Below are 72,089 nucleotides of genomic sequence, written 5' to 3'. Positions count from 1 at the left end.
CTACACCCATATAAAATGCCATCGGCAGCAACACGCCTGATAACCTCTACATAAAAACCAGACCGTAAAGGTCTCGCTGGAAAACTAGTCATACGAACCTTAACTCCAAGACGAACTACGAAAGGCTTGATCCCTTCAACAAGGGTACGTAGGCAGCCGTCCTAAGGCGCAGCCCCAATCTTATCGCGTTCTACTTTTAGAAGAGCGAGAATACCACTTACCACAGACCTTTTCGACCATTAATTCCGCCTAACTCACCTAACTTGCCAAGCCACTCGCTAAAACCTCATGCTATAAGCTCATGGTTCTAACGAGCTGGGGGGCTAACTGTTGGGGTCAAAATCGGTCACGACGGTATCAATGTCTGAAAGTCCGTAAAAATTGGCATGAACGTTTTTACGAAAAATAAATCTTAGAAAAAGATTTATTTTTACAAAGAATCTTGCGGAGAAAACACAATCACGAAAAATCGGAGAAAGACGCGAACAAGTGGTTACCGCGTAGCAACCAGCGCAAAAGCTGGTCGCTACATAGCGACCGAGCGCTCACCAAAACTCGGTCGCTACGTAGCGACCGAGCTCTCACTCGCTACGTAGCGACCGAGCTCTCCCCGAAGCTTGGTCGCTACGTAGCGACTGACCACGTACATGGCTCGGTTGCTACGTAGCGACCGAGCTCTCCCCGAAGCTCGGTCGTTACGTAGCGACCGAGCATGTACACGGCTCGGTCACTACGTAGCGACCGAGCTCTCACCGAAGCTCGGTCGCTAGGTAGCGACTGAGCACGTACACGGGTCGCTACGTTGCGACCGACTACGTACATGGCTCGGTAGCTACGTAGCGACCGTGCTTTCTTAAAAATCGATACGACACGAATCCATGAATTCTCGTCTACTCTTTAAAGCTATCTCCCGAAGACCGTTGCCAACCCATTTCATGTTTCTCGTCATTTGAAGTCATCAATCGAACTTTACAATAATAACTGCGGAAACTTCGTTTTTATCGAAAGAAGCTGCAATAAACGTTTCGAGTCAAACAACGGCCCAAAGAGACCTAAGACGTGACTCGAAACCCACTTACGATTTCTTAACCAAAAGCCCATAAACCGTAGGACGATTTATGCTTGGTTCGCAAGGAAAGATAAATGTCAAGTTTCCGCGGATAAATATGAAGTATTCTAAGATAATTAGAAAGATCGGAAAAAACGGAATATCTCCATTTTTAAGTTATGATGGCTTAAGGGCAGAAGATGAAAAAGTGTAAACCGACCTAGGAGCGAGTATATAAGGAGTCCTAGGCTAGAGGCACGGGGATAACTTTTTAGACTCATAACTCTCGGCACTTACAAACTCTGAGGCATTATTCTCGACATGCTCTGTTTCCATGACTGGCACCCGATTACCAGACGAACGTGCACATGCAGTTCGATCTCTTGGTTCACTCTTGAACTACGTTCGGCTTGATCCTCGAAAGGTGTACGTAGGCAGCCTTTCATAAGGTTCAGTCCGAAATCAATCAAAAACCTTTTCTGTATTTTCTTCGTCTTTTGTTATCGAGCTGCGAGTCAACTAGGTTTGAGCTTTAACGCCACTAGAACTAGGTAACTCGCTGACAGCCTTTGCGGCCAAAGCTTTTATGATCTCTTGTAATGATCGCAACGCTCTCATGCGGACTCGAAATAAGATCTACTGTTTTCTCTAAACTTGTTTGTTATCTTTTCATGATTTCCGCATATATTTGGCCACTTGCCGTTGGCTCTCGCAGAGATCCGGGACCTCTGGGAAATTAAGGTTTTCCTAGTTTCCTAATTTAAATGTTAATCGACAGTGTGAATTTTGATTCCCACATCGATCTCTTCTTCCATCTCTTGATTCTTTTGGCTCGTGGTAAACGCATCAGCTGAAGACACCTCGGCCACTTTCTCCAGATCCTTCACCTTGTCTTTAAGATCGCGGACTTCTAACTCCCGGGCCGCACACTGATCCCTCTCTCCTGACACCTGGCGCTTCAGGTCCTCGATCTCCTCTCTGAGGGTCGGCAGGTCTTCACTGGATAGTCGCTCCCTTATATGGTGCAGCTGAGATACGGTCTTCACAAAACACGGATCTCAATCAAGCTACCCGACTAAAGGGAAAACGGGCATACAATAGGACTTACCCGAAGAAGCCCTCCTTGAAAAACTTGGACCACCTCTGAGGGATCCCCTATAGGCAAGACAGTACCGTCCTGAGGGAACACATTCAAGTTTAGATTGGACAAAGCCACAGCCAAACTCCCTGCAGAGCGAGCCATGTCAGCCGACTGCTGCGCCGATCGAGTCGTCACACCGCCACTTTGGGTCTCTTTCCTGGAAGAGATGGAGAAGGCTCCAGCTTTACCACTGTCGAACGACGGCTGCCGGTGATCATCCCCTAATCTCCAGAAGCACTCCTACCGCTGGATTCCTTCTTCACAGACATCATCTTCGCCGCTTCCTAATAGGCTGCAAAAGGATCACTGGTAACGCCTCCTGACATATCTCCTAGATAGAAATAATCGTCAGACGTTAAAAAAGAAAAGAAGATAGGGCGAGGGGACGCTTACTCCAAAGGCTGCTACGTCGCAGCACAGTCTCGCTAACCAAGAAGTTCACCTGGCGACGATCTACATGAAGCTTTCGTGCTCGGAGAACAGCTCTCTCTCCTTCCGCAGGAGCAGGATGATTTTAGGCTGCATAAAAGCACAGGGTCCAAAAATGATCAACCTGGAAAAAGATTAAATGATTCCTACCTATAAAATTCCATCGATAGGAAGATCCAGGGAACATCATAAAAGCGTATCTCTCCTGCCATTTTTTATTAAAAACCAGCCCTTTCCAGTCACTTTTTCGGAGCTCCTCCACGATCGGCAAGCCGCTGCGGGGACGAAGATGAAATCTCCCCTCCCCTCCATTAAGAGGAGCCAGATGATATGCGAACAGGAACTCATTGATGCCCAGGGATAGATACTCCAAGTCACCCAAGTTTTCGGTAGCTATGAGGATTCTCCAAGCTGGAGGGTTCAACTTTGAAGGCGAGATCTCGAAAAGATTGCATAAACCAACAATCAGAGCAGGAATCGTTCCCCTAAGGCTGGAGTCAAAGAAAGCTTCATAGACGGAGATCTCCCCAGGGATATAGCTGGAAGCACGTTCTTCTCGAGTGGGGACTCGGAGGATAACGGAATAGGGGAGCGAATATCTACCCCGCCATTCCGCCAGCTCGTCCTCACCAACCGATGAGGCAGGACCTACCAAGGGGGGAGCCGCATTAACATAAGACAGGGGTAGGGGAGCCATCAGATCGCAGTTAGATCCTTCGCCCGGCTCTGAAGAGCTGTCCGATCGGGAAACCGGAGAGTCCATCCTTCTCTTCAACCTGTCCCTATCGGCCGCCGTAGGAACACAAGAGGCGGAACGCTTAGACCTGATTCTGACAGTTCCTATCCAATAGATCGCGGCAATAAGAAAACTATCACGCGAAAACCTAACCAGCTAAGAGGTTCGACCTGCCTAATAGGAATCTAAAGAACTAAAAGAAGGGCGTAGGAAAACTTTACCTGAATTCGGAATACCGACGACGAAAGAGTGAGAAATAAAAAAGAGGTAAGGGAAAGTGTAACGACCCGCTCCCGGAGTATTTTAAAATTTGAAGGAAATAAAATGCGAGAGGTTTTATTCTACAAGGAGAGTGCTTTTCTAAGTGTGTAAACACTTGTAATCGTGAAGTTTGGGTATAAAAACATATCTTGACTATGTGTGGGATCCTAAGTGAGCCCATGGAATAAATTCAGAACTGGCGGAGCGATGATAAACTGATCATGGAACGTTCAGAGCATACGTAAGGAAAGATCAAGACTGCAAGACCAATTAAGGAATGTTCGGCTGTTGGACAATGCGGGTTCGAAGTAAGGAATGTTTGACTAGCCATCATTGCGGGATAATACAAAAGTAAGGTTGGATCTGCGGGAGTCAGCTAATGAAAGAATCAAAGATATCAAGTCGAGTCATTGATGGTGATCTTTGACCAAGCCAAATAAGGAAACTGGCATTAAGTGACCGGCTTGGTCAGGAAGTCTTTGACCAAGACAAATAAGGAAATCACACTAAATGTCCGGCTTGGTGAACAAGTCCAAAAACAAGTATAAAAAGAGACCTCCAGCTCTCATTTCAAGACAACCAAGAAAACTAGATTTAGAGAGAAGTCAGAGCAAGAAGGAGTTTGTAGAGAGAGAAGTTTGAGAAGAGGGATCAAATGAGGAGGAGCTAAAGAGTTCTTCACCAGAACACACAAGGAAGTTCAGATTCTTCGAATCCTAGAGATTCAGCCAAGGTGAGGGCGTGATTCGTGGCAACTTAATAACTAGTTTTTTTTATTATAGTTGGTTTGTTAGAATGATAATTATGCGTTAGAGGAATCGTTTATGGAAAGTTCGTTCTTCGTTCTTTGAGCTGGTTCTCAAGGATCGAAGAACGTTCATGCGTTCATAGGATAATTGCATACTAGATTGCGTGAAATGATGTCATGTTTAATTGAGATGTTTATGTGAAATATGTTGTTTTGATTCGACCATAATTAGAATGTTAGGTTGGAAATGTTATAGGAACCGATTGAGAATTGAAGTAATTTATGGAAAGTACATGATTAGATGAATATGATTTATTTAAGTAAAGTATGTTTTTTTGCCTTCGGGCCAGGTATGTTGGCTTCGGCCATTATGGACCTTCGGGTCGCAGGTTTGGCTTCGGCCGCAGGTTTGGCTTCGGCCGCAGGTTTGGCTTCGGCCGCAGGTTTGGCTTCGGCCGCAGGTTTGGCTTCGACCGCAGGTTTGGCTTCGGCCGCAGGTTTGGCTTCGGCCGCAGGTTTGGCTACGGCCGCAGGTTTGGCTACGTGTCGTAATGGACCGACGGGTCACAGGTTTGGCTTCGGCCGTAGGTTTGGCTTCGGCCGTAGGTTTGGCTACGGCCGCAGGTTGGCTACGGCCGCAGGTTTCGCTATGGCCGCAGGTTGGCTACGGCCGCAGGTTGATGGACCTTTGGGTCGAAATGTTAGGAAATGTTAAAGTAAAGGAATGATAGAACCGGATGTTAGGTTGTTAGTTTTGGATGCATGAAAATGGATAGTAATAGGAAAAATGGCTAAGTAAGAAATAATGGAAATGAATTGCTAGGTTGATAGAATGGAAATGCTAGGTTGTTAGAATGGAACATTGAATTTTATTGTTTGATTATTGAGTTGCATGTGGGCGTTTTAGCGTCATCACTGAGTAATTTTGTATACTCATGCCTCCTTTTGCGGATGCAGGTAAGGTTGATTATGTGGACCGGAGCGCGATGCTATAAAGACCATCGGGAGAGAGTGTTTTAACTTGGGGTAATGTTTTAAGAGTTTTGATCAAACCGTCTTATTGTAACAGTATGAATTTTTCAGTAATTGGTTTCGGATTTTGTTGACCAGGTTATAGTATTTATTTGTATTCTTCCTTTGAAAATTGGTCAAATCTTTACTTAGAATTTTCAACGTGTTTTTCAAATATTTCCGGGTCGGGGTGTTTCAGAAAGCCTATAAAGAAGAAGCCGTTGGGAAGATTCCCGAAAAGCCGCAAGCCTATTAACTTCCGAATTTCGAGGGAGATTTTAAGTTCAAAATCTTTCCCTTATCGACAAAATTGTGATCTCAGCGGATCTCCATAATTTAAGGGAATAAAATCTCCAAAATTAGGCGAGAATCGGCTTCAGTTGTCCAAAACGCCAGAAATGGGAGCCGAGGAGGCCCAGAACTCCATCCGGTATCTCCCCAAAAAATTCACGCCAGCATCAAGGCCTGCTTCTACGCATCAATACATAAGCTCCTCCTCAGGAAACATCAGAGCTCCAGGCACCACAGTCTCTAAGATGCCTACAGAAGCCCAGAGCTTCTCCGTCTTCGGCAAGAAGTCAGCGGTTCTATAGCGCCAGACCCCGGTCTAGAATAGGGGAACTGGTCCTCCCCCGGGTTCAGAGTGTGGCTCCGGCCTGAGTGGAACCCAGGATCGCAGGATTACTGGAGTGATGTCCTACCAAAGGGAAGCCTGCTGAGAATGAGCAACTCCGGTTATTCCCCGAGTTCGATGACGAAATCGAGCAATAAGGGGCAAACTGTTGGGGAAAAATACTCAGGTATTAAATTCCTCCAGGCCCAAGGCAGGACACCGACCTCTGGGTCCCCGTTCAGAGGAACCCCGGTTCCCTGCTACGGAGTTCTCCGGGTCCGGTCCCTGGGACCGCCTGTAACACCCTCGAACCGTCCAAAGTATAGGTCGACCCACCGGCCGACAATCAAACAAGAACAATGCCGATGGACGACCCACACCAAGGGTTGGAGTTGAAAGGCCAACCGGCCAGCCAACAATCAAACAAGAACATGAATGACCGTCCAACCCAACCCCATGGTCCGGAAGCGCTACATGACGGGTTAACGGGCAATCCGGCCAAGATCACCAGAAGTGCAATTCGTGACTAGGCCAGTTTACCCACAAACACGTCCCGTCAGATTCAGGCCTAAGGCTTTTCAACCCGTACTAGAACCTAACGTTGTGTTAGCTGGACAAGCTAATATCAGAAACAACATGTCATTTTACACAAAATATTCCTTTATTTATCATATATGATTCATGTTCGAAAACACAACATATTATACAAGTAGTGGCTAGCCAAACGAGTAAAAGTACATACATATATTCTGAAAACGTTTTAGCAAAAAGATGCAAACTCTACACCAGCCGGCCTAACTCCCTGCGACTTCTACAGGTTGACTCGGTCTAATGGTCACCTGCAAACAACAACGAGTGAGGAGTGAGTAATCTAGTATTACTCAGCGAGTTACAATCCCCAACTAACAAATACAACCCCTCGCTATCCCACCCCAAACAATCTAAAGCGAGAGGTTCACCTAACAATAAATCAATCCAATTCAATAAATAAGCATTCTCAGAAATACGCACCAGATAATAATAGCAAGATAATTAAAGATATGAAATCATAATCGCCAATGACTTGCTAACCACTTAAACTCAAACTCAACTTAATCTAGGGTTCAACAACCCTCTACACCATCTACACTATCACTAGGTCCCTTTGTGAGTTAGTGTTCCTTCTCTATCGTCGGCAATATCCTATCTCCCTACCACAAAGGCTAGAAGAAGGAACTTTCAACCGAACGCGGCCCACAGTACATTCGAGTCACCGCGCGACAGCCCCAGTACGTTCGGGCCACTGCCGGTTGTCACACGACGATTGTGGCCCACAGTACGTTCGGGTCACCGCAAGATAGCCCACAGTACGTTCGGGTCGCTGCCGGTCAATACCCCGTCTTGCAACCACTCAGCCGTAGGCCATGACCACGTCTCTCTGAGTGTTCTCGATCCAGCGAATAAGGGGTTTCCTTAAATCCGCTGGGTACGAGGTCGAGGAAACACTAATCCACCTCAAACATGCCTAGCATTGTGGGTTACACAAATGCTATATGGCCAATACATGACTATAACTAAACCCGGTAAAATAACACAAGGTTTCAAGTAGTAATCACAACCCCAATCAAACACATTCTAGAATCTAGCATAAAGACTAATTCCAGAATACCTAACTATCCACAACTTAGCGATATCATCTAAGCATTCAGCATTCGCTAACTAACCAATCAACCTAACCATTAGCATGCTACTACGGTTCTCAAGCAATAACTAAGCATGCTATCAACTCAATCAACCAAACCTCAACAATTAACTAATCAAACCGTTACTCCGTTAGACCCGGCCCCCTGCCATGATCCAACTTCCAAGTAACGGGAACCTGCATGAAAACAAGTCAGTAATCAATTGATCATAACTCACAATTCTTTGGCTGAACGTGGCATTGACCCCAAATCTGTCTTCTGCAATCCGAACCCTTTTTCCCGAACTTCTCAAGTAGACCCACATCTGGACTGGTCTTGAACTGATCTTGTATTCACTTGACTAATCTCCACTCAAACAAAACCTCCCCTAGGCGCTATCCCAGAACTGGCAGAAAAACTGTTCTTTAAAACTGCCTAAAACTCCCGAAAAAGCTCGGAAACACTTGCTTTCCTTTTTAGGTTTCTCTCTCGAGTTTTTCACTAGCTTTGAAGTGGTCTGGATCTCCTCAAATGAGCTAGGATCGTGGCCTATTTAAATAATACAGCAGCCAATCAGATTCAGGTTGGTGGTCGCCCGTGTGTCGCTCCGGATGGCTCCGGACGCATGCACGGCGACACGTCGTGCTCCACATGTTCTTCAGCATGTCCAGGACTCATGCAGGGCGCCACCACTCCTCCCAGATGTCAGGCTGCATGACTGGAACTCATGCAAGGCGCCACAGAAGCTCACACATGGCTGGCCGCATGCTTCGGTTACATGCGCGGAGACACCTCGTGCTTGATCGATCCACCTCGTGCTTCTACATGTCAGGCTGCATGTACTGCTTCCATGGACGGTGACACCTCGAGCTGCTATAGACACTCATCTTGCTGGGTAGTTGACACCACGTTCTGAACACTCCCACCAAGCCACATCGTGCTTCTCGGTCCATTCGTCTGATTTCGACCCTTCCAGTGAATTTTCGTCCCGCAATCAATCCCAAATATTTTTCTACGCCCTTTCTGCTGCTCTAAACATTTTTAATAAACTCCACTTGATCTCTGAAGTTGAGAGTAAATATTTCCCGAGCCTCCGGCTTCCTCAAAAAATTCCATAATACCGAAATTAGGGTTTTTGCCCAACTTCGGGTCTTCATGTCGTGCTTCCAACAATGTCATGCTTCAGACGTCCTTTGGATCAATCTACCACATTGTCTAACCATAGTCTAGTGGCATACTTGACTCATGGTTCACACAAGCACAATCTGATCGCCCGCGACTCGACCACCACAAAGATACTAGACCATTCTCTTTTTTTTTTTTTTTTTTTACGGGTTTCTATATTCTCCCCCCCCCCCCCCTTAATAGAATTCGTCTTCGAATTTTATGGTGCTGATGAGCCTCTGTCGACAACTTTACTCTGAACTATGTAGCTCTACAACCAATCCAATCCAAGAATCACCTTGTACCCTTCCAAAGGCACGATCAACAAATCTGCCACAAATTCTTTCTCCTGAATACCCAATGAAACATTCTTGATTCACTGATCTTCTTAAGGGGTTTGGTCTATAGGGGTCAAGACTGCCACGTTCATCCTGCCAACAACAAAACAATCCAGAAACTGGGCAGCTACATCGGGAGTCACAAATCTATATGTATCTTCCGAGTCGAACAATACATGTGTGGGTTTACCAACAACATGCAAGGATCCTGCCACAGTATCTCAATCAACAACATCAATATAAAATTCTAACTATGGCTCACAAGAATAAAAACTGATTACTTCTAAACGCGCAACCTAGCAATCAGCCAGTCTATACTTAACCAAAATACTAACCAAATTCTCAACAACAAAATTCCAAGCAAAGAGGTTAAGCACCCACAATACCTGCATTGGGACCCTTAGACGGTCCTGCATTATCAGGGTTTTCTATTTCTAAGGCATAAACCCTACCTCCTAGGTTTTGCCTCTGTGGTGCTGGCTAAATTGCTGATCTGCTAGGTTTGGCTTGTTCACTGAACATTCTGTAGCAAAATGGCCCTTTTTACCGCAGGTGAAACAAATGACATTTGGCATCCCTGATGATGAAAGACCTCGCTGATTACTCCTTTCGTTGTTGGGACAAAACTTGGAAATGTGTCTCAGTTGTCCACATATGTAACACACTCCAGAGTTACCCTGATAACTTGATTGGCCTCCAAATGCTTCCTCTCAACGTTTGTTAAAACTTTGACCCTTATTTAAATTCTGCTTCTTTCCTTGGATGGGCTTGGTGTGTTCTCCAAAATTATGTGTAGCCTTCCGTTCAGCCTCAACTACAGTCTCAACATTAACGGCCTTTTTCACCAGATCAGATAAGCTATAGAAATTATTTCCAGCTAGTCGACTTCCAAGCACCGGTTTTAACCCGTACATGAAGTTACGGATCATAGTTCCTTCATCTTCACGCCCATCAAAAACATGTTGCCTCTACCTGGTGAATTCCGAATCGTAATCCCTTACGGTCCTATCTCCTTGGACTAAGTTCATGAACTTACGCTCCAGACGATGTTTCGCTTCTGGAGGAAAGTACTTCCTCTCGAATTCTTTCTTAAAGGATTTCCACGTTGTGATTGTATGCCCACGTTGCCGGTCTATGCTGTCCCACCATCCTGTTGCGTCCCCTTCCAAATCGTACACAACAATCTTCTTCTTGTATTCCTCCGGACACTCCATAGCTTCAAAATTCTTTTCCATCATTGAAATCCACTTGTCGGCTTCAATTGGATCTGATCCTCCTTCATATTTGTAAGATCCAATGTTCTTCATGGTAGTTAACAGCTTGGAAACTTCAGAGGTTGGGGTTCGTGTGGGCTGGTTACTAAGTGCTCGGGTCATCACATCATGTAGTAGCTTCAAGGTGTTTTCTACTCCTTGATCTTGTGGTCTTTCTGTGGAACGGTTCTGATCTGGCCGTGGGTTTGATTGAGTGGATTGGCCATGTTGAGATCTCTCATCCTGATTATAACTTGGACTACTGCTTGACAAACTGCCTTCCCTCATCACTCTTGTCCAGTTACCGTACACAGGAAAAGATCTTGTCCTCTCAAGACTCCTATCGTAACCAAACATCTCACTGATGCCATTTCCATTATCCCGGTCTGATCTGTAGCCCAGTCCTCTCCCAGTCGAAACCCTACCCTCATCACCAGTCCCACGATTAGCCATCTGCACACAACTAAAAGGGTAAGTCCTATTCCTATTAAACTTACTACGGGAAGTGGCTGGTTTCCTAAAGCATCTTTTTCCGACTCCTTTGACTCGATAAAATCGATAAAAAGCACTTGTGTCACGCATGGACGAAACCATGCTCTGATACCACCTCTGTAACACCCCCGAACCGTCCTAAGTATAGGTCGACTCACCGGCCAACAATCAAACAAGAACATGACCGATGGACGACCCACACCAAGGGTTGGAGATGAAAGGCCAACCAGCCAACAATCAAACAAGAATATGCCTGACCGTCCAACCCAACACCATGGTCTGGAAGCGCTACATGACGGGTTAACGGGAAATCCGGCCAAGGTCACAAGAAGTTCAATTCGTGACTAGGCCAGTTTACCCACTAACACGTCCCATCATATTCAGGCCTAAGGCTTTTTAACCCGTACTAGAACCTAACGTTGTGTTAGTTGGACAAGCTAATATCAGAAACAACAAGTCATTTTACACAAAATATTCCCTTATTTATCATATATGATTCATGTTCGCAAACACAACATATTATACAAGTAGTCGGTAGCCAAACGAGTAAAAGTACACATTTATATTCTGAAAACGTCTTTAGCAAAAAGATGCAAACTCTAGACCAGCCGGCCTAACTCCCCGCGACTTCTACAGGCTGACTTGGTCTAATAGTCACCTGAAAACAACAACGAGTGAGGAGTGAGTAATCTAGTATTACTCAGCGAGTTACAATCCCCAACAAACAAATACAACCCCTCGCTATCCCACCCCAAACAATCTAAAGCAAGAGGTTCACCTAACAATAAATCAATCCAATTCAATAAATAAGCATTCTCAGAAATATGCACCAGATAATAATAACAAAATAATTAACGATATAAAATCATAACCGCTAATGACTTGCTAACCACATAAACTCAAACTCAACTCAATCTAGGGTTCAACAACTCTCTACACCATCTACACTATCACTAGGACCCTTTGTGAGTTAGTGTTCCTCCTCTATCCTCGGCAATATCCTATCTCCTTACCACATAGGCTAGAAGAAGGAACTTTCAACCGAACGCGGCCCACAGTACATTCGGGTCACCGCGCGACAGCCCCAGTACGCTCGGGCCACTGCCGGTTGTCACACGATGATTGTGGCCCACAGTACGTTCGGGTCACCGCAAGATAGCCCACATTATGTTCGGGTCACTGCCGGTCACTACCCCGTCGTGCAACCACTCAGCCATAGGCCATGATCACGTCTCTCTGAGTGTTCTCGATCCAGCGAATAAGGGGTTTTCTTAAACCCGCTGGGTACGAGGTCGAGGAAACACTAATCCACCTCAAACATGCCTAGCATTGTGGGTTACACAAATGCTATATGGCCAATACATGACTAATACTAAACCCGCTAAAATAACACAAGGTTTCAAGTAGTAATCCCAACCCCAATCAAACATATTCTAGAATCTAGCATAAAGACTAATACCAGAATACCTAACTATCCACAACTTAGCGATATCATCTAAGCATTCAGCATTCGCTAACTAACCAATCAACCTAACAATTAGCATGCTACTACGGTTCTCAAGCAATAACTAAGCATGCTATCAACTCAATCAACCAAACCACAACATTTAACTAATCAAAACGTTACTCAGTTAGACCCGGCCTCCTGCCATGATCCAACTTCCAAGTAACGGGAACCTGCATGAAAACAAGTCAGCAATCAATTGATCATAACTCACAATTCCTTGGCTGGACGTGGCCTTGACCCCAAATCCGTCTTCTGCGATCCGAACCCTTTTTCCCAAACTTCTCAAGTAGACCCACGTCTGGACTGGTCTTGAACTGATCTGGTCTTCACTTGACTAATCTCCACTCAAACAGAACCTCCCTTAGGCGCTATCCCAAAACTGGCAGAAAAACTGTTCTCGAAAACTGCCTAATACTCCCGAAAAAGCTCGGGAAACACTTGCTTTCTTTTTAGGTTTCTCTCTCACGTTTTTCACTAGCTTTGAAGTGGTCTGGATGTCCTCAAATGATCTGGATTCGTGGCCTATTTTTAGAATACAGCAGCCAATCAGATTCAGGTTGGTGGCCTCCCGTGTGTCGCTCCGCATGGCTCTGGACGCATGCACGGCGACACCTCGTGCTCTACATGTTCTTCAGCATGGCCAGGACTCATGCAGGGCGCCACCACTCCTCCCAGATGTCAGGCTGCATGACTGGAACTCATGCAAGGCGCCACAGCAGCTCCCACATGGCTGGCCGCATGCTTCGGTTACATGCGCGGCGAAACCTCGTGCTTGGTCGATCCACCTCGTGCTTCTACATGTCAGGCTGCATGTACTGCTTCCATGCACGGTGCCACCTCGAGCTTCTATAGACACTCAGCTTGCTGGGTAGTTGGCACCACGTTCTGAGCACTCCCACCAAGCCACATCGTGCTTCTCGGTCCATTCGTCTGATTTCGACCCTTCCAGTGAATTTTCGTCCCGCAATCAATCCCAAATATTTTTCTACGCCCTTTCTGATGCTCTAAACATTTTTAATAAACTCCACTTGATCTCTGAAGTTGAGAGAAAATATTTCCCGAGCCTCCGGCTTCCTCGAAAAATTCCATAATACCGAAATTAGGGTTTTTGCCCAACTTCGGGTCTTCATGTCGTGCTTCCAACAATGTCATGCTTCAGACGTCTTTTGGATCAATCTACCACATTGTCTAACCATGGTCTAGTGGCATACTTGACTCATGGTTCACGCAAGCACAATCTGATCGTCCGCGACTCGACCACCACAAAGATACTCGACCATTCTCTTCTATTTTTTTTTTACGGGTTTCTACACCGCCCCCTTACCCCGGGAAAAGGAAAACTTCCGATAAGGAGAACCTTCCATATTTCCGAATATGGAAGAGTTTAACCTACTCCAACCGACTAAGGCCCGCCTTAAGAAGACTATATAAAGGGAACCTAAACCCTAAAGCAAGAGATCGACACTTCGAGACTTAGAGATAAGAGTTAGGCGGCTAGAACTAGGGTTCTTACTCAAAACTGTTGTAGTTCCAGCTCTTTGATATAATAAAACGTCTCTTTCTACTTTCTTACTAGCAAATCAATACAAATACTCACGAATTCTAAGCCTTGTCCATCATTCTGTGGTACTCACAAAGATCCTACACAAAAATCCTTAACACTTAGAGCATTTACGAGGTCCTGCATGATGGTTTTCCTGATAATACACTTCCACGCCATCGGAATCAAGGGTACAACTACATCCATGTGACCACCCTCCATGCTCACTGAAGTACATCGACGCTTCACGCTCACTGCAGCATAACGACAGGTTTACCGTTTGTTCCGGCCATGCGCCCTCTAGAACAGACGACTCCTACCAACTATAGAGCTATGTGATCCCAAAGCTACGTGCTCCCAAGGCTATGCGCCCACTAGGCTACGTGCCCACTAGGCTACGTGCCCATTAGGCCATGTGCCCACTAGAGCCACGTGCTCCCAAGGCTACGTGCCCATCTAGGCTACGCGCCTCCACCAATACAAGAATTACGAATGGCTTGATCCCTCACTGAAGGGTACGTAGGCAATCCCCACTAAAGGATGCAGCTATAAATCCAAGCACCTTCCATGGTCCCGTGCGTAGACACCCAAGGACCGACCCTGGTAGACGGAACCATCAACTACAGATCAGGATGTACCCAAGGACCGACCCTAGTAGTCGGAACTATCGATTATAGATCAAGAAGACCATGCGATCTTCACTATCGATAGGCGGCCCCCGCCTAACGACCAATCTCCCCTGCTGCTACTAAGGCATCGACGACCTATACTGGCCCATACCCATATGCCAATATCCTAAGAGCAGGATCTCCTGGTTTATCAACTATCGAAGCAGGAGAATACACTCAACGACATGTATCCTTCCTCCTATCATTCTGTAGAGCTGAGCACGGATCGCTTGTACACAAAAATACCCTAACATAGTGAGCACATTCAACCCGCGCATTAACGATTGACCAAAAGCGTCGATCGATATTCCAATAGAATAATCGGTCGACGTTTCAACAAGTGTATCGATCGATATTCCTATAGAATAATCGATCAACACTAGTCAATAGACAAACCTAGAAAGCGAGAGCCTAATGGTTTGTTGTTAAGTGTTGAGCTCTATAATATCATGCATACAACTTATTAGGCATCTGTAGGATTATAATACTGACTACCTGAATAAAAACCCTAAGTCTAGCTAATTTCATCTAAGTACCAAAAACTCCAATCAATCAATCAAGCAATTAACTTGATCCCTAAGTACTACAACTGAACCTCTCATTTCAGAGAGTAATTCACTACATAGGGTAATTTGAGTGAGATCAATTATATGGCATCATGAAAACAAAGGATGCAAAAGAAGATCTAACGGCTATTTTTGTTTTTTAAATCAAATTTTAAGCGATTTTGAAATGCTTTAATTTCCAGGTTCTAGAAATGTGTTGCCATGGGTAGGGGAAAAAAAAGAAAACCCTAAGTACTATATCGACCAGACCGAACTCTAGATAATGAAAAATTGCATGAGAAACTGTTTTCATACTACAGTCCAGTTGTTGCGCATGTGGGGATCAGATCATCATCTGATCCTTACAAATATTCTTGTCAATCCTATTAGGTCTAAGAAAACCTTTCTGTTTGATAAATAATAGTTGGACAGTGATGAGATTAAACATATAATATTGGAAGGTAACACTCTCTAGACCTCTACTAGCATATCCAAATATTATGGCAGATTCTGAAGCTGTCGTAAAACCCTGAGTCAGTGGGGTGGGGGAAGACAAAATGATATTTAACTAAGAAAAACTTGTGGTGGAACATAAAGAAAAAGTGGAAAACTTGTACTTAAGTGATGATGCATCAGCTGAGGAAATGGCAGATTCCTTGAAGGAACTTCCCGAAGCTCTGAAAGTTGAGGATTTTTTAAGGAGACAAAATATTAGAATTTTTGGCTGAGAGAAAGGGAAAGAAATTCAAAGTTTTTATACGCCATTTCCACACAAAGACGAGCAAGGAATATGATTATACGATTTTTGACGAATCTAGGAGTTTGGTTAAATCAGAAGAAGAATCCGTAGCCGTTCCTACTAATTATTTATGGAATATCTTTGAAACAAAAAGAAATAGACGAGGTGATATTAAACATAAAGACTACCATTACTGGTAGGCCAAAAACTATATGAATTCAAAAACTCCATCGACAGAATGGGAGATAAAGCTTGTTTTGTCTGTGATGCATCCGGAAAAGGCTATGGATCCTAATGGTTTAACAACACTTTTCCGCTGAAAGTTTTGGGACATAGTAAAAGGATACTTTACTTGTATTATTACCGAAATTATTTCATAAGGCATCACGGCTCCAGGTCTAAATGATTCAAACATCTTTCTTATCCCGAAGAAAGACAAACAAACAGAGATGTCACAATTCAGACCCATTAGTCTGTGCAATGTGAGGTACAAGACAATTTCAAAGGTTTATGTCAAAGACTAAATAAATTTCTTCCCGATTTGATCTTCGAGACCCAGTCATTTTCTTGCTAGGAGATAGATTGCATATAATGTAATGATTTCCCAAGAGTTGATTAATTTTCTTAGAACAAACAGCGGAGGAAGAAATAAATGGATGGCCTTTAAGACAAACGTGAGTAAAACGTATGACATGATAGAATGTGATTTCACTAGACCTGGCATGCAAAATATGGGGTACTCTGAGACCTGGGCTGAATGGATGTGATGTCTCACATCAGTGAATTATCATATTCTTCTAAACGGTCAACCTAAAGGAACTATTGTCCCGAAGAATAGATTATGCCAAGGAGATATTTTGTCTCCTCTCATCTTTATCTTATGCACAAAAATGCTTGTTAGTCTGCTTAATTATGGGGAAGATCAAGGAAAGATAATAGGAATGTGTGTATCACGCGCTAGCCCTCTGGTGTCTCACATATTTTTCTCTGATGATAACTTTTAGATATTCGTAAAGACATTATTGGTTCCAAATAAAGACTATATGACTTCATTAAGGCAAGACTATAGAATAAAGTAAATGGGTGGTCAGCAAGATGGTTGTCGAAAAGTGGGAAGGAAGTACTGATAAAATCTATCTCATTAGCTCTCCCGGCCTATGTTCTGTCATGATTCTTACTTCCATTAAATATTTGGAAATCTTGCGAGTAACATTGCATGTTCGTAGTGGAGCTCAAATCCTCGTAAGAGAGGGATTCATTGGACCAAATGGAAGAAAATTTGTAGTCATAAAGATAAAGGTAGTCTAGGATTTTGTATGATCTATGAACTAAATCTCGCTTTATTAGGGAAATAATTCTGGTGGCCAATCCAATTTCCATAATCTCTCGTTGCTCATGTTTCGCGAGTCGAGTATATATTGTAGACTTACTTTTCTATATATGTGATCAGGACATAGTGATAATCCATCATATTATTGGACTAGTATTTTATCAGCAAAGGAATTACTTTATTTAGAGATTAGGAAAAAGTGCACTCTGGCTATGAGATAGAGTTTGGGAGGATCCATTGGTTCCAATGATACTGGCAAGACCGGCCCGTGCTACTGCACATGTTGTCCTCCTTCCAATGATAAAAGTAAGTGACTTCATCCATGGTCACGGTCAAGAGATGGAATGTTGAGATGTGGAAATCCCTGGTGGTACCAGGGGATGTTTCTTTGATTCAAATCTTGGCAGTGAGTCTATTTCAACAACGAGATATTTATGTGTGAGCTATACAAATAATAATCAGTATAAGATTAAATTAGGATATTGGATAGCCACGAATATTGTCAACCAAGAATCTGAATCCATATATTCGAAGTCTAATATAAATCAGTTTTGAGCCTTTGTTAGAAAATTAAGACACCTCCAAATATACATCATCTTATATGAAAGATCACAACATAACATCTTGTGGTTAAATAGAAACTAACATTAAAAAAAAAAAAAAAAAAAAAAAAAAAAAAAAAAATCATTGTCGATGTGGGACATCAAATGAATCTATAAATCATACAATTTTTAATGTCTGCCAGCTCTATATACGTGTTTATCAGCCACACCACTTTCCCTTTGGTGTTTCCATTTTGGAGTGTTTACACAACTATGGATTAGCTATTTTGGCGAAAAGTGATATCGGAGATTTAAAACAAAATAATGACCCACATCTTTGCATAATTTGGTTTATATGGAAACCTCAAAATGACAAGCTATTTAGAGGAATCACCAAGGATACACTAGACATGGTTAGCCATGTGGAAGGAGAATGTCGACCTTGGCATGAAGTAAATTTTTAAGAGAGAGCACGATTCAGATCATACACATGACATAAGCTTAAATAACATATCTACGGTGGATGGCTTTTGGACTAAAGGTTTACAATTTTATAGTTGTGGTTGTGTTTGGAAATTCATTGGTGAGGATTCAATTTCTTGGAACCATAAACCAGAAGAGGAGAGCAGACTGACATGATTTCATGTAGAACTGGAAGCATTCTTATGGAGAATGGAAAATATGTTTCAGTATACGACATATTAGCATTTTGAAAGAGATTTATGAATCTAATTTTGATGATTTAAAAACAAGAGGCATGGCTAACATTTTCAACGAAGCAGAAGGAGTTAGCAATATTGAAAAGAAAATTTTAGGAATTCACAACTGCAATCCACAAACAGAAGATTCATCAACATGTTCATTAGGTAAGACTGTAAAAGCATTTTGTAGCGATTTGAATTTTGTTGATTGGTCTATTACTGACTGACTATCTTGACCATCTCTAATTTGAGTAATGTGCATAGTCTTTTGACTAAGAAAAAATAACTAAAATAAAACTAAATATCAGCAAATCTTGATAAACACAAAGTATAATTACCCGATTGAAAACAACAGATTTAAATATTGAGCAGAAAGTCGAGCTAAACCAAGCCATTTGTTAAGAGAGGGAGAAAATAAAAGAAACCTTTACATGGACTGTAAAAAGAAAGAGAAACCAAGCAAAAGCAAGTTCATCTTAGATGGCCCCACATTGATTTTTTGATCATTGTTGACTGATGTAAAAGTTATGATATTCCTTCTGTTCATTTATAACTGACGTGAAAGATCACAAGCACAAGCTCATCGACAAATGTCCAAAAATCTAGGCAAAAAATGATTTATTTTACCTTTTTATGTTGGTCTGTCTTAGGTCATCTCCATCTCCACTCCAAAAATGGAGTTTTTTTGGAGTGGGAAATGGAGTAATGAAGAAACAAAAAAAGTGATTACTTCATAAATGAAGTGATTTTTTATTTTTTTCATACTCCATTTTGTAGTAAATTATGAGTGGGTTGGAGATGCTCGTGCAGTAGTAAATCCAATACCCTATTTATTGTAATCTCTCTAACTACATCATGTAATTTAGCTCGAAAACTATATATCAGAGTTTGATCCCAAAACATAAATTTAAAAGATAAAAATTAAACGGAATTGGAGAAGAGTTTAAGAAAGATGGTGTGGTGTTTTCATTGGAGGAGATGGCAGAAGAGAAGAGTAAAATAAAGACTCGGAAGCAGTCATAGACTTTACTTTTAGCAGAAGAATGTTTGAACTTTAAATAGAAAGAGTGGTTGTTGAATTTCATTTTGCTTGACTTCATTGTTGTTCTGTTGACGTATGAGTCACAGCTCGATCGCGATGAGATTGTAGTGGTTCTTTTTTCGAGTACTTGTATTTCAAATTGAGTTTCGGTGATCAATATACATAATCGAGAGTTTACAAAGTTTGAGATATCTTAAATATATCATTGGTGCGATGAAATGGTTCGATCTTCAAATGGCGATGTCGACAAGTGCCACATCAGCAAAATCGGGATTTTCCGATGAGTATAAAGACCTAGATATGAAAGCGAAGAACGATTTGGCATTTCTGATGGGAGCTTACACTCGATTGAATGAGGCAAATGCAACAACGAACTCGAATCTCACTTCTCTGTAACAAGAGGTGTCGTCGTTTACGTCTTCGATTAAAGCGATGATGAAGGTTATATGGAAGATTCCAATCCAACCTTTACCTCAACAATCGGGAACCTTTTACTCATTTTCTCAGGTACATCGTTCTAACTTGGAACAAAATCGAGAATATCCACTAGGTTATCTATTAGACAATTTGAACTTAGCAAACCGTGAGAGTATGTTAATCGTGTTTCGATGGGAGTCAACCTTATGAATGGATTGTGGAGATTGAAAATTTCTTCACTTTAGGAAGATATGAGGATGAAGCGGAAATTAGACCTGGTTGGATTATGTTTGGAAGGGAAGGTGAAGAAGTGTTTTTTGTTGGTGATGCATAGGGGTGGTTTTGTGAACTGAAATGATTTTAAGCAAGTGATGGTGGTCAGGTTTGCCAAATCAACCGAGGATAAGCCAAGTACACATCTCTTTACCCATCAGACAAATGGTTTTGTAGCGGACTATGTATCTGAATTTGAAGAATCGTCAACACATATTCCAGGCCTAGAGGTTCAACATTTGGAAATTATCACTACAAGAAAACACAGTTTTAGCAAGGAAATTTAACGAGGAAAACTATTCCTCGTGAAATTACGATGACTTAACGATGAAATTGCGAGGAAATAAAGTTTCCTCGTAATGGCCTTGTAAAATACCGAGTAAAGCTTTTCCTCGTAGAACCGTCGTAAGTTGACGTGGTTTTTCTGAGAAAAATGTGTTTCGTCGCAAATTCGTCGTAATTTTTGCATGATTTTTACGAGGAAATAACTTACGAGGAAAGAACGAGAAATCCACCAACTTAACACGTTTTTTTTGCCACCAACCTAATTTTTCGTCGTAAATTCCTAGCAAAATTCAACTACCAGATTCGAAAATTTTCTATATATATGGAGGTTTGAACATAATTTTAAGCACACCAACAAGAAAAAAACGTGAAAAAAATGTCGGGCTTGGGAAATATTTTCGAGTTGCGGAGGTGGATGTATATGCATAGAGATGCTAACGGGAGAGTGACGAAAGAATATCTTGCTGGGTTGGAGCGTTTTATGCATCAAGCAGATTCTACACCGCTCGCCCAAGAAAGCGGTAAAATATTCTGTCCTTGTAGGAAATGTAACAATTCAAAGTTGGCAAATCGTGAAAATGTTTGGAAGCATTTAGTAAATAGAGGTTTCACGCCAAATTATTATATCTGGTTTCAACATGGAGAAGGTTATAGTTATGATCAGAATGAAGCTAGTAGTAGTAATAGCAACTTTCAAGAAGAACCGGTTGATCATCAATTGCATAATGCACATAGTTACCATCAGGAGGATCAGCCGATGGTAGATTATGATAGGGTTCATGATATGGTAACTGATGCATTCGTAGCTCATGATGATGAAGATGAAGAACCTAACATAGATTCAAAAAAGTTTTATGAAATGTTAGATGCGGCAAATCAACCACTTTACAGTGGTTGTAGAGAAGGTCTCTCTAAATTGTCATTGGCTGCTAGAATGATGAATATTAAAACTGATCACAATCTACCTGAAAGTTGCATGAACGAATGGGCAGATTTATTTAAAGAGTATTTGCCGGAAGACAATGAGTCTGCTGATTCTTATTATGAGATTCAGAAACTGGTTTATAGTCTTGGGTTGCCTTCGGAGATGATAGATGTTTGCATCGACAACTGCATGATCTACTGGGGAGATGATGAGAAGTTGGAAGAATGTCGATTCTGCAAGAAACCACGATTCAAGCCGCAAGGAAGGGGACGTAATAGGGTACCGTACCAAAGGATGTGGTACCTACCAATTACAGATAGATTGAAAAGATTGTACCAATCGGAGCAGACTGCTGGAAAGATGAGGTGGCATGCCGAGCATACTCAGACGGATGGTGAGATGACTCATCCATCAGATGCAAGAGCCTGGAAACATTTTAACAAAGTACATCCGAATTTCGCTAGCAATAGCCGGAATGTGTACCTCGGATTATGCACAGATGGATTTAGTCCATTTGGAATGTCAGGGAGACAATATTCATTGTGGCCTGTCTTTCTTACGCCATACAACCTGCCACCGGAGATGTGCATGCAACAGGAGTTTTTATTCTTGACCATATTAATACCCGGTCCGAAGCATCCAAAAAGGTCACTTGATGTTTTCCTACAACCACTGATAAAAGAGTTGAAGGATTTGTGGTCAACAGGGGTGAGGACGTATGACTGCTCAACGAAGAAGAATTTTACGATGCGAGCTATGCTTTTGTGGACCATAAGTGACTTTCCTGCCTATGGGATGTTGTCTGGATGGACTACACATGGGAGATTAGCTTGTCCATATTGTAATGGAACGACAGATGCATTTCAACTGAAGAATGGTAGAAAGACAAGTTGGTTCGATTGTCACCGTCGATTTCTTCCAGTTGGCCATCCGTACCGAAGAAACAAGAATTTGTTTAGGCACAAAAAGGTTGTGAGAGACACTCCTCCTCCATATCTAACTGGAGAACAAATTGAAGCGCAAATCGACTACTACGGAGCTAACGAAACAGTTCGCTGGGGTGGTAATTGGCATGTCCCTCGTAATATGCCTGATTCTTACGGTGTTCATCACAACTGGCACAAGAAGAGTATATTTTGGGAGTTACCATATTGGAAGGATCTTCTTCTGCGCCACAACCTTGATGTGATGCATATAGAGAAGAATTTCTTTGAGAACATCATGAATACAATATTGAATGTCCCAGGGAAGACAAAAGACAACATAAAATCGAGGTTGGACTTGCCGATATTTGCTCAAGAAGTGAGTTACATATAAAAAGCAATGGCCAAGTTCCCGTTCCAATTTTTAGATTGTCTTCAGAAAAAAAGTCGGTTTTGTTCAATTGGGTGGCATCAGAAGTGAAGTTCCCTGATGGGTATGTTTCAAATCTTTCAAGATGTGTTGAAAAGGGTCAAAAGTTCTCCGGGATGAAGAGTCATGATTGTCATGTCTTTATGCAACGACTTCTGCCATTTGCATTTGCGGAGCTACTTGCAACAAACGTACATGAAGCACTTGCAGGTAGTTTACAATAGGACAATAATATTAAATTGGTTTAGTTTACAATAATAGTATTTGACTAACAATGTGTTTAATTGTTTTTGGAATAGGCATTGGAGCATTTTTCAGGGATTTGAGCACACGCACTCTTAAAGAAGAAGTCGTAGAACAGCTTCAGGAGAACATTCCTATCTTATTGTGCAACTTGGAGAAGATATTTCCTCCAGGCTTTTTTGACGTGATGGAGCATCTAGCTATCCACCTCCCATATGAGGCATTGCTTCGTGGACCGGTACATTACGGATGGATGTATCAGTACGAGCGAGCCATGAAATATTTGAAGGGAAAAGCAAAGAACCTCGCCAAAGTTGAAGGTTCTATAATTGCTGGAAGTTTGACAGAAGAAGTTTCTCACTTCACATCGTACTACTTTGCGTCAAAAGTACGTACCCGAAGAAGAGCTCCAAGAAGATATGATGATGGTGGCGTTGCGCCCACATATGCAGTTGTTGGTGTTCCAGAAATCTTTAGCCAGATTGGACGACTTGGTGGGAAATCAAAACAGGTTTGGTGGTCGAGTGAAGAAGACGCTCATAGTGCACACACCTATATTCTACTCAATTGCGAGGATCCATTGATGCGTTATTTTGAAAGGTAACTTAAATTGAGTATACATTATATAATTGAGAGAGATTAATTCATGTAAAATGTGAATTTACAGCATGTTTGTTTCACAAGTCAAAGAAACATTTCCTGGTATATCCACAAGTGACGTAGACAAAAGAAAAGATCAACACTTTGTTAAGTGGTTGAAGAATCAGGTATTAATCAAATACTTTTAAAATTTTCATACATGAATGATTTGTATTTCAACGTTCTTTTTATTTTTAAATAGGTTGATTATGACGACGATGCAGATTATCCTAAGTGGTTACACGAAGTAATTCAATCTCCACTTGTAAAGGTCACCACATCACAGATGTATTTCACACGAGGCTATACTTTTCACACATATGAGTATGGTAAACAGCGGGCAACCAGTAACTATGGAATTTGTGTGAAAGGAGAAACAGATTTCTACGGAATCTTGACGGAGATTATTGAAGTCGAATTCCCAGGGATATTGAAGCTAAAATGCGTCCTCTTCAAGTGTGAATGGTTCGACCCCGTCGTCAATAGAGGTGTTCGGTTGAACAAATTCGGTGTAGTAGATGTCAACGGTGGCCGGAGGTACAACAAATTCGAGCCCTTCATCTTAGCTTCACAAGCAGACCAAGTTAGCTTCCTTCCATACCCACGGATGAGAGAGTCGGGTATAAATTGGTTAGCCGTGATCAAAGTTACACCTCGAGGACGAATCATCGTAGGAGAAGAACCACCATTGCAAGAAGAACAAATAAATGAAGTTCATGAACCTGAACAAGAAATTGATGACATCCTTCTCATTGATCCGCATAATCACGAGTATGAAGATCTTACCGAAGATCCCACGGAGGAAGCTGTTGAAGACGAGTTTCATGTAAATGATGATGTTTCAAGTGATGACGAGAATGTCGATGAATCCGATTAATGTATTTCATATTTGTATGAGTTTGATTTATTATATATAATTAAAGATAATGGGAGTTTATTTATAAATAAGATATCGACATTAATTATAAGTAAAGGAATTGTGTTTTTATAATTTTCGGTTTGGATTAGAATGAATTGCTTGAGGTTAAAGGATAGAAGTGTTTGATATATGAAGTAGAAGATAAAGAAGATGTGGTTTGGGATTTGGGGTTTCGTTTTAGGGGTTTAGAGACAGTCGTCGTACTTTCCACGTTATCTCACGGGAATTTTACGACGATTAATAATACATTACCTCGCATATTCCACGGTAACAGTAAACGTCGTAAGAGCCTCGTAACTTACGTGGACTAAGCGACGATTTATAATTAAAAAAGCGGACCTCGCTTATTCCACGTAAGACCAAAACGTCGTAAGAGCCTCGTTAACTTACGTGGAATGAGCGAGGTTAGCTTTTTTATTTTACTTTTCGTCGTTAATTCGTCGGTAAATATAAACCCTAAACTAAAATGAAACCCAAATCCCTAAACCCCAAATGTGCAAACCCTAAAACTCCCCATCCTACTTCATATAAACTAAAAAAAAATTAATTTTCAATTTTATATAAACTTAAAAAAAAAAGAGAAGAAAGATATTGGAAACACATATGACGAGATACGTAAGTGTAGCCCACATAAATCTACATCATTTGTATTCAAATATCTTCTTCTCTTTTTTTTTTGTTTTTAAACCTTTCATATATGATTTGTAGCGTGTGTTTGATTTGTTGTGTGATACGTCAAATTCAAAATTTGTAAAATTGTTTTCCAACGTATTAAACCTTTCAAATTCAAAAAAATATATATATTGAAGTTAAAGGGTTAGAAATATATGAAGTATTAGATAAGAAATATAAGAAAGATAGGGTTTGAGGTTTGGAGATAAGAAAGATAGGGTTTGAGGTTTGGGGTTTAAGATTTTAGGGGTTAGCAAAAAAAGCCTCGCTATTTGCACGTAAAATCGATGATAAAAACAAAAATCGTCGCAAGAACGACGTTAAATAAAACACGGGCCTCTGTATATCCTCGTTAATTTGCTTGGGCCTTGCGACGAAACGAAAGACGGGCCCACGTAAAATCGATGATAAAACAAAAATCATCGCAAGAACGACGTTAAATAAAAGACGGGCCTCTGTATATCCTCGTTAATTTGCTTGGGCCTTGCGACAAAACGAAAGACGGGCCTCTGTCTTTCCTCGTTATTTTGCGACGAATTTTCGACGAACACTAATCCTATATATAGGCGAAACCGCAGCCCTCTTCATTTCCTCTCTAATTCCTCTCTACAGCCTCTCCATTTCCTCTCAACATGGTAACTCTCTTTCCTCTCTAAGTAGTTTAGGGAATTTAGATTAGGTGGTTAGTTTAGGGAATTTAGTTTACGAAATTAGTTTACAAAATTTAGGTTTCCTCATTTTATTAATTACGTAGTTAATACTGTTCATAATTTTTTATTTACTCTTGACTTTAATTTAGAAATTTAAATTTTGCAGACTATTCGTAGACACCAGCGTAGTGCTCACTACTCGCAGATGTTCGGTCCACCGGGTAGTCGGTTAGACCCGCCTTCACTTCCCGGTTCTTCTTCAGCTCCCGGTTCTTCGGGTCAGCAGGAGACCGTCCCCGAGACTCAATCTTCTCAGAGAGTCTCGCCTTCTTCTACGGCATCGCCATCAGTTCCTCATGTGCCTCCTCCGGTAGCTCCTCCTCCGATGCCAGCTCCTCATGTGCCTCCTCAGATGCCCGCCCATCAGGTTCATGCTGATTTGATGGTGCCAGCGAGTTGTCCTTACTCTCAGTACACTGTTGAGGACATTCTCGGTTTGCCAGGCAGAGAAGGCTTACCGATCATAGACCCCGACCGACCTGAAGGAACACTTTGGTATGTATGTTACATTTATTTTTTAAAATTCATTTGTGACTTTAATAAATATTTAAAACTTTGAATTTGTTTTTTTTTCCAGGTTTGGGGTTGATAACTGCCTTGCAACAGAAGTAACCGAGACGATTAAAGGTTACTTCTCCATGGCACATCCCAACTGGAAATCCACTCCGATCTACATCAGAAGGACGTGGTTCAAGATTTACGCTGTAAGTTTTTACAATTTATTCCTGATTTATATTTTTTTAAATTTTATTTTTCTAAACTAATTATTAATATTTTTTTTTTGCAGCAAAAATTTAATTGGTCCATGGGGGTCACTGAGAAGGTGCGGAAAGAGTTTATCGACAAGGCGAAGAAACGTTTGTTGGACACGGTCTCCAACTGGAAGGGTGACTGGATCGTGAAGGGCTATGAGCGGGGCAAACCCACAACCATCACCACGGACGTGTGGGATGGCCTCATCCGTTACTGGAGGGATCCTGATGCCATGAGAGTCGCCCAGTCTTGCTCCGCCTCCCGTAACTCGGTAGATGAGCACGGCCACAGGGCGATGCAACATAGTACGGGCCAAAAGCCACACGCCCGCGTCCGTTTGGAAATGGTACGTAATTTAAATATTTAACTTTTTGATTTTTAATATATATATATATATATATATATAATAAAAACTTTCTTAACTATTTTTAGGCCAAGGAGTTGGGACGTTTACCGACTCTTATGGAACTTTTCGATCGGACCCACAAGAACAAGGCGGGCGCATTTGTAGATGAGAAGTCTGAGAAGATCTACAATGATGTGGCAGCTCGTATTGACGAGCGTGAGACCCAGCTGGCGCAGGAGTCCGCCGACGGATCACCCGTCGTCTTATCCACAATAGAAGTGGATAGAATTTACGAGGAGGTAAATTTTATATAAATTTTTTATTAATTCCATTTTACTTTAAAATTTAAATTTTAATATATATTTTATTGTTTTTTAAGGTCGCTCCCAAGAAAAAGGGACGTGTGTTGGGGATTGGTTCCGTCAACGATGTTCCGAGAGCGACTTCCTCTTATGGCCAGAGACGGGATGATGAAGTCTCTCAGCTGCGCGACGTGTTGGAGACGACACAACATCAGCTGTCGTCGACACAAAACGAGTTGGCCTCGACAAAATCGTCGTTCACAGCTCGTATGACTGGTCTCGAGAACTTCTTGGACGTCATAGCGGCCACAAATCCGGAATGGGAGGCCATGTTCAGGACCATGAGACAACAAAACCCCATTCCAGGCGAGACATCCGTGCAAGTCAACGAGGAAGATCTCTCGAGAAGGAGCGAGGAATTCTACGACGCGGCAATGCAGCATTAGTTTTTTTTTTTGTTATTGTATTTTAAAATTCAAAACTTATTTATATATTATATAATTTCATTTTAATTCGGCCAAAAAAAAATTTTCTATTCGATTTAATTTCAATTAAAATTTTATTAATAAATTAAATAAATATAATTTTTATTTATAAATTCAGTAAATAGAAAACAAAGTAATTGCGTCGCTAATTCCCGATGTATTAACGAGGAAAATTAACGACAAAATATCGAGGAACATTTAACGAGGATTTTACATGGATTTATTTACGATTCTATTACGACGAATTTTTTCCGTGTTCCTTACTTTTTTATTACGACGAATTTATTTAGATGTTTTTGCGGGTCTTTTACGACGAATCATTTACGAGCTTACGAGGAAGCCCAACGACCGCGTTACGTGGAAACCCCACGTGGTCTTTACGACGAAAACTTAATTCTTCTTTACGAGGAAAATATAACCTCGCTAATTAACGAGGAAATGGCGACGAATCTTCTCTTACGACAATCATATAACGACGAAACGCCTTTCATCGCCATTTCCTCGTAAGCCTTCTTTTCCGAGGAAATAACGACGATTTTGGCCGTCGTTAAATTTGTGTTTTCTTGTAGTGTATACTTTATAATGATCTGAATCAAGAGATGAAGGAAGTGATTCGTGTGAAAGAACCCGAAGAACTTCTCAACTTTATTGCGGCTGTGTTAAGGATAGAGACAAGTGCTTTTTGCAAGGTTGTAGGTGAGAATATGAGCACTGATACAAGACATAAAAGAGTTTTGGTGAACCAATCTGTACGTTCGGGTAATCATTTTGCTCAAACTCATTTTCAAAGAGATAGATAGAAGGTAGTAACAGTGGATATGCGTCATCAGAAGGAAATCATTCTTCTACCTAAGACGTTGCAAAGACCGAGACAGAGATACACGTATGCTGAGTTGGATGCTATGAGAAGGGAATGCATTTTTTAAATGTGGGGAATAAGTGGTTGAAGATTCATGAATCTAAGTGTACTTATAAAGAGTTTTGGATCCTTACAGTTTTAAACGGGTTTGAAGTTGAATTGGTGGAGGAAAAGGAAAAAGAGATAAAAGAAATCTTGCCAGTGTCAACATCAAAACTAAGACACTTTCTTATAATGCATTTTGGAAATTAATTCAATAAAGATAACAAAGTTACTTGCCGTGATTGGGAATATAGAAGTTGTTAGGGGATTTTTGTGTATAAGCGATCCATGCTCAGCTCTACAGAATGATACGAGGAAGGAGACATGTCGTTAAGTGTATTCTCCTGCTTCGGTAGTTGATAAACCAGGAGATCCTGCTCTTAGGATACTGCCATATGGGTATGGTCCAGTATATGTCGTCGGTGCCTTAGTAGCAGCAGGGGAGATTGGTCGTTAGGGCCGCCTATCAATAGTGAAGGTCGCAGGGTCTTCTTGATCTATGATTGATGGTTCCGACTACCACGGTCGGTCCTTGGATGCCTCCTGACCTGTACTTGATGGTTCTGGCTACCAAGGTCGTTCCTTGGGTATCTATGTACGGGACCATGGAAGGTGTTTGGATTTATAGCTACTTCCTTCAATGGGGATTGCCTACGTACCCTTCAGTGGAAATTTCCTACGTACCCTTCAGTGAGGGATCAAGCCGTTCGTAGTTCATGTATATGGAGGTACGTAGCCTAGATGGGCACGTAGCGTTAGGAGCACATAGCTCTAGTGGGCACATGGCTTAATGGGCACATAGCCTTGGGAGCACGTAGCTCTATAGTGGGTAGGAGCCATCTGTTCTAGAGGGCAGATGGCCAGAACAGATGGTAGACATGTCGATATGCTGCAGTGAGCATGATGTGTCGATGTGCTTCAGTGAGCATGGAGGGCCCTGCTGATGAGCTGGAGACCGTGGCCTGAGCTAGTAAGTAGAGTTGTAGACATGCTGCAGTGAGCTTATATCTTCCTCTGGTTGATAGTGATCGCCGGAATCTGCCTATCATAGGCGTGTCGAAGAAGAAGGTCTTCTAGGTGTGGAGTATCGCCTTGGCGGCTGTGGAATTGGTGAGCTCTTGAGATGAATGTCTTCGACCTCCCTTCTTTAGGTTTAGAAACCTGAATTTATAGTTGAGGTCGTGTCTCTCTCTTAGGATTTGGAAATATTCATTATATCCTTAGATAATAGAATATTTCCCTTTTTTCTAAGGGAGGTCATATGTATTGGAATATTTCCTCTTTCTCTCAGATATAGGGAGATTCCTTCTTGTCCAACCTTCTTAAGGAAAGATTTTCATTTATCCTAAGGCGGGATAAATCACTCGGCCTGGAAGCCGAAAGCCGGAGGCAGGACCCAGACCCGGGGGCAGGGACCCAAACCCGGGGGTAGGAGCCCGGAACCTAGAGGCAGGAACCTGGAAGCCGGAAGCTGGAGTAATCACTTCATGGAATATTTTTCCCCAACAGAAGTGATCGCCATGCTCGATAGTAGAGCATCTCACAACTTCATATCTCCACAAGTTGTGAAGAGGCTACATCTGAAACTTTGTGCTCCTAGTAGCCTTGGTGTTACTACTTGCATTAAAGGATTTGGACTGTGTCCAACAGTTACTGTTCAACTGAATCCTACTAGCTTCACGTCTGACTTCATCTCTCTAGAACTGGGATCAGTTGATGTGATTCTTGTATTCAATGGCTTAAAACACTAGGCAGGTGTGAGGTTGATTAGAAGGAGCAGATTCTCTCATTTGTATATGGTGGGGTGAAAGTGACTTTGTTTGGAGACAGGAGCTTACATTTTCCATGATTATACCTCAAGTCATTGACTCCATCATGTGCATCTGGTGTTAATGCGAGTGGAGCTCTTATCACTAGCTCGGCCATGACATCAACAAAACCAGAAGTTTTGAATCAAATGTTAAAGTTGTTATAAGAATGGTCAACAGTGTTTAATTTACCTCAAGGCTTACCTCCGATATGCTGTAATGAGCACTCTATCACCTTATTACCAAGAGTTGGGACTGTATCGGTGAGGCCTTATAGATATCTGCATGCTACCAAGATAGTCATGGAGAAAATGGTAGCCTAAATGTTAGATTTCAGGATTATCTGACCAAGCAACTCTTAAAGGTTTTGCGTGGATTACAAAGATCTTAACAGAGCAACTGTGCCGGATAAGTTTCCCATTCCAGTCATCGATCAACTCCTTGATGAATTACATGGAGCCACATTATATCCGAAGCTTTATCTTCGATTAGGTTATCGTCAGATTCGTATGAAGGATGAGGATATGGCCAAAGCAGCATTTAGAACGGTTGAGGGTCACTATGGATTTGTAGTGAGGCCCTTTTGGTTGACTAATGATCTAGCTACATTTCAAGAATTGATGAATCACTTATTTAAATAATTGTTCAGGAAGTTTTTTTGGTGTTTTTTTATTATATTATGGTATTCAGCAAATTTGTGGATCAATATGTGCAACACTTGAAGGTGGTTTTACAGGTTTTTCAAGATCATCAGTTACTTGCTAACAAGAAGAACTGTGTGTTTGGGTTAGCTCAAGTTGAATATTTGGTACACGTCATTTCAGCTAGTGCTGTGGCTACAGATAGTGTAGAAACAGAGGCAATGCGTGTGTGGCCGACTCTTAAATCAGTGAAACAACTTTGAGGTTTCCTTGGCCTTATAGGATACTATAGTCTCCCATTGCTAAGCCGTTAACAATCTTACTTAAAAATGATAAGTTTCATTGGTCGGAAGAAGCTCAAGTAGTGTTTGAGCAGTTGAAACTGCACTAGAGTCTGCTCCGATTTTAGCAGTACATGCGTTTGGAAAACAGTTTATTGTTGAGTCTGATGCTTCAGGTTTTGAACTAGGCGTGGTATTGATGCAGGATAAGATTCCTATAGCCTTCTTTAGTCATGCTTTGACACCTAGAGAACAACTAAAACCGGATTATGAGAGAGAATAAATGGATGGGGTTATGGTGTTTCAAAAGTGGAAACACTATATGATTGGCAAGAGATTTGTGGTTCATACAAATCAGAGGAGTCTTGCGTTTCTGTTGGAGTAGAGTGAAGTGAATATAGAGTATCACCGTTGGTTGATTAAATTGTTGGGGTTTGATTTTGAGATCTTGTAAAAACCAAGATGTGAGAATAAGGTAGTTGATGATCTGTCTCGGAGCATGGAGTTTTTAGTGTCTATGATGAGTATTCAGCTGATATCTTTAGCAACACTGTTTGTTTTGTAAGTGCAAGATTTGTACAAAGAGGTAGAGAATGATCTTGGTATTTAAGTGTTAATCCGAAATTTTTGGGAACAGGTGTTACTTAATGATAATTATAGACTGTTTGTAGGGAAGTTATAGTATAAGCGTCGTATGATCATTCCCAAAACATCTTGACTCATTCCAGTTATATTACAGGAATGTCATGACAGAAAATTGGGTGGTTATTCAGGAGTTTTAAACTCATTGAAGAGAGTACAACAAGCCTTTTCCTAGGAAGCGATTTACATGAGAATTCAGCAGCATGTTTCAGAGTGTTCAGTGTGTCAGACACATAAACATTACTCAATCTCATGCGGGTCTGTTGCAACCATTTCTTTTACCCCTTCGTCTTTGGGAAGATATTACATTAGATTTTATAGAATGGTTGCCTACTCAGGGATTCAGTGTCATCTTAGTTGTGGTAGATCGGTTAAGTAAATATGCACATTTTATGGTTCTAAAACACCCTTTATTCATAGTTTATGTTGCTAATAAGTTCATTGAAGTGGTTGTTTGTCTCCATGGGTTCGCTAAGAGTATTGTGTCCGATAGAGACATGATGTTCTTGATTTCAATTTGGAAGGAGACATTTCGTTTGCATGAGACTAAATTGAATTATAACACTGCGTTTCACCCTCAAAATGGTCAATCTAAAGTGTTAAACCGCTTCTTAGAAACATATCTCAGGTTTTTTATGTCTCAACTTCCTAGAACCTGTTTTTTCTATCTTGGGCTAAGTCATGGTATAACACTTCGTACCACACTTCTCTCAAGCTCACTCCATTTCAAGTGGTTTTTGGTAGAGAACCTCCGGCTATTGTTTATTTTGAGGAGGGTTCTACACATAATTTTAATTAGAATTTTCTTTCTTGAAGAGATTTAATGTTGGAGAAAATCAAGCAAAATCTGTTACGAGTTAAAGAGTTAATGAAGAAGTCAGCTGATCTTCACCGTCCTGATGTCGACTTTCATGTGGGTGCGAGTTATATTCAAAATGATGCCTTATAGACATCATTCAATTAAAAAAAGAGTGTGACAGAAGTTAGATGTTAAGTATTACAGTCCCTATGTAGTGTTAGAGAGAGTAGGAAAAGTAGCTTATAAATAGGCACTTCCGATTTCTTCTCGCGCCAATCCAGTGTTTCATGATTCTCAACTGAAAGCAATAGTTGGATCGGGTTATGTAGTGAATCCCTTGCCTCAAGATTACATTGATAAAGTGGTGCATGATGGCGAACCAGTGGGCGTCTTGGCTAAACGCTATGATACAGAAGGAAAGCTTGAGCTGTTGGTTCAGTGGTATATAAAGCCTTCCCATGACAATTAGTGTTGTCATTTAAGGGGTTTGTGTAGATGTTTCCACCTTTTAAGCTTGAGGACAAGATTGGTTTTAAAGGAGGAAGTATTGATAAGTTCAAGAAGGCTTATGTGAGGCGAGATTTAAGTCAAAAGAGAATGGCGTTGAAGAGATGAGTCATTCTAATTGGAGGGAACGTATAGGAAAAATGACGTGGAATTTTCATTGGAGGTGATAACATAAGAGAAGAGTAAAGTAAAGACTTAAAAGCAGCCAGAGTCTTTACTTTGAGCAGAAGAACTTTTGAACTTTAATAAGAAAGAGTTGTTGTTGAATTTCCTTATGCCAGATTTCATTGTTGTTCTGTTGATGATATGAGTCACAACTCGATTATTATGAGATTGTACTTGTATTTAAAGTTGAGTTCTGGTGATTAATATACGCAATCGAGAGTTTACAAAGTTTGAGATATCTTAAATCTATCACATTCTCACACTTTATTTTTGGCTTACAAACTTCTTCAATGGCCTCATCTCATGCTTCCTTCGGCGAAACAATATTCAGGTTTCCGATTCGATAAGTCCTCTAAATCGAGCGCAGGAACCCCTCACTCTCCTTTCCCTAATATGAACCTTGATGTCAACATGAATATGTGGCTAAACTCATTACCACCAATTTTTACATGTGGAGTCACCAAGTTTATGCCTACTTGATAGCTTTGACATTACTGGATATCTCGACGGTTCTGCCGTCATTCCGCCTCTCTCATTCACGACCAACAGTGCTACTATGGTGAATCCTACTTACCTTCTTTGGAAAAAAGGACAAGCGTTTTTACAGTGATTTTCTCGGTGCATTTACTATGAGACTCACTCCTTCACATACGCAAATTCGACTCGTGGGTACATAGAGCAAGCAACTGCGACAACATATTAAAAGCTACACTAAGGGTACCATGCTCATTGATGCGTACCTCTAAGGTTGTAACTCGTATTATTCTTCCGAATTACATTATATCTCCACCAACTCAAAATATATTGTTGCTAATATATATTTTTATTTATAACTTCTATTCATTTTAAGTTGCTATAGTTTGTTAAACATTATAAGCCTTTTTAATTAATTTATTCAGAAAAATATATCCCCTTTTTATTATTTGGGGAGCATTTTTTTTAATTAACCTTACTCTCATATGTGATTAACACAATTGTCATTGCTTAGGTGTCATCATGAGAGCCATCCTCACACCCTTTTTTAAAAAGGCCTCCCTTGCCTAGATAAAATACATTTAATGCCATTGCATTTAATAGTGATTATACTATATGTTTTTGTACATTAAACGTCTGATATATAGGGATTTTTACTTCTTATATGTGTTTGAATTATTTTTCTTTTGTATGCATATTCATATAGGAAAAACATTATAACATTTTTAATATCCTAGAAGTATCTACATTTCTAAGATGTGCATGAAGATAATGTTATCAATGCCTCGACTTATTTTCATCTTCTCATTTGTGTATCTGCAAACATAAAAGTAAACAAACATATTTGTATTAAAACACATTTTTTTTGTCGGTTGGGTTTTTGGTAAGGACAATATTGTATAAACATATATCATTTGTCTAAAATATATATAATAAACATATATATGTATAATGTTATTATATATGACAAAACTTCTGTGTTGCAAGTAAATAAATGGGGAATCAGCCATAGAAATTAAATAAATGGGGATTTGATGGCGTCTTTTAATATCAAATAAAATAATATTGGTTTCCTATATTTATTTGATTCCTTTTGCTCATTTTACGTTTGACCGTATTTTATACAATAGACAAAATATAGGAAACTGAAATACGCAAACGATATAATGCAATCTGGTTTCGGTTAATAGGAAATTTACTACTAATTTATACACAATTTTCATGACCAAATAAAAATTATACACGAAATTGTATGGATGTTTTTGCCGTAATCCCGCGATGGAATATATTTGATTGACTCTTTTCTTGTGGCCTAAACCCTATCAGTTATGACCATATATATATCATACTAAACAATAATCTACGGTTTCACAACTTACAAATTTCAAAACTAGCAAATACACTTTTTACATCAGTTGTGGTTTTTCGGGTTTCTTTATTTGGTTCTTACTATAATTTTTTTAAAAAACTAGAATACCAGTTCAAGGGCTTTTCACTATACTTTCTAAGCCATAACTATGGTCCATCAAATATATTTTAGTAACAAATAACAATGAAAATGATTTGTTTCTTAACCATTTTAGACTTAAAAAAAAGATCAGATATAGCATAATACTAATGTTTATAATCATAAATATAGCTGTCATATTAACTAACCCCATCTACCTAGAAAACAATCTGTTGTACTATCTGAGGACATTTTTCACAGCAATTGTGGTTTTTTCAGTTTTTTATTTATTTTCTTATAATTTGTTCCTTTCATATTTATTATTCTAATATCTATGTTCACTACAACAAAACACGGGCATAAGACATAACTAGTCTTTAGGTCGTTATAATAAGCGTGTTACGACGAACTAACTACGAAATTGAATTTGTTGTTAGTAGCTCGTCGTAATGGACAAGTCGTTGTAAGATGGTAGTACTAATCACGGCTAACAAGAGTCATCGTAATAAAGACGTAAAACAATTCGTCGTACTTTAGGCTAACATTACGTCTTTTACTTTAGTCGTTAATTGGTCGTAATGATTTGACATTACATGGTCATAAATATTACGACGAATGAACTTCGACTGTAGTCATAAACAAGTCGTAATGTTTATGACTACGTTATATCGTAGTTTGATGTTAATTAGTCGTAATAGTTACAACCAGATGACGTCGTATTAATATTAGTTTAGAAAAATATTTTAATTTTAAATTAAAAAATATTTAAAATATTTAAAATTTATGTAAAATTTTAACAATTCCTGAATTTGGAAAATTTAAAAGGTATAATATATAATAAAACATAATATTCAAAATACAAAATACATAACCGAAATAAAATGTAATTATTAATGTTGATGTCGTCGAAGATCTCAGAACTACGGTGATCGGCCCGTTGCTCCATATCCGCCTACTCTTCCAGAGTGGGGTCGGGGTTAATGGTTGGACGTACAGCTTGCCACATCTATCCAAGACCCGGGTTTTCTCTGCAAGAACATCGAACATCCCAACCAAGGACCTAATGTGGGTCCTGTTGGCCTTGTTGTCTGCCCGGAGCTCCGAAATGACTTTGTTGGCAGCCGTGAAATCTGCCCGGATCTGAGAATCATCATGTATTCTCGCCGCATATTTTAGATCTCGCCCTCGGGACATCGTTAACCGTACTGATCCCGACCATCCGTCCCCTTTTCTTCGGGACAATCTTTCAATTAATGAAATTAAATGAATATGAGCTACATATATAAAACTCAAAAATTAAAATGTATATAAATTATATTTAAAAGATTGAAAACTTTACCTGCTCAAAAATTTTGTCTTGTTCGACGGTAGACAACTGAACCGGCTCACCTTCGGGATTTTGTTGGGACATTTGGGTCTGAACCTCCTGGATCCGAGTCTCCACATCGTTGTAGATCCTTTTTGCTTCAGGATGCACAAACGTCCCATCAGAATGCTGGTGTGTCGCCTTGTAAAGACGAGAAAGAGATGGTGGTACTCCTTCTTGAGCGGCCTTAAAAAAATTATATTAATTAATTAACTCATGCATTCAATAAACAGTTTATAATATAATAATTATTAAAATGTAAGAAAGATCAAAGATTTACAATTTGCAGGGCTTTCCCGGCATGTGAGATATGTCCGGAAGTATGGGGTATGGGCAATTGCCCTGAGCATAACGCGTCAACCGAGACGCGGAGCACTGGAGAGACTTTTGAACGGACTTAGGCAAATTCCAATAAGCCCTTAAGCCCTTCCAAACGTCATCGCTGAGGTATATGGGTTGCGACTTATCCCCTAAAACCCTCCACTTTTCCTTCCAATCCGCAACCTTTTTTTAGGCGAGCCATCGCCTTGTCGTTGAACGCTTCCTTCACCGTCTCGTTGATAACAATAGACCAATTATGTTGTTGCTACAATCATTTAAAATTTTAAATAAATTTCAGAAGAAATATAATTAAAAAAATAATTTCAATTAAATTAGAATTGCAACTTTAATTACTATAAAGCACTTGTACCACGTCCTCCGAACATGGTCCGGTGTAAGAGTCCAGTTCAGATGTGCTTCCCGGAAGTTTGTCTTGATGATTCCTGAATCGCTCCGTCCAAGGCAATTGTTCGTCTTAAACCTACAAAATTTAAAAGAATATATGAGACTGATATATATATATATATATATATAATTACTTAATTAAAAATATATTAAAATTTTACATTAAGTGTTAGGTGGTCGGTTTGGGTTGATGATCGGTAAACCTTCTCGTCCCGGCATCTGGAGGAGGTCTTCCACCATATATGTAGCATATGGAGCATTCAGTGGCACCATCAAATCCGGATGGAGAGCTGGAGGAGCCGGAGGAGCTTCGGGAGCTAGGGCATCCGGAGGGGGTGGAGGCTCCAGTGGAGGAGGCTGTGCATACTGAGTCTGCTGTGGTGGAGGCTGCTGTGGAGGAGGCTGCTCATACTGAGGCTGGAACTCAGCCGCATACTGAGGCTGGTAATCAGCCGCATACAGGCTGGTAATCAGACTCATACTGAGGATAGTATAGAGGAAGCTCATACTGAGCATGAGGCACATACGTGTGAGTCGCCTGCGGTGATCTTCCCTGAGATTGGCTCTCAGGGACATGCTCCTGTCCGAATGCTGTGCGGGAGGTAGAAGCTGATGTCTACGTTATCTGACCAAGAAATGTTTCCCCATAAGTGGGGTTAGTCGCAGCTGCAAGGTTCCTAATTCTCTTTCTACCGGTAGCCATATCGTCGATCCATGAAAAAACATTATGGTTAGAAATTAATAATTTAAAATAGTTATTAAAAATATTTTAAAACTAATTCCAAACCTAATCTAGTTCCATCCTAAACTAATCCCAAGCCTAATTTAATTCCTTCCTAAAGACAGAGCAATGAGCATCGAAATGGCTGCGACTGCCTGGGTTTATATAGGAATTTAGCTTTCGTCATAATGGGGTCGTAACGGTGTCGTATATTACGACGACATAAGGACGCTCCTTGATTTACGATGAATTAATGACGACAGTTGCTTTGAAATTACGACGAAATAAAGATGCCCTTGTTTCCTTTACGCCGAATTAACACTAGGTTACGACGACCGTTGTAATATGAAGACTTTAAATTCTCTTCGAGAGAACTATCAGAGCCAAAGGATCCTCCCGAAAAACTAAAATTTAGCTAAATTAGTTTCTTGGAAAGAATCCTCAGGCGTCTGATAAATCTCTCGAAGAGATTTAGAATCTATTCTAAAAGGATTGATCTTGTGCATTTTGAGGATTGAGAGAAGTTCATATTTATAGGCTCGAAACTAAGCATTCGTCCTAATGTCGAGGTGGATGTACGACAAAATAGGCACGGATATGTTGAATTCATCTCGACTTCGTCGTAAATTCACTACGGATGTACGACGATTGCTAACAATAGGTCGTAAATTAATTTGTCCTTACTTCATTGTAAAGACATTGTTCGTCTTTAATTCGTCATAAATTACTTTGTTTTTACTTCGACTGCTTACGTTACGACGAAATAGGGACGAATTGTGTATATACCCTATAACCGAAACCCAAAACCTCAAACATCATAAGTAATACACTTCTAAACCCCAAACAACAAAGTTTCATAATTTATTTGAACGTTTTATTTTTTTTACCATTAAGTTCATACTTAAGCAAGATAATGAAAATTAAAGATAATGCAATATATATATATATATATTAAGTTCATACTTAAGCAAGACAATGAAAAACGTTTAATTAATCACTCGTCATCATAACCATCACCTGGGTCATCACTTTCTTTAACTTTGTTGGCTTCATCCACTATATCGTATGGAAGATCTTCATATCCCGAGTTTTGCGGATCAACAAGTAAGATTTCATCTAGAGCTTGTTCTGGTATTTCCACTTCATTTACGGCATCTTCCTATAAAAGCGGTTGTTCATCACTCAATACTCGGCCCCGAGGTGTAACATTTACAGCGGCTAACCAAGATATTCCAAATTGTCTGATCCTCGAATATGGAATAAAGCAAACTTAGTCTGCTTGAGATGCCAATATATAGGGTTCAAATTTGTTGTACCTCCGTGTAGCATTGATATCCACAACTACAAACTTACTATACCGAACACCTCTATTCTCGGTGGGGTCGAACCAGTCACAATTGAAGAGGACGCATTTCATCTTCAATAAACCATAGAATTCCACTTCGATGATATCTTGTAAGATCCCCATAGAAATTTGTTTCACCTTTCACACATATTCCATAGTTAACCGTTGCTCGACGACTTACATACTCGTAGATGTGAAAAGTGTAACCTCGTATGAAGTACATAGGTGCTATGGTGACCTTAACGACGAGACCTTGTATCAATTCATGAACCCACTGACTGTAGAGTGAATCATCATAATCAACATGTATTTTATATCATTAATATGTGTAACTAACATATTAATTAAGTTATTAATTATATTTATTAATGTGATTTATATGTACATGTGTTCTTAACCACTTCACAAAGTGTTGGTCTTTTTCTTTTATTGAGATCGTTAGTTGATATTCTTGGTATAGCTTCTTCAAGTTGGGCAACAAAATCGCAGCTTTTGCAAATGATCATTATTAATTAATAGTACAATACGTGTATAGGAAACATAATTTTAATTACCTTTCGAATAACTGCATCTCCTCGCAGTTAAGGAGTATATATGTGTGGGCACTATGAGCGTCTTATGTACTCGACCACCAAACTTCTTTTAGTTTCCCACCTAGACGTTCAATCTGACAGAATATGTCTGGAACATCTTCAACAATATATCTCGGCATAACACCACCATCATCATTTCTGGTTGGAGCCCTTTTTCATGTACGGACTTGTGACCCAAAGTAGTACGACGTGAAGTGAGATGTTTCCTCATTCAAACTCCCATCAACTATTCCACCCTTCCAAGATTTTTTGCTTTCCCTTTCAAATGTTTCATGGATCGCTCGTAAGGATACATCCATCCATTATGAACAGGTCCACGAAGCAATGCCTCATACGGAAGGTGGACAACTAGATGTTCCATGACATCAAAAAATTATGTAGGAAAATTTTTCTCCAAATTGCACATGAAGATCGGGATATTCTCATCAAGTTGTCTGATGACATCTTCAGTTAAGGTATGTGAGCTTAGATCTCTAAACAATGCTCCAATACCTGCAAACATAATGTGCAAACATAATGAATAAGATAAATTAAGTATATATATATAAGTGTTCTACATTAAGAAGTAACGCGTTTGTTACCTGCAACCGGAATTTTCTCATTGTTTTTAATATGCAGCTCACACCTAGAACATAATGCAGGCAAATCCAACCTTGAGTTCTTGTTATCTTTTGCCTTCCCGGAGACATCACATCAAGATTGTGTCGTAGAAGCAGATCCTTCCAGTATGGAAGTTCCCAAAATACTCTTTTTATGCCAAGTATGTTGTGTCCCGTAGCCATCGGGCATATTTGGAGGAGTATGCCAATTACCCCCTTTGCTGACTCTTTCTAGTGCACCATAGATAATCAATATCCTTTTTGATTTTCTCTCCGAATAAATAAGTGATATACAATGGATTTTACCCACTTTTAACTATGGTATATAGGTGTTTTTAGATACATTATAGTTGTTTTGGAGTATTTTTAGTTGATTTCAGGTTTTGGAGTGATTTGGAGGAAAGTGGTGATTTTGGTGCATTTTGGAGATAACACTACAAGAAATATGTACATTGTTAGCGCTGAAAATATGTTATATTAGATGTTTGATAGCGAATTCATAAATGCTATGTATACGGCAGCCATCATAGATACCCTCTCTACGATAGCATTTTTTGAACGATACGAAACATACAGATTTGATAGCAATACTTGGATGATATTATTGACTTAACTATTAGCATTACTTTCGTGCTATTATAGGTCCTTATTTAACCTAAAAATAATTATAATTAAAAATAAAATAATTAAAAATTAAAAATAAATCCAAAATTGTTTTATAATTAAAAATAAAATAAATTTTATTTATAAGTTAAATTTAGTTTACAATAAATTTGGTTTACAAAACTAAACCAACAATAAATCCACTGTCCACGATTCAAACTCGCCACCATCTGCTGTCCTCGCCTCCTCCACCCTCGCCACCATCTGCTGTCCTCGCCACCATCTGCTGTCCTCGCCACCATCTGCTGTCTTTGCCACCGTAGTCACTCTCTCTCCGCCATTGTCAACAGCACGATGTCACCAAGTCATCAAACCATCACGCTCAGCCACCATTTTCGAGACCACCACCATCAAACTTGTTCAGCCTCCTCCACCTTCTTTAACTAAGAACATAAAAATAAATACACAAGAGAATCGAATACATAAAAACAACAAAAAATCAAAATCAAAATCAAAATCAAAATCAAAATCAAAATCAAAACACATAGTCACTCACTTAATCTCCCTGTCCTTAAGAAGCGATTCAACCTCATCTTCCAAGGACGAAATCCTCCGAACAACTGCTCTTATGTCAATTAAAGAGGAACGGAGAGGAGCCACGAGAAGCGCAGAGAGGAGAGTGAACCGGAGAAGAGACCACTCCTTACACCAGCGGAAAAGAAAGAGGAGATGAGTGATCGCAAAGGAGAAAGAAGAGATGAGATACGACAGATCTGGAAAAAGAAATGAGAGATACGACAGATATGGAGAGAGAGAGAGGAATTAAGAAAAATAAAATATTAAAAAGCAAAGCACTGAGATCGTTAGATCAACTTCTATCAATGGTTTAGATTAAAATCTGAGCAATCCTTGTCTTCTTATTTCATTGGCCAACAACAATTCACCTTTCCTACATGTTTTAAAACATACTATATATGAATGATCTTATTTGACGAAAAACGAATGATTTTTAATATTTGTATATAGAACCATTTGTTATATTTTGGATTTAAGATTATGATTTAATTTCAACAATTTTTAAAAACTAAGTTTACAGGTTAAGTTTATGATCAATTTAAGGTTTGGAATTTTAGGAATATGGTTTGGTTTTTGGGAATAGGGTTTGGGGTTTAACGAATATAATTTCGGGTTTAATACTAAAGTTCATAGTTAAGGTTTTCAAAAATAAAGTTCTGAATTTATGATCAAAATGACTAGATTTTAATTTTTATAAGTGGTATAAAAATAAGGATTAAACTTTATGATTAGCCAAAAAACAAAATTATGAGTTCTATCCTCTTTTCAAAGTTTAGTGTTTATGATATAAAGTTTAAAGCTTAGATCTTAACTTTTTAAGTTTGAAGTATATTCTGCGTCTTGGGAATATGAATAGGGGAATAGTGTTTGGGGTTAAGATTTGAGGTTATAGTGTGAAAATAAGATTTGTGTTTAGCAAATTACAGTTTAAGATTAAGATGATTAAATTTTGAATTTAATTTTAAGATTTGAAGTTATAATATTAATAGATTAGAGTTTTAAAGGTTGTCTTTATAGTTTAGGGTTTAAAATCATGTTAAGGGTTTAGGGGTTCAAATAGTTTTTCTTAGCATTAGAAAAAAAAATGCTATTATATGTTTTTGATAGCATTGCTGAAGCCGATTAAATAATGCATTTGGCGCTTAAGTTTAATTTCACGATAAGTATTGGCGGAATCAATGATTTTATCTTCCCGCTCTCTTAATTTTCTGAATAGCATTAATTAAGTGTTATTTTAGGTTACATTCTATCATAGTAGTTATCTAACGTTATTATATAATACAAAAATTTCTAAATCATAGACGATAGCAGTTCAGTAAAACGTTCTATAACAATCTGCTATCAATGTAGATTTTTTTTGTAGTGTAAAATGAGAGAGACCTGTAGCTGACCCTCGAACCAGTCCATTGGTCGACGATTGAAGATGATAATCGATCGACACACACCTTGTGTCATCGATCGACGGCGAAGCGCACAAAGACCAGACTTGGTTCCATCCGACTTTAAGCCCAAGTCTCACAAGAATTACCAAATTACCTCTGATGAGTTTTAACCTAATATTTATGTGCTCTGCCATTGTTCTAGGCAACACACGCTTTCAAACTTTCTTACACAGAAAAATACTTAAAGTTTTAGGTTTGGAGAAAAGATCCAAGACTCCTTCAAAGATTTGTATCGGAAGCCCAAGTTTTTATACTCCTATCTATTCTATGCAGTTTTATTAGTATCTTGTTATGAATTGTTTAGCTATGTTTGAGTAGTTTTCTTTGTTAGATTTAGGGTTCAGATATTCATGAGGGATTAGCCCAAAATATAGAATTGCTAATTTGTTAGGATATCAATCATTTGAACTGTTCTTTAATGCATGTGTTCTAGAGTAGCTAACTAGGACCTTGTCTTTAGATAATTGGGCGCAAGCGGAAGCATGGTTCTTTGTCTGATCTAGTTTACATTGTGCTAGGATTGCTAGAAACAAGCGACAGCTGATTTAGTTTAACCTAGTGAACAAGTCAAACCCGCGCGGTAAAGCTTGCTAGAAGGAACGTCGATCGACAACTCAGTAGTTGCATCGATCGAAGGGTTGAAAGGTGTATCGATCGACAATCCATAATTGGTATCGATCGACACTTTCTCAAGACCAACAAGCGACAGATGAGGTCTTAGATCTAGACAAAGTTTAAAAATACAGAAGTTGATCGATTGTGCTTTAAATTTGAGTTCTAGAATATCCAACATACACTTAGTCTCTATATCTCTATAATTCTGATTGTCTGAATAGAAACCCTAAGTCTAACGCCTTTCATATATGTTTAAAAACCACAATTAAACAATCAAGCAACTGCCTTGCTCACCACTGCTATTTACTTTACACATGTTTGCCTAGCTTAACCACATAACTACTAGATTTTTTTGTGTGCCTTAGCTCCCTAAGTGCTACAACTCGACCTCTTATTTGAGAGAGTATATCACACCTTAGGATAATTTGAGTGATATCGAATTTGGCACCGTTGTCGGGGAACTTTGATCGCCATTAGATCTTATCTAGTTAGGTTTAGTCTAGGTTTTTGTGCTACTTGCAAAAACTGATAAAAAAATTTCTTGTCTTTCAGGTGCATGCCCATCAGTACCAAAAGCAAAAAGGAACAAACACTGCTCTTTTCAGATCCTGCACGTTTAGAACGCTCAATCTGCAGAGAAAAATGCACTGCATCGATCGACAACAACACTTATTCATCGAGCAACCCTCGCCTTCTACCGTCGACCAGGACTACTCATCCGTCAACTGACACTTCCCACCTGACATCGATCGACACTCCACATCGGACATCGATCTATACTGAGCCGTGAGACATTGTTACGACTATAGTTCTAATTCAGGACGCGACTAGAAACCTGCATGACCAGGAAGGTCATTTGCATAATGCTGCAGGTCAAAAGATAGATGATCACGAGGCTGTAATCCATGATACTGATGCTGATAATGCAGCTGCTCAAGCTTTGGACGAGGCTGTTTGACCGAGGACATTAGCTGATTACAACAGGCCAGATTAGTACTATGAGAACAGATCTGCCATTCGTCCTCCAGCCATTCAGAGAGAAGACTTTGAGTTGAAGCCTCGGTACTTTACACTCGTGGGACAGACACCCTATTGTGGGTTATCACACGAGCATCCTATGGACCATCTGGAGAGGTTTGAGGATCTAGTTTATGCTATCAAAGCCAACAGAGTCCCTAAGGCTATCTCTTTTGCAAGCTCTTCAAGTACTCACTAGTTGGAGAAGCTTCGCAGGCTCAAGCAGTTACCACAAGGATTTCTTACATCCTGAGCCGACATCAAGAACACATTCCTGCATAATTTCTTTGATGAGGCACGCGCTGAAGACTTAAGGAGAAAGATTGCTACATTCACATAGGAGTCTACAGAGTCATTCAGAAACTCCTGGATCACATTCAAGTCATATCAGAGAGACTGTCAACACCATAGATTCAATGAAGTGCAGCTGCTCAGCACTTTCTTCAGAGGCATCCCGCTGGCATATCAGATGGCTCTAGACTCAGCTAGTGATGGAAAATTCAACACTAGCAATCCAGAAGAAGTTGTGAGACTTATTGAGAAGTTGGCATTCAGCAACATCACCAAGAACACTGATTTTGAGAGGAGAAAATCGGCCACTACCCTAGGGAAGGAGCAGGTGGACGATGCTAAGGCTAAGTTGGATAGTGTTCACAAGCTTCTCAAGAAACATGTCAGTTTTGCAGAGGATGTAGAAGCTGTAGATTTCGATAGTGATAGAGATGAAGTGGAGGATGTGAACTTTATCAGTGGTACAGTTTTTCAGAATCAGAGATCTGGAAATCAGAGTGGATACAGACTCTCCTATGGCAATGGACAGAAGAGTGGATACAACCAGAGTTCACAGTTCCAGAAACCCTTCAGCAGCAACTACAACAGCAACAACAAAGCTTATGGAAATTCTTTCTACCAGAATCCACCCCCACAGACTCGAGAGAGCAAGATAGAATCCATGCTAGATCAAGTTCTTGAGGGTCAGCAGAAGTTAATGGTGAACTTCAATGGGAAGATAGATGTTGTCTACACAGAGCTGAACTTAAAGTTTGGAGACACAAGTGGTTTAGACAGGAGAAGCTATTAAAAGGCAGGAGGCCTTCATCAAGGGTAAAAGAGATGAATCACTGAAGCACCACGTGAATGCCACCATAGATGATGATTTCTTGCAAGTGGTAAAAGAGGAGAAGCTTCAGGACGGGGACTTCAAAGTTGAGAGCTCCATGAGTTTTGGTGGTTCACACTGGTGTCGACCGACGCCAAGAGATGAACATCGATTAGAGATAGACAAATATCGATCGACACCAGTTACTTAACATTGATCGTCAGAGCAAGTTGCATCATGTGCAACAGTAAGGATCCTAACTCATGAGTAGTTCGCAGCTAAACACCCTCATCCACCCAAATCCTTACGCATTAAGAAGTCGGATATCAATCGGCACCATGAGCCAGTTACGGATCGACATACAAGTTCAACCGACGATCGACACGATGATATACCATAGATTTTACCCACTTTCAGCCATGATATATAAGTGTTTTAAGATATAATTATTATGTTTCGGAGTCTTTTTAGAGTATTTACAGGTTCAGGTACGTTCTGGAGAAATATGGTGATTTTGGAGCCTTTTGAGGTACAGAACTGCACAGACGCATCAGATATTTAGCTATGGATGGAGACCTTCCCATCGTTAGATTGAGCCTATATTTGACACAAGATATACCTTTGGGTTAGCTTTCCAATTCCACCAGTTTGAGGTCAATCAGCATCCTGTATCAGACGTTATGCCCGTTTTACTGAAGCGTGGTCAGTCTGCATCGCGAGAGGAAGCTGTCGAGGAGATGAAGGACTATCGATCGATGAAACAGCATTGGTGTCGGTCGACAGTGATGCCAGAATATGGGCTGAGGATATTTTATGACCGACTGAAGCCCAGAAGCAACCACAAATTACAAGAACACCCTTTGACGACCTAAAACCATATTTATGTGTTTTCTAAGCCATTGTTGACGGTTTTCTTTAATTCATTGTTCTTAGTTAGGAGAGGAAGGAGGAACTCCTTCAGAGTCATCCTGCAATTGCTTTGGTTTTATCATTGCTTTTATCTATTCTATTATATCTATCCATCTATGATTTTCTGTGACAACTTCATGCTTGAATAGATTTACCTGTTAGGTTTAGGGTTCAGATAGGATGAGGGACTAGCCCCAAATATAGGATTGCTAAGTTGTTAGGATATCCATCAATTGAATTGAACTTACTGCTTGTGTTCTAGAGTAGCTAGCTAAAATCATGTTGTTAGGATAATTAGGCGCAAGCGAGAGCTTGGTCCATTGCTTGAACCATTCATATTGTGCTAGGATTGCTAGAGAAAGACGAGAGTTGATTTAGGAACCTAGTGAACATAGTTCAAACCTGGTCGCTAAAGCTTGCTAGAAGGATCGTCGATCGACAACTCGGTAGTTATATCGATCGACGGTCTAAAAGGTGTATCGATCGACAGCTCGTTGATAGCGTCGATCGACACTTTCTCATGATCAATATGCGAGAGTTGAGATCTTAGATCTAGTAATAGATAATCTAAACATGCGAAAGTTGATAGATTATTGCTTAGTTACACTTTCTCAAAGTCAATATGCGAGAGTTGAGATCTTAGATCTAGTAATAGATAATCCAAACATGCGAAAGTTGATAGATTATTGCTTAGTTTGAGTTCTTGAATATTCAACCTTAGTCTCTATACTACTATAATCCTGATTGCCTGAATAGAAACCCTAGATCTAGCAACCATCCTTCCATAAAACCCCAAATCAATCAATCGAGCAATTACTTTGCTCACAAACCTGCTCTTTACATTTAATCATTAAATCAACCTAGCTTAATCAAACTGATTAGATTTATTTGGTTCCCTAGCTCCCTGTGAATTCGATCCCTAAGTACTACAACTCGACCTCTTATTTGAGAGAGTATAAATCACTCCTTAGGGTAATTTGAGTGATATCACATGACTACTCCAGCATCGATCGACGACCACCTCTTACCTACCAAGTGCAGCTACCACCTCTTACTCGGGAGGAATCATCAGAAAATTTGATGTGAAGATTGGTAATGCACTAGTTCTAGTTGACTTCCATGTCCTGGACAACAAGCTGAACATGAATTCTTCTCTACTACTTGGGAGAGCTTTCATGGCTACTGTAGGAGCAGTTTGCAATATGCAGACTAATCAGTTGTGTCTAACACTGATAAACCATGACGTCTACTATGATCCAGTCAGAATTGACAAGCCACACACGTCCACCACTGGAGTTGATACATGATTCATAGCAGCATGCTACTGCGACTTTGAAGCTGAATACGAGACAGAGTATGAAGCATCGATCGATAGCCAGACTCAACCATCGATCGACAGTACCATTCAGCCAACGATCGATACCCATCCCAGAGAATCGATCGACTGTAGTCCTGCGAATGAGACTTTAGCTTTCCCAGAACACAACTATCCAATTTTTACAGTTAACACCCAGCCTTAGACATCGATTGATTACCATTACGATGACAGGATCAACAGACAAGGCGACTATCCTATTGGCAGTTGGGCAGACGATAGCCATCATGAGAGCTTTGCAGTGGACACTGCATTACCTGTGATGCAATCTGATGAGTATGATGAGGACTACCACAGAGAGAAGATTATTGAGTAATGTGGTCTTGCCATGGATGACGAAGGAGTTCTCCATACATCGCATACAGATAAGAAGGCAACATCGATCAACAGCAACACCAAGCCATCGATCGATATTCATCACACACCAGATTCTGAGGTACAAGTAAAAGATAATACATATTATGGTTATCTAACTCCGGAATTTGGTATTTTCAGGGATCTGGAAGGCCAAGAACGAGCCATGGATGGACTCATTCTCAACATATCCAGGGAGGACATTGCTTAAATCATTGCCATGAATGAGTCTAGAAACTTCTTAGACACGCAGAACAAAGCAGAAGATCCACCATCGATCGACAAAACAGATGCACCATCGATCGACGGTTATCCCAAATTCAGACGAAGAGCACTTCATCAGAACATAGAAAAAAACCTCGCTGGGAGAGTCGAGACAAGTATGGTTTATACAGAGATGAGGATGGATTTGCACGTGCTGAAGATGGCAGAATCATCCATGTGTCCAAGGAGGAAATCCTAGTTATTCTACAGAGAGCCGAAATTAGTTTACCAGAGTATGCAGAGATACACATACCAATCGTGCTAGAACAAGACACTTACGGCAAAGTAGAGATTGATGAGTTAGTAACAGAGATCTACAGAGCTATGAGGACGACATATGGTTATCATTCCAAGAGGCTCGATGACATCTACTACCCATTCAACAAAAATATAGACTGGTTAACCACACGCACGGATGAGATGAAGCAAGACATAGCCATGATTCAGGAACAACATGCAGTCGGACCAGGAACATCAAAATCGATCGCCACTCACACTCAACCATTGATCGACGCCCGCATCCAATCGTTGATCGACGCTCGACTTGCATCATTCGAAGATATGCTACAATCATTCACTTATAGGTTTGATGGTGTCTACTACCCGCTCCATGACGACATAACTTCATTGACTACACGTATAGACGCGCTGCAGAAAGAGATGGACACGATTCATAGACAGCTCAATTTTCAAGCAGAACATTCACCATCAATCGACAGACGCACTCGCCCATCGATCGACAGCGACCATACACCATTACGAGGCAAGTTGGTAACCGAGAAGTTCTTACAGGATAAGCTTGCTGAGATCGCTTTCTCTCAAGACTTGTTGAAAGAAGATATCTATCAGGAGTTGAAGGACATCTCAGAATCAACACATGCCAAACTTGGAATGCACCAGCCCAGCATCAATAACCTTCAGAATATGATGCATGTCAATGAGGTTAATAAAGAGATACTGAAAAATCAGTGGACGAGAGGAGATGAGGCCATAAGAAACTTCATTGGTACATGGTTCCAAATGAGCAAGGAAGATGTAGATACTTGTTTCCCAACAAGTATTCATCCAGCTCCTTACTGGCCAAACACAACCTCCAAAATCAAGCTAAATGACTATAACAAAGCGCTGAGTGTGAGGCAACCCACTATTACATAATTTCTTTCGGTTTTAGTATTTAAAGTCACTTATTTTCGTTTTTACCTTCATTGCAGGTCCAAAAAAAACCCAAAAGAGAACCGAGGAGACAATTGCTCAGCCATCAACCGATGAGACCAGGTCGACATCGATCGACAGCTCAACACCAAAAACGATCGATAAACACTTCACTGTGTCGATCGACATCGACATCAGCGGTCATGTATATCGTTTTCCATGTTACATTGAGTACTTATGATTTATGTTTTCACCAAAACTTCGACTGAATAAACATTGGGGACAATGTTATTTAAGTCTGGGAGGGGGAGGTTACTAATATTAGTTTATCTGTGAGTTTTATACAAAGTTTTCGAAAATGTTTTTAATAGAATCAAGAAGTGGACAATCAACTTTTTCAATTTTCCTCACTTATCTAACTACTCTTTAGCACCATTCTTAGATTTATTGACTGCAGAATGTACTATAGATGCTAAAGTGAATCATCATGCCAATTATTCACACTTGCTGAGATTGTCTGAAGGAACCAAAGCCGACCTCCAACCTAATTGAGCTCAACTTGCTTGTCTTGGGGATTGATATACACTGGATCGGATTCCTCCTTCGGGTCTAAAAGTCAGATACCTGCTGGGGTAAGAGTCCATGTGTCTTTTTAGTATGTTTTCAGGTTTTGGAGTGATTTGGAGGAAAGTGGTGATTTTGGTGCATTTTGGAGATAAAATGAGAGAGACCCGTATCTGAACATCAAACCAGTCCAGCGGTTGACGATTGAAGATTATAATCGATCCACACACACCTTGTGTCGTCGATCAACGACGAAGCGCACAAAGACCAGACTTGGTTCCATCCGACTTTAAGCCCAAGTCCCACAAGAATTACCAAATTGCCCCTAACGAGTTTTAACCTAATATGTATGTGCTTTGCCATCGTTCTAGGCAACACACGCTTTCATACTTTCTTACACAACAAAATACTTAGAGTTTTAGGTTTGGAGAGAAGATCCAAGACTCCTTCAGAGATTTGTATCGGAACACCAAGTTTTTCTACTCCTATCCATTCTATGCAGTTTTATTATTATCTTGTTATGAACTGCTTAGCTATGTCTGAGTAGTTCTCTTTGTTATATTTAGAATTCAGATATTCATGAGGGATTAGCCCAAAATATAGAATTTCTAAGTTGTTAGGATATCAATCAATTGAACTGTTCTTTAATGCATGTGTTCTAGAGTAGCTACCTAGGACCTTGTCTTTAGATAATTAAGCGCCAGCGGAAGCATGGTCCTTTGTCTGATCTAGTTTACATTGTGATAGGATTGCTAGAAACAAGCGACAGCTTATTTAGTTTAACCTTGTGAACAAGTCAAACCCGCGCGGTAAAGCTTACTAGAAGGAACGTCGATTGACAACTCAGTAGTTGCATCGATTGACGGGCTGAAAGGTGTATTGATCGACAATCCATAATTGGTATCGATCGACACTTTCTCAAGACTAACAAGCGATAGCTGAGGTCTTAGATCTAGACAATAGATAGTCTAAAAATACGAAAGTTGATCGACTATTCTTTAAGTTGAGTTCTAGAATATCCAACATACACTTAGTCTCTATATCTCTATAATCCTGATTGTCTAAATAGAAAGCCTAAGTCTAGTGCCTTTCATATATGTTTAAAAACCTCAATTAAACAACCGAGCAACTGCCTTGCTCACCACTGCTATTTACTTTACACATGTTTGCCTAGCTAAACAACATAACTACTAGATCTTTTGTGTGTCTTAGCTCCCTGTGAATTCGATCCCTAAATGCTACAACTCGACCTCTTATTTGAGAGACTAAATCACTCCTTAGGGTAATTTGAGTGATATCAATAAGGTGATGCATTGTCCCGTACAACCACTTTTGACATGAGCAATGTCTTGTTTTGTCGGTACGAATGGTTAATGGGAAGAAATATGCGATGACAATCAAACCAAGACGTCTTCCAACCATGCTTCAGCTGAAATGCACATGTGCTTCCTGTGGGAACCGAAATTCGCACTGTCGATTTACGTTTAAATTAGGAAATTAGGAAAACCCTAATTTCCCGGAGGTCCCGGATCTCTGCGAGAGCCAACGACAAGTGACCAAATATATGCGGAAATCATGAAAAGATATTGTCTTCCAGACATTCCAAAAGAACTAAATCCATCTGTGCATAATCCAAGATAAACATTGCGAATGTTGCGTGCAAAATCTTTGTGAACCGAATTCAAGTGTTTCCACGCTTTTTTGCATCTGACAGATGATTGATCTCGCATTTCTTCTGAGTATGTTCGGCATGCCATCTCATCGCTGCTGCAGTCTTTTCAGATTGATATAATCTCTTCATTCTATCCGTAATAGGTAAGTACCACATCCGCTGGTACAGTACCCTATTCCGTCCACGTCCTTGTGGTTTATATCGTAGCTTCTTGCAAAATTTACACTCCAACAATTCAGAATCTTTCCTCCAGTAGATCATACAGTTGTCTATACACACATCTATCATCTTTGAAGATAAGCCAAGACTATGAACCAATTTCTGAATCTCATAATAATATTCAGCACACAAATTATCTTCAGGCAAATACTCTTTAAGCAACTCAGTCATGTATCCATACAAACTTCAGGTAAGTTATGATCAGTTTTGATATTCATCATCTTAGCTGCCAATGATAATTTAGAAAGACCTTCTCTACAACCTTCGTAAATTGGCTGATTAGCTGTGGCTAGCATTTCATAAAATCTTTTTGCCTCCACACTAGGCTCTTCTACATTTTCTACTTCCTCTATTACGGAGGTTGTTTCACGAAATACATTTGCAACCATATCATGCATCCTATCATGATCTATCATCTGATCTTCCTGAGCGATTTCAGAAGGCAAATGACTCGGTTCATCTCTATTACAAACATTTTGATTACTACTACTAGCTTCATTCCTACTATCACCCTCTCCATGGTGAAACCAGATGTAGTAATGTGGAGTAAATACTCTATTTACTATATTTTTCCAAACTGTTTCACTTTGAGCAAACTTGGTATTCTTGCATTTACGACAGGGACATAACATTTTACCTGGTACATGAATATCTCTGCTCCGTTCAGAAAATCGGTTGTCACTCTTCCCGTTGGATCTTTGTGTGCATACATCCAACTCTGAAGCTCATAGATATCTCGAGACATTTTTTAATTTTTTTCTCGTTTCTTTGTGCATCTTAAGAATGAGGGTGGAGAGCATATTTATAGGAAAATTTCAATTTTGGTAGGTGGAAATGTTACTACCAATTTACGTTCACCATAAACTTTACTACTAATTTACAACTGTATTTCTCGTAAAAAGGTTGTTAATTAGATGGAAACTGTTCGATTTAAAATAGACGTAATTTATCGACCCCTTTACGACGAAATGGAAATTAGTCATAAACAAGTCGTAATATTATGACTAATTTACGACGAAAGGCTTTCTTAGAAAAACTACAACCAGGGCGTCGTTAATAAGACGTTACGTTACAACTAATTTATGACAAAATATTATCGTCGCAAAAGTACGTCTACCTCTTGAACAACAACAGCGTACGATGGTCAGAAACCCATCAGGCGCGGCTCAATATTCGAAGAGAACTCCTCAGCCTTGCAAACGCAACAGAGGAGTTACGACGATTTCATATGTCGTCGTAATGCAGACGTAAAGACGACGTTAAATTACGACGACACAATTGTAGTCGTAACTCGTGGTCGTTATGACCACTTTTCTTGTAGTGGTTTCGTTTTATCTTATATTCATAATTTATATTATGAAAGCAATAATTTTATTGCCTACATTCGTAAATTCATAACTAGTTTTATATGTCTTTGCTTACTCTTATAGATTTGCTTCCACGAACTATACTTCAATTACATCTAACCAATAATACAAGTTTTTTTTTAAAAAAAATGGAGGCTTACCTTATGTAAACATGCACAATTCCATTCAATCTTTCATTATATAATTTGTAATATTTGTGACTATGACTTTTACATTTTTAATATTTATAGATTAAAAGTTATAATCTCTTTTATTATATTCACCCTGCGCAGGACGCAGATTACCACCCTAATATAACTATATAACAAAAGGTGATTGGTTGTACATATTTAGATTTTTTTTTGAATTAAACATGGTGCCCTTAAAATCAATAAAAAAATTGGTGCCGGATCTCTTAAGGCTCTGGATCCATTGGTTGGTACAAATATAAGTCAATGGTTATAAGTCAAGAAAGATAATGTAACGAGAATTTAAAAAAGAAAAAAAAAACAAGACAATTTTTTTTTTTTGCTTAAGACAATATTTAAGGAGGCAATACACACACACAAAGGCTTGAGTAAGCTTTTTAGTAAGATAGACACAGAGACACAGTTGCTAAAAAAAAAAAAAAAGTAAGATAGACACGAAAACGTTGTTGTGAACCCAAATTAAAAAAAAAACCTCTGTAAACGACGACGCCCACGTGTCTGCTCCTCACCGTCTGGTTCGTCTTGTGTATCCTTAGTTCGGTTCACCTGGTTCGAGCTCAAAACCAAATCGGAGCCATTACCCATCCCGACGACGGTCTCTGCTCTGTCATTGAACTCTTAAAATAGTTAATGAAAGTTGTTTGGTTTAAAAATAACTGACCGTTGGTATGGGATAAAACAACAGCCTAAGCTTTGAACTCCATCTTCGCGGCTTGGAAGATCCAGGCGCCAAAGGAATGGAACACGAGCGGCGACCTTTGCTCCGGCCTTGCCATCTCCGACCGCATCACCATCGATGACACAGACTACAACCCTCTTATCAAATGTAACTGCAATTTCCAAAACTACACAATCTGCTGCATCACCGCCCTGTACAGTACAAGCTCTCTTTTCTTTCTCTCTCTTTTTTGTCTCTGTATGTCAGCCACTGAATACTGGCGTGCTGTTGATTTATTTCCACATCAAGGTTTTTGGGATAGATGTTGTAGGGCCTATACCTCCACAGCTCTGGACTTTGACATACCTCACCAATCTGTATAGTTTTACTTTTTTCTTATCAACAGAATAAAGATCCTATAAATGCATTCATAATTGTACTTCAAAATGACTTGCCTTTTTCTGTCAGGAACCTCGCTCAAAATTATATTACAGGCTCCCTTTCTCCTGCAGTCGGAAATTTGACTCGAATGGAATGGCTGTAAGACTGTTGATTGAAGGAGAGCATCTTTTTCTTTGTTTAAACTCTCTTTTTTGTATCTCACGCTCCAACTGTTTATCAACTACTACCGCAGAACTTTTGGGATCAATGCCTTGTCTGGCCCCTTTCCTAAGGAAATTGGTTTGCTTACAAAGTTGAAATCGCTGTAAGCTTCTTAAAAAGATCATAAATGTCAGATTTAATGCTTAGTATTGAACCTATCCAGAGCCGGCTCTTACCCATGGCAACATGGGCATTTGCCATGGGTCCATGGGTCCATAATTTTGTGTGTGTTGTTTTAAAGGTCCATTTAAACGGTGAAATTATCAAAAAAAAAGTTCATAATTAAGTAAATTGAATTTACTTACTAAAAACAAAACAATAAAAAATCTATATTTTTACCATTAGTTTTGAGATATTTTTTTTTATTTGTCTCATATCTTAGAACTCAAGTTGAAATAAATATAAAAAATAAAAAAGAGAAATTCTCAAGGATAGCAATTTTTAAGTTTTTGTCACAAAAATAACCCTCAATGAAGAAAATTGCCAAAATAAATTTTATTAAAGGGTAAAAATGTATTTTTTACCCTAGAGTTAACTAGACTAAACTTGGAGTTTAAAGTTAAGGGGTGTGGTGTTGGGGATCAGGTTTCAAATTTTAAAAATAAATATTAAAATTTTCAAAATAAAAAGGGGTTATTTTGGTTATTTTCTTTTCTGAGGGCTATTTTGTGACAAAAACTTAAAAATAATATTTGAGAGAATTGCTTAAGAAAAAATATAGAAAATATTTATAAAATAGTCTATATTTTGTGTTTCGCTCAGGGCTATTATATTTGTTAAGACGACATTGAACCTATCTTGTATATATTTTCGGCATGGAGTGGTGTTGGTGTCAATAACTTTTCTGGTTCTATACAAGCTGAGATTGGGAATTGTACAAAACTATTGAAAATGTGAGAATCTACCTACTATTTTTTTTTTGTCAAACAACCTACAAACCACTAATTCGTAGTTTTTGGTTCAGATATGAAAACTTAATTAACAACCTTTCAGAATCATCTATTGTTGTAAGCAGTTCTTACATTTTATTGCAGATACATGGGAAATTATGGACTTAGAGGGGAAATACCCTTATCATTTGCTAATCTCGTATTGCTGGAAGACGTGTAAGATCCTTAAACATTATTTGCGAATTAATTTGTATATGTGTTATCAACACATTTTTTTTATACACATTATTTTTCTATAAAAAAAAATGACATTGACTTTTAAAAAATATGACATGGTATCAATCAAATTGTGACATATATAATTTCTTTTATAAAAATTTATTTTTGACAAGATTTTAAAATATGGTAATGACTAATAAATTTTATATCATCATTAAGTAAACTTTCTATATACAGTTTTTTTTTGGAATTTTTTTTAAAAATATATTAATAATTAATAACTCATATATTACCATTAAAATAATATATACATATATATATATATCACATTAATAAAAAATAAACTAAATAACTACAACTGGTTTCTACATCACCATGCATACCATATTTTGTGTATATATATATATATATATATTATATAAATTCATTATATGTGTATATTAATGTATTTGTTTTATATCTTTTATGTTAATGTTTGCTCTTACCATGGCACTTAACTTTGGGATTCAGAGATTGCTACCATGTTTTACTGCAGGAAAATTCTAGGAACTAGCTTAACTGGTCCGATACCATCGTCATTTTCCAACTTAATTTCTCTGAGAGAACTGTATGTGTTGTTGCACTGGTGTCAGAATCCTTCTTATTTACTATTTTCTATTTCTTTCCCTCTCTCCTTGATGCAGTGCATCTTAACGCCACCCACATAATCATGCTCTAAATGTAGGAGTATTGGTGATATACCCAATGGAGGTTCTCTTAAGTTCATCAAAGACATGAAATCTTTAAGTATATTGTAAGACAACAATTCTACTCCAATTCAGGAACTGTTTCCCTCTCCTCCTTAAGTGTACTTAACATTAATGATTTGTCTCAGAGTATTGAGGAACAGCAATCTCACTGGGACAATACCCTCCAATATCGCGGAATACACAAGTCTGCAACAAGTGTAAGTAAAGTATATTTCCCCCCATTCGTTGAATTTAATGTGTTACCGTGTAATTCGTGTCTGTTTTCTAGAGATTTAAGCTTCATCAAACTACATGGACCAATTCCGGCTTCACTTTTCAGCTTAAGTAAACTTACTCACTTGTAAGTTTTCTACAGCTTTTGGGTCCTCATGTTCGCATTCACCAGTGATAACTGTGGAAAACTTTGTTCTCTTCCTATTAGGTTTCTGGGAAACAACACGTTGAATGGTTCGTTGCCCACTCAAAAGAGCAAGACTTTGAGCAATATGTGGGTTATAAAGTCCTTTATATTTGATCATATTTGAAAGCCACAAAGTCCTAATACAAACTTAAGTTTTGTGCTAGATAATCAGGAAACTGTTTTCAATTATTTAACATATTATGTAGACCCTAATCATTTTTTTCTTTCTTTCAGAGATGTTTCGTACAATGATTTGTCTGGTAGTCTTCCTTCATGGGTCAGCTTACCAAATTTGAAACTGTAAGTAAATAAAATAGTAATTAAGGGTTGTTTTTAATATATGATTTGAAACGACTTGTAATTAAGTGACTATTATTCAAAGATAAATCATCTACTATTCAAACATGAATTTTTAAAAATTCAATGTTAATAAACTTGTGATTCTAAATTTGTTTCTAAAGTCATTGTTATTGAAATATTATAGGTAGTGGATTTTAAGAGATAAATTGTGATTTTACAGTAATTTGATCAGATTTATTAGTTAAAAGTATATAACAGAAGTTATATTGTATTAATTGATTTCTAAATTCTTTTAATTAAAATCTTTGCAAATTGTCTAATTCATCGAAAATTGTCTAAAACTAAGTAAAGTAAAATCTTACCAATTTGTTTTCAAATAGAATACACCATAATCATGGTTGTTCAAAAAAAAAAAAAGAATACACCATCATATCTGTACTTACTGTATACTCATGGTGTTTATTATCAAAAAAAAATCCACTTCCTTTTCTTATATGAAATAATTATTAGAATCATAACAAATGTATGTTATTTCTGCAGCAACCTTGTTGCTAACAATTTCACCTTGAAAAGTCTTGACAAGAGGTGATTTTATTCAATATGTTCCTATTGATGCCTGAAATTTCAATTTCTTTTTTTTTTCTCTTCTTTTTAATCTGCTTTCATTTTGTTAAAAGAGGTTTACTAGGACTGAAGTGCCTGCAGAAGAACTTCCCCTGCAATCGAGGCAAAGGAATCTGTAAGCGTGACAGAGAGATATCATCATACCGTTGTTCTAAACTGTGTTTGTATTTTCTTTGAAAAATGATTTGCTTAAAGTTTTCTCTATTGACTGGTGTCTAGATTCTGATTTTTTTATCAACTGCGGAGGGCCACAAATACGGTCTGTTACCGTAAAGGCATTTGAGAAGGAGAATGAGGATCTTGGATCAGCTTCATCTACCGTGAGTTATGTTCAGAAATGGGCAGTCAGTAGTGTAGGACTTTTTGCCGGGAGTAGCAATAATATGTGGGTTATCAACAGTCTGGACTCCGAGATTTTTCAGTCAGCAAGACATTCTTCATCTTCTCTAAGGTATTATGGGTTGGGACTAGAAAATGGAGGTTATACTGTAACACTTCAGTTTGCTGAAATAGATATTCTTGGTACAAACTCGTGGAGAGGTTTAGGAACACGACGTTTCAACATTTATGTCCAGGTCTGTCCTACTTCTTTACAACTTAACACATTGATGTAATAATCATCTTGCTGAAATCTGAGACTTAGCTCCGTTTTTTTAGGGAAGACTTGTTGTAAGGGATTTTGATATATGCAAAACATCTGGTGACACTACTGTCCAAGCAGTAATGAAAGAATATAAAGCAAATGTATCTGAAAATTATCTTGAAATTCATCATTTCTGGGCTGGCAAAGGATCATTTACTGTTCCTGTTCTAGGTACTTTTGGCCCACTAATATCGGCCGTCAGTGCAAAACCAGGTATCACAACTAGTGTAGAATTTTTTTTTTCTGTCTCCTCCCTTGTGCCTAAGTATTACATATTGTTGTTTTTCAGATTTTACACCAACTGTGGGCAATAGGCCACCAACAAAAGAAAAGCATAAGACTGGTATTGTCGTGGGTGCTATTGTTGGCCTTGGACTTTTAGGCATTTTTGCCGGCGCGGGTATGTTCATCATCCGAAAAAGCCGTAAGCGTTACACAGATGATGAAGGTAATATAATTTATAACAACACAAACAAGCCTTTGAGCTTGAATGCCATCTTTCAAGTTGGTTCATATTTTCGTTATTGCAGAGCTGCTTAGTATGGACGTAAAGCCTTACACTTTTGCTTACTCTGAACTTAAAACTGCCACTCAAGATTTCAATCCTTCAGACAAGCTTGGCGAGGGAGGATTTGGGTCTGTATATAAGGTAAGAACCAAACCAAAAAAATGGACATAATACACATAAATTGGGTTTTGTAATGATTTAACACATCCAATAGGGAAACCTGAAGGGTGGAAGGGAGATTGCTGTTAAAGTGTTGTCAGCTGGATCTCGACAGGGAAAGGGACAATTTGTTGCAGAAATCGTAGCAATTTCTGCAGTTCTGCATCGCAATCTAGTAAAGCTTTACGGGTGCTGCTATGAAGGAGATTATCGTTTGCTTGTATATGAGTATCTCCCAAATGGAAGTCTCGATCAGGCACTATTTGGTAATGAACATAAATATTTAAGTTTATTGTTGCTTATAGCTGAATTACTCACTATTTGGACGTTGCAGGAGGTGACAGAATTTTACATCTTGATTGGTCAACCCGTTTTGAGATATGCATGGGAGTGTCCAGGGGTCTAGCCTACCTCCACGAGGAGGCCAGTGTTCGCATAGTACACAGAGATGTGAAGGCCAGCAACATTTTGCTCGACTCTAAGCTGCTCCCAAAAGTTTCTGATTTTGGCCTTGCAAAGCTATACGATGACACAAAAACCCACATAAGTACCCGAGTGGCAGGAACTATGTACGCATTCCCAAACTTTTCACTTTTTCTTCTTCCCATCACTAATATGTGTAACTATGGGATTAGTTATAACACACATGTTGTTTGTACGAATGCAAGTGGATATCTTGCGCCAGAGTATGCCATGCGCGGACACTTAACAGAGAAAACGGATGTGTATGCCTTTGGTATTGTGGCTCTTGAGCTGGTGAGTGGAAGGAAAAACTCGGATGTCAACTTGGGGAATGAGAAAAAATATCTTCTTGAATGGGTACGTCCTTGCTTGTTAGTCAAAAGTTTGATTGGTGTGGCATTTATCGAAAACCGATATAATCTAACAAGCTTGGTGTACACAGGCATGGAATCTACACGAGAATAGCCATGAAGTTGAACTAATTGATCATGAGCTGACTGAATTCAACATGGAAGAAGTGAAACGCGTGATAGGAATTGCTCTGTTGTGCACTTACTCATCTCATTCCTTGAGACCACCGATGTCAAAAGTGGTGGCTATGCTTTCAGGAACGTTGAGGTTAGTGAGGTAACCTCTAAACTAGGGTACCTAACCGACCTGCGATCTGATGACACATCAAGCTCCTCTTTCAGCGCCTTTCAAACTAGAGAGACAGGCGTTTCTTCATCTTACTCGACGAGCTTTGTGACGCCCAGTGAGGGAGCCTTTAACCAAATGCTTGGAGTCAAAATCAATGAGGGGAGATGATAATGTCTCTTCTATCTATTATGGTCGTCTATACATGTGTAGACCTTTGTGTATTTAACTATATGAGGATCACTATTTCCTTCTTTGGCTAGAGAAACATTTTCACTTTGGTTCAATAATGTTTTAAGCACTTCGTAATGAGTTTGTCCGCTAATGAAATAATAATTCTAAAAAGTTTATTTTATTTGTGTCCGAAATACTATGAGCATTGCGTGGTAGCTCGATACTAAACTTATCAACTCCAGTCTGCATTTTAGAGGACCAATAGATCAGCTGTTTTCCCAAATAGACAATGTAAGCTCCCATCGACGAGTAATTATCTCGATTTTCAGCTGAGTCTGCATCCGAATAAGTGTGAAGATAAAGAGGTGTTGATGTAGGAGAAGTTTTAGGTCGAAAGCAGGAGAATCACTTGATCTGGAAGCAGGAAGCCAGAAACCCCGAAAGCAGGAGGTCATCGGCCTGCTTTAAACGGGAAGGTCAGAACCTAAGTTAATTATCCCCAACAGTGTTTGCCACATTTTATTTTGAATTGAGAAGATGATATTTATACCTATGAGTGCCAGTCCGGGGTGCTACGTGGCCTAAAGCACACCAAAATTTTTTTGCCCCTATAAACAACATTTTTTTTAATAAAGAAAAAACATTTTTTACTTTAGTTTTTGAAGGAAACAAAATCCTAAATTGTTTTTATAATGCTCAAATTTCATCAAGCATATATTGATCTACAATACTTGTGAAATAGTGATTCTAAAATGTTTACTAGTTTGTAAATTGTAACCATGAAGAATGAAAGAAGAGGAAATAAAAATGGTACGAGGTAAATGACATGATATTGGAAAATAAATTAGTTGACTTGTTTTATTTTGTATGATTACTAGGGTTTGGTCCGCCCTACGGGCGGATTAGTAACCGAAAGAGGTATATAATGTATCATAAATTATGTTGAATATTTCAAAATGTTTAGTTTGATTTAAATTGTAAGTAATCTTTAAATTGTAATACCAAAATTACAATTATACGTCATTCAAATTTTTAATATTACAATTATACATTTGTATATGTATGTTATATCTGGTTTTTAATACTCCGATATTTGGTTAAAAAGATGTTTGTTATATCTTCATCATGCTTTCCCAGTATATGTTTTGAATATTTTCTTTTTGTTGAAAACTTGAAATGCTGATAAATAACAACACATTATAATTTAGTTCCTTTTAACTTTCAGCGAACCAAATGTTATTGGTTGTTTGTAGAACAAATGCTAGTGTAAGAACTTGTCAGTTGAAAGCATAATAAAAAGTCTTACGGAGGTGAGGTCGATGATTCAGGTCAGAGAAACTGTTGTCAAGTGGCTGTTGTGCATCTTTATATTGTTTTTTTTTCTTCTTAAAACCATAAACTAAAATGTTAGTCTCATAATGTTTGTTTGAGTTACTTCAACCTCGTAGTGATATGTTAACTATGATATATATTCATATTTTTGTACTTGAATATTTAGTTACTAGGTGTTTTGCCTGCACATGCGGGCATAATCATCTTACAAATACTTATTATTTTATGTATAATTAATTAAAAATCAGCATAATAAAACTCTAATCGGTGAATATTTTGAAGGAAAAAATTATGGTGAATTCTTTGTTCATCAAAATTTATACCAGTTATGTTGAAATTTTAGTCAAATTATTGAAATGTAGATCCCACTTTTTTCTTCTAAATTCCCCATGGAAAAATGAATTTATAAGAAAAAATTTTCCTATGCAATTTTGATAAGGAACAAATTGAACAAAAATTCATATTTTTTTTTTCAATTCCTCAAATTAAATTTTATTTTTTATTTTGTTCATTTTTTCATTCTTCTAGTGGTCACCAACTGAAACAATAGTGTTTCATGGATTAAACTTAAACTGGTTTAAAGTAAAAACAAAAAAATTTGTTTTGAACTCAGGCACAAGTTAAGTTATTATTTATGATTTTAAATTGTTAAATCAAACATCAGATTATTAATATGTGTCAAAAAAACGTTCATCAAACTACGTACTTATTATTGTGTTAAAAGTTTTAAAACACTCGTATATTAGAAATAGTTTAGAAAATATCTTTATATAAATATTTTTTTAGACTGATATTTAATTATAAATTGTTTTATATCTTATTTTTTTAAATTTATAATAAAAAATATTGTTTTCAGATAGCAACACAATATATAAGAAATCTCTTAATTTTAAAATATATTTTCACAATTTTATTACAGTAGTTTATAATTAATTATTTAATATAACATATAAATTTAATATTATTAAAATAAAATTCGTGACTTATTATATATAAAATAATTACGGGTTTTGTAAAAATTAATAAATACTCACTTAAAAACTAATAATAAATCAATGACCTATATAAAAGGTTAAAACCTAATAAAATATGACAAATAAGAAAATAATAATTATAATATAACATATAGATTTAAATATTATTAAATCAAAATTTATTTTTCATTATATATTTCATTACCGATATTTTTTTTAATTAATAAATTAGTGATTCAAATAAAAACTATTAATAAATCAACGACTAACCTAAAACCTAATACAAACATGACAAATAAGAAAAATTGACTAAAATCATGGAAAACATGATAAATAAGTAAAATCAAAATAATTATATATCTAATTACATATTTTTTAGTTATATTATTTAAATTAATAAATTATGGACACAACTAAAAACTATTAATAAATTAATGATTCAGTTTAAACCTAATTAAAACATGACAAATAAGCAAAATTATCTAAAATCATGCAAATCATGACAAATAATCTAAATCACTTCATAAATAATAGTATAGATTTATTTTTAAAATCATGTTATTGTTTTTTTTTAACTCTGTTATTGTTATAGCTATGTAATTTTTACTGTTGTGGCTACAATTATTTTAGTTATTGATTTATATTTTAAGAGTAGTTAAAAATGTGAATATATATTATGCTATGTTTAACTTAGTTTCGCTTCCGATTTATATTTATTTGATTAACAATTTTTTTACCTCATCATTGTTTTATTTTCTTTGAATTACCTTTTCCACTGTAAACTAAAATGTTTTGTGTTTGTATATATTTTGTATTAGTATAACTTTTATTATTAATTTCTTACTTTTGATGTGAAGCGAAAAAAAATAACGAAAACATTTGTAGTTTAATATAACTTTTTATAAAACTATATAGTTTAATAAAACGAAAACATGTGTAGTTGGCCCATGTGACTCGTTCTTCTAACCTGTTCTGAGTCATACTAAAAACTGGATTTGAGTTAAACCGGCAAACCTAGTTAAAAACCGGCCAAACTCGTTAAACCGGTGACTCGGTTTGATATTAAAACCCGGTGTTTTCAAATTCAAGGTAAAAAGTAAAAATATGCAAATTAAGAAAAAATATCATAAAAACTCATATTGCTATTGATCTAAATAAATTAGTTTTCATTATATTTTTATATTATTTTTGAACTTTTCATTTTATTTTCATATTAAAAAATTATAATAATGATACAAAGTTTTATAAAAATAATTTTATTGTTTTTTTTTTAATTTCAACATACTTTATTAACTTGATAAAGAAGTTACATAATCCATGTGCAGTAAATCTGTATATATATAATTATATTCACTTAATTTAAAATTAAATTCAAATTTAAAATCCGGTTGGACCGGTTCGATGACCATTGACCCAGCTATAATGCCGAGTCAATGTTCGGTCCGATTTTCAAAACATTGGGTTTTTCTTTCTTAATTTGATGTCTCTTTGGCATCCAAGGATTTATGTTTCTTTGGCATATATATATATATATATATACCCTTCGACATTTAGTAGTGAGAATCTACCTGAAACCTACAACGTTTGATTCTCATTTGGAAGAAAGAGATGTAACATATACTAATATACTCTCCCAGCATATAGACTATAGTTGAGCATCATTTCTTGTTCGTTACTTGTTTGTCAAGAACCTTTTTAGACCAGGACAACAGACTACAGAAAGATCCTTAAACCTTGGAGATTTTAAAGTATCATTAACTTATACTCCACAAATCTATGAAGTTATTTATGATAACAAAGGAATTTGCTAATGCCTTGGATTGGCTTCGCTTGAATTTACCAAACAAATCAGAAATGTTCTTCTATTGCTACTCTTAGGTTTCAAGAATGTTATCTTCTTCCCTCTAGATCTCATTTCATGAAACGGTCCGTTGTAATCTTCTGAGTCTATGTCGGAATGGTTTGCTTCTGCATTATTACCAGGTATATCATCTTCAGATCTCTCACTCATTTCAGCGATAACTTTTCTTTCAACCCTCTCAATTCCGACAACTTCTTCATCCTGTGCTGCTTCATTTGGGTTACCTAGTCAAAACGTACCATCTATTACAGCGATGAGTGTATCAGAAAGTAGTAGAGATCCCACAGACCAGTGTCTACTGTCAAGTTAACCAGGAAGCTAAATCATCTTTTGACAATGTCTGAACCTATAATCAAAGCACACAAAAGGAACCGGGACGGTAAGTTCATTTTGGAACATTTTCTCACAAGCTATTTAAAGCATTTCAAGAAAATACCGAAGATCACATTATCAGGGGACCACCCAAGAGACAACAAAGTTGACGTAGTCAGCGATTAAGGTTTCATGAGGTCTGTCACGTATTCCTGTTAAGAAGTTTAGTTTCCAGCAAAAGAAGAAGTCACCGTCTCAAACACATGATGTTGTCTTCCATAATATATATTGACTGCAATTTACCAAACACCTTCTGAAACACATGATGACCAGTGTCTCATTCTATGTAATATGTGCTCTCGTTAAACTCCCATACCCTCGATGTGTGAATGTAAGATCAAGCAACAGAAGTTAGCTCAGAAAAGAAAAGACAAGCATCAATAGACATGTAGCGCAAGTTTACTATATACAGTTAAGAGAGATAAATCCATGCATGACAGCACACTACCAATGAATAAAATTACTCAGCGTATTTACATACTTGAATCTGGAAAGCTCTTTACCTCTTTAGCACGGTCGTAATACATGTTCAATATCCGCAATGCCTCCACATCAATATCCTGCAAATCAATCCAAGTAGTGAGATGATGATAATCAAAAGTTAAACACAATTCACGATATGGCCTTAAGTTGGTTCGATCAGCCACCCAGAAGTTATTCAAGCCATGATGTTTCTCAGAGAGACCACCAAGAACCAGTGATCTAGCAGCTGACCTTGCATTATCCGATGTTTCTGCCCATATCGTACTTAACTGCAACAAATCATTAGCAAAGATTCTTTTAAAGTAAAACCTTAAGGGCATATCTATATGTATTTTCTGATACTGTGTCATGGTAAAGGAGATCATATTTCTCACCTGGTCGCACCATACCATTGTTCATTGTAGCACGAGATGCAAGCTGAACAGTTATGTGATCCCAGATGGATGGTCGGCTGCATATAGTAGACCATAGAGGACACAGATTGTAAAGACTTAGTGTAATCAAGAAATCGACTATGTTTTCATTGAAGCCACAGACCTAAGCATGCCTTCTTGAATCTGGTATGATTCTTCACCCGGACATTACCCAATTCTCTACCAGCTCTAGGGTTGATTGTCAGCAGGTCAAAGTCATTGCAATGTCAGTTAAAGACCAAACTTCAAATCTATAAAAGGAGTTTGAACACAAAGAGATTTAAGAAAACTACAAATTCTATACTCTACAGATCAGGAAAGTTCACTGCCACAACAGCCATAGCAGCCTCGTTTATAGCAACTTGTCTCCACGACTCAGAGCTCCTATCTTTCCTATCTAACAGTCCTCTTTCTTCTAGCTTGAAGCGAATCATCTGTTGTTAACTGCATTAGAGATTACAGAGAATATATATGATATGTCAGTCTATTCCTTCCAGATATCGAACTTCTTAGCTTATTATAAGCCTAAGCTGCTTCCTCTGGAGCGAAAAGTCTAACCGCTTAATCCACTTCACACACCATATTACCAAATGCTACACGGTCCTACTTTTGAAAACCAAAACCATCCTAAAACCAAGAACATCTTTAACTGACTGGGACGTATTGCGACTATGTAAGTCTCGTTGTTAACTGCATTAGAGTTACAGATTTTTCAGCCAAGTATCAAACTGGTTAAAAGCTTTAGTTAATGAAAACGGTAGTGGTTGGTCGTAGTAACCTGCTTGTCAAGGAGGAGCCATGTCAACACCCATGAATTGGCCGCCTTTCTTAACATTCCTTACTTCCCAGAATCTGAGCAGCAGACCTCACCCGTGCTTGAACAGCGAGCGACCAGCTTTCAAATCGGCAAGAAGAGTAAACGATTCGCCATTGATGGATCTGATGCTTGAGAGAGAGAATTTTGGGATTTGGTTTTGGTATCTGTTCATCCAAGAGACGAAGTATAGGGTAAGATTCAGTCAGTTACTTTGGAAGATGCTATGGTCGATTTCATTGGAGATAGTGGGAGGAATGATGCAGTAGGTGTTGATGCAGTAGTGGGAGGATTAATGTCGCCAACCGAGGATAACTACATCCGTTACAGAGATGAACTCCGGAGTAGAGAGATGTGAAGAGACACGGCTACTGTCTCCAAAGCGACACAAGCGAGAATCAGACAAACCTTGAGAACATGTGGGCCTCATAAAAGACAATAAAGCCCATCATATTATCTTAGAACACATTACCCACATTGACAATAAAGCCCATCATATTATCTTAGAACACATTACCCACATTAAAAGTCAAAACGAAGACACTGCTTCAAAAGTTAAGCAGAAGGCAACACGTGTCACTATTTGCCCTATGTTATTGATGATGTGGTAGCAGGAGGAGAGAGAAGTTTCCTTTATTGTTATAGATATTATTATTACTAGATTAAGATTTGTGCCTTGCACGGGATGAGTATAGTCCTCCAACTATCCAGAGAGGAGATTTCGAGTTGAAGTCACAGTACTACACACTCGTGGAACAAACATCCTACTATGGGTTATCTCACGAGCATTCTATGGACCATCTGGAGAGGTTCGAGAATCTTATATCTGCTATTCAAGTCAAAGGAGTCCCTGAGGACTATCTACTTTGCAAGCTCTTCAAGTACTCACTTGCTGGAGAGGTTTCACATTGGCTTAAGCAGTTACCACCAGGATCTCTCACATCCTGGGCCGACTTCAAGAATGCATTTCTATGCAATTTATTTGATGAAGCGCGTGCTGAAGACTTGAGGAGCAAGATTGCCACATTCACTCAGGAGCCCACAGAGTCCTTCGGAAGCTCCTGGATCAGATCCAATTCTTATCAGAGGGACTGTCCACACCATGGATCAATGAGGTGCAGCTGCTCAGCACTTTCTTCGGAGGCATCACAGTGCAGTATCACATTGGTGTCGACGACGCCAGATCCCGAACATCGATCGACGGACGTAAATCAAAACTGATCGACAGTTTCTCTAGAACATCGATCGACTACACTTACGGAGTCAACCACATCTTGCAATATCGTGAGGATCATGACTCACGAGGAGTTCGCTGCAAGACACCCACATCCGCGTGATATCACTCAATCTCTATGCCGTTGATCATCTACTCACAGAGGAGTACGTAGAAACTGATGTGCGGTTACTTATATCATTCGACACCTGATCAGTGTCGCTTTGTGAACCTTGACAGAGCATCAACATAATCGATCGATCGCACTTAACTGTGTTGATCGACATTCACATCCAGCAAGCAGGTATATCGTCTTACCTTGTTAATTTCGTACTTATGACTAATTTCCCCACCAATCTTAGACTATATAACAGTGGAGACAATGTTGTTTAAGTCTGAGGGAGGTTCTACTAATATTGTGTTTTAGTTAGCTATATATATAAAAAAAAATCCGAGTAGACGATTGCCCAACATATCGACCGATGAGAGCATCTCGATATCGATCGATCGCACTTAACTGTGTTGATCGACATTCACATCCAGCAAGCAGGTATATCGTCTTACCTTGTTAATTTCGTACTTATGACTAATTTCCCCACCAATCTTAGACTATATAACAGTGGAGACAATGTTGTTTAAGTCTGAGGGAGGTTCTACTAATATTGTGTTTTAGTTAGCTATATATATAAAAAAAAATCCGAGTAGACGATTGCCCAACATATCGACCGATGAGAGCATCTCGATATCGATCGACAATACATTACCTGCAGCGACCGATGGTAACTCCTTTCCATCGACCGACACTTAATCCAGTCAGGTATATCGTTCTAACTTGTTAAATTGGGTAGTTATGTTTATGTTCTAACCAAACTTCGATTGGATATACACTGGGGACAGTGTAATTTAAGTCTGGGGAAGGTTTACTGGTATCTAGTTATTGTGAGTCTTATCAAATGTTTACAAAAAATAAAGTTTTTATCGAGTCAAAAAGGGGATTATGATCAAATACAATTTGATTGCTACTCTAATCACTCCTTAGCAACATCTAGATTTACTGATTGCATGATGTATTAGATAGAAACACCGTAGTGTATCACGTAATGCTAACATCCACACCTGCTAAGAATGTCTAGAGAAACCAAAGCTGACTTCCAACCTTAATCTACTCTACTTGCTAGTTTTGGGGCTTGGTATACATTGGATCGGAGTCCTCCTGCAAGTCTGGAAGGTAAAAGTCTATGTGCTTCTGATTCCGTTCTCTCTCTCTCTCTCTCTCTCTCTCTCTCTCTCTTTGGCATCTTAAGATATAAAATATTGAAATGATTTCCTGGAAGAGGCAGAGGGGTAGGAGTGTCTCTTGTGACCCCAGTATTCTAAGTCTGAAGGGAATGATCACACATTGTGGAAACGACGGGTAGGAGTGTCTCCTGTGACCCCGGTATTCGCTACACTTTGTCAAATAGAGCTACAAAAGTAAACAAGTCAATAAGATGAACAAGATGGACTGTATCGAGATTCAGAGAAGAGAGATTCATAGAAGAGAGAAAAGAGGGAAGAACAGGATCAGAGAAGACTACCTGTGTGTTCAAAAACTTGCTTCAGTAAGATTCCATGTCCCTTGATCGATACTCCCAAAACGTAGCCTACACATCTATTTTTATGTAGAAATGAGGTCAGCATTGGGGTACGTTAGGCGCTATCAGTATTGTTGTGTGATTGTATGGTATGGTGACTAAGCTAGTGTGTAGTATGTTGAAAGCATCCAAGGTTGGTAATGATTCACTTCCACCTATCATATTTGCAGAAGTGGGAGTATTGATTTTAATTATACTAGTCACTGCTTTTTTCAATCCTCTTTCATAAGACTACACTGTGTGTTTTGCTTGAGGACAAGCAAAAGGGTAAGTTTGGAGGAGTTGATATACTATGGATTTTACCCACTTTCAGCCACGGTATATAAGTGTTTTAGATATAATTATTATTTTTTGGAGTCTATTTAGTGTATTTACAGGTTCAGGGACGATTTGGAGGAAATTGGTGATTTTGGTGTCTTTTGGAGTCTTTTGAGTGCAGAGCTGGACAGACGCATCAGATGTTTATCTACGGATGGAGACCTTCCCACCGTTATCTTTAGCCCATAGTTTGACACAAGATAGACCTTTGAGTTAGCTTTCTAATGCCACCGGTTTGAGGTCAATCAGCATCCTGTAGCAGAAGGTATGCCCGTTTTACTGAAGAGTGGTCAGTCTACCTCGCGAGAGGAAGCTGTTGAGAAGATGAAGGACTGTCGATCGATGGTGCACCCTTGCCATCGATTGACGGTGATGCCAGAATATGGACCAAGCATATTTTATGACCGACTGAAGCCCATAAGCCACACCATGTTACCAAAATACCCATGGACGACTAGAAACCCTATTTGTGTATTTCTAAGCCATTGTTGACGACTACAAGCTTTCTATTATCCTATTCTATTGTTTTCTTTTAGGTTTGGAGAGAAGATCAATTCTCCTTCAGAGATTAATTGGAATTCCATTGGTTTTACCATTGATTTATCTATCTATTATTCAGACTATGATTTGTGTTACTGCTTGCATGCTGAGTAATTCATCCTGTTAGAGTTAGGGATTTCATGAGCTTAATGTCATATTGATAATCTGTTAGGATTGCTAGGGTTGTTTACTGATTTCTACACCAGTGTAGCTTGTAATACTAGGATCTGGAATAGTTAGAAAAGCACGATAGTGTGACTGGTTGTTTGAACCTAGAATCATAGGATAATTGGGAGGCACGAAAGTGCAATTGATTAACGAAACATGAACCCTGAGTCGATTTGTTATCTAGGCGCATACGAGAGTTTGTCTAGATCTAATTGAACATTATTGATCTGTGCGATAACGCTTGTCCGAAGAAGCATCGATCGACGCTCTGGCCATAGCATCGATCGACACTCACTCCTGGTTCGCACGCAAAAGTTGGAACACATGACTTAGACAGCTGATTAGCAATTGCATGCCAAAGCTGGATTGCTACTTATTAAAATCGAGTTCTAGAATTGAATCTATGAAACCTTTAGTATCATTGATTGTAATATTGAATCTCTTGATTGATAAATCCCTAAGTCTAGCGATTTCATCTTACTGTTTACAAACCTCAATCAATCAACCGAACAACTACCTTGTTCAACCCTTTTCTATTTATTTACTGCTTATTAAACTGTTTGCCTAGCTTAACCTTGAGTTCTATACTTTATTGTGTGCCCATGCTCCGTGGATTCGATCCCTAAGTACTACAATTGAACCTCTTATTTGAGAGAGTAAAATCACTACTTAGGGTAATT

General features: G+C 38.7%; 2 protein-coding genes across 44 annotated transcripts; one reads left to right on the top strand and one right to left on the bottom strand.

The window, feature by feature from the left end:
- Positions 1–54,623: 54,623 nt before the first annotated feature.
- On the top strand, positions 54,624–61,481 carry LOC106369669 (probable LRR receptor-like serine/threonine-protein kinase At1g56140). The gene is given in 23 exon segments (XM_048747570.1): positions 54,624–54,857; positions 54,948–55,297; positions 55,389–55,460; positions 55,555–55,626; positions 56,345–56,416; positions 56,558–56,629; positions 57,168–57,239; positions 57,357–57,425; positions 57,507–57,578; positions 57,650–57,721; positions 57,803–57,868; positions 58,016–58,081; positions 58,622–58,666; positions 58,759–58,820; positions 58,925–59,280; positions 59,363–59,561; positions 59,638–59,796; positions 59,879–59,997; positions 60,071–60,281; positions 60,350–60,584; positions 60,684–60,834; positions 60,920–61,085; positions 61,088–61,481. Coding segments are annotated over 22 exon segments (2,844 nt in total). The 5' UTR covers positions 54,624–54,857; positions 54,948–55,058; the 3' UTR covers positions 61,285–61,481.
- Positions 61,482–65,315: 3,834 nt separating this feature from the next.
- On the bottom strand, positions 65,316–67,946 carry LOC106371583 (probable inactive ATP-dependent zinc metalloprotease FTSHI 2, chloroplastic). 43 transcript variants are annotated; one of them, XR_007319365.1, is made up of 9 exons: positions 67,501–67,946; positions 67,281–67,412; positions 67,016–67,166; positions 66,847–66,911; positions 66,684–66,760; positions 66,474–66,578; positions 66,330–66,386; positions 65,901–65,978; positions 65,316–65,800 (listed from the first exon to the last, which is right to left on the bottom strand). XR_007319365.1 is itself a non-coding variant. In XM_013811665.3 (6 exons), the coding sequence occupies exons 3-6, from the start codon at positions 66,699–66,701 to the stop codon at positions 65,601–65,603; spliced, it is 258 nt and encodes an 85-aa protein (XP_013667119.1). In that variant the 5' UTR covers positions 66,702–66,760; positions 66,847–67,412; positions 67,501–67,937; the 3' UTR covers positions 65,316–65,600. The 43 variants fall into 43 exon arrangements, 3 of the variants coding, with proteins under 3 accessions (XP_013667119.1, XP_013667117.1, XP_013667118.1); XR_007319370.1 differs by having other exon boundaries at positions 65,901–66,143; positions 67,027–67,412; positions 67,501–67,944; XR_007319364.1 differs by lacking the exon at positions 67,281–67,412 and having other exon boundaries at positions 65,901–66,058; positions 67,027–67,166; positions 67,501–67,944.
- Positions 67,947–72,089: the final 4,143 nt, after the last annotated feature.

This window comes from Brassica napus, chromosome C2 (genome assembly GCF_020379485.1).
Source record: "Brassica napus cultivar Da-Ae chromosome C2, Da-Ae, whole genome shotgun sequence".
Taxonomy (NCBI): domain Eukaryota; kingdom Viridiplantae; phylum Streptophyta; class Magnoliopsida; order Brassicales; family Brassicaceae; genus Brassica; species Brassica napus.
Note: the sequence above shows the minus strand (reverse complement) of the source record. Positions and strands in the feature narration are given on the sequence as shown.

Coding starts and splice junctions, on each gene's coding strand:
- LOC106371583 (XM_013811663.3), bottom strand. Junction 65,679..66,329: donor ATTACGACCGTGCTAAAGAG/GTAAAGAGCTTT, acceptor CGTTTTGACTAG/GTAACCCAAATGAAGCAGCA.